Here is a 64,164-nt window from a genome sequence, read left to right on the forward strand (position 1 = left end):
AACATTTGATTTTAATACTTTGAATTCCATATTCATTCCCTTCCTCCCTTGTCACCCACCCTTACTGGGAAGATAATCAGTTCAGTCTAGGTTGTACAAGTGTGGCTAATGCAAAACAATAACATAGTAGATATGTTGTAAAAGACTAGCTGTATTTCCCTCTCTTCAATGCCGCGTCCCACTTATTCTATTCTCTACTTTTATCCCATCCCTTTTCAAAAGTGGGTTCTTCCAACTTCTCTCCCCCCAAGCCTGCCCTCCCTTCCATCATCCGCCCTGTCATCCCCTTCCCCCCTACATTCCTGTAGGGCGAGATACCCTATTTAGTGTGTATTTCATTCCCTCATCAAGCCAAATTCAATGGGAATAAGGTTGACCCATTCCCTTTTGCCTTCCTATTCTTCCCCTCCATTGTAACCATTTCCCCTTGCCTCTTCTATATGACATAGTTTACCCCATTCTGTCTCTCCCCATATCCTCTCATTATATTCCTCTCTCACCTCTTAATTTGACCTTTTAAGTATCATCCCTGCTTGTTAAATTGGTCTTGTGCCCTGTATCTATGTATACCTGTAAACATATATATATATATATATATACATATGTCTATATATATATATATCACATATATATTCATATGCCCATATACCCTCATATATAGACATACATAGTTCTATTCCTTTAAACTACTGAGAAAAATTTCATAAGCTACAATTATTGTTTTTCCATGTAGGAATGTTAATAGTTCAGCTTTGATAAGTTCCTTATAATTTCTTTTCCCTATTTATCTTCTCATGCTTCTCTTGCTTCTTGTATCTAAATGTCAAATTTTCTATTCAACTCTTGTTTGTTCATTAAGAATGCTTGAAAGTCCTCTATTCCACTGAATTACCATATTTTCCCCTGAAACATGGTACTTAGTTTTGCTGGGTAGGTGATTCTTGGTTTTAATCCCAGCTCCTTTGACCTCCAGAATATCATATTCCAAGCCCTTCGATCCCTCAGTGTAGAAGATACCAGATCCTGGGTTATCCTGATTGTGTTTCCACAATATTCAAATTGTTTCTTCCTGGCTGCTTGTAATATTCTGTCCTTGATGTGGGAATTCCTGGACCTGGCTATAATATTCCTAGGAGTTTTCTTTTTGGGACCTTCTTCAGGAGGTGATCGGTGGCTTCTTTCAACCTCTATTTTTTACCTTGGGTTCTAAAACATCAGTGCAGTTTTCTTTGAGCATTTCCTGGAGAATGATTTCTAGGTTCTTACTTTGATCATGGCTTTCAGGTAGTCCAATAACTTTTAAATTATTTCTCCTGGGAAATTTGTACACAATTACAGACACAACGTATGTGTGATGGCCAACTTTGATAGACTGGACTCCTCTCAGCAATGCAGTGATATAAGTCAATCCCAAGATTCATGATGGAGAGAAACATGTGCATCCAGAGAAAGAATTAGAAAGAACTTCCAGGTGGAAGCAAAATACCTGATCTTTTTCCTTCTCTTATTCGGTTTTATGTCCTCTTTACCATTTTTCATTCCAGCTGATACAATCCGTCTTTATAATCTGACTAATGTATAATGCGGAAGTATTTACAGACCCTATACTTGACTATATGCTGCCATGGCGGGGGGGAGGGGAGGGAGGGGAACAAAATGTGAAACTCAAGGAATTGTGGAATTGAATCATGTAAACTAAAAGGAAACAAACAAATTAATTAAAAAATAAAAATTAAAAAAAAAGAAAAAAATTATCTTTCCTGGATCTATTTTCCATGTCAGTGGTTTTTCCTATGAGATATTTCACATTGCTTTCTATTCTTTCATTTGTTTGGATCTGTTTAACAGCATCTTGATTTCTCATAAAGTCATTAGCTTCCCTTTGCTCCAATCTCATTCTGAAAGAATGATTCTCCTCAGTGAGCTTTTGAGATTCTTTTTCCATCTGACAAATTCATCTTTTGAATGCATTCTTCTCCTCATTGCCTTTTTGACCCTCTTTTGTCATTTGAGTTAGTTTATTTTTTAACATGTATTTTCCTCAGTCAGGCTGTTGATTCTCATTTTGCAATTTTCTTGCATCATTCTCATTTCTCTTCCCAATTTTTCCTCCTCTCCTCTTATCTGCTTCTTAAGGTCCTCTTTGGCGTGTAACCAGCTTGTATTTTGGTGCAGGAGTTCTGACTTCACTGTCTTCCTCCTGTTCCATGCTTTGCTCCTTTTTGTCCCCAAAATAGGAGTCTAATGTTGGAATCTTCTGTCTGATTTGTTTCCTTTGCCTGGTCATGTCACCCCTCATTCACTTTACCCCTGGGCTTTTTGGCACAGTAGGACTCTGCCACCAGACAGTGGAGCTTCTGTCCCAAACACTGGGGTTTTCTCAGCTGCCAGAGGTATTAGATGGGTGCCCTCTCTGAGGCTTCCACAGGCTCTGGCAAGCTGGTCATGAACCCCAGGACCTCCACCCTAGACTGCAATCCACATCCAAGAAGGTTAAAGCAAGAACGATTACCCCTCAGTCTGGTGCTTGGGCCCCTACACTCTGCAGGCCAGGAGCTGAAGCTGCCACGTGGTGCTGGCTGTCCTTGCTGGTGTCTCAGGGGCTTCTCATTCCATGCAAAAGCCATGCACTCCCACTTACTGGGTCCCAAAGTCCAGACTGCACTGACCTCTCACTTTGTCCTTCACATCTATGTGTTGGTAATTCTGGAAATGGCCACAGCTGCTGCTGATCTGGAGTCCCTCTGACTGGTGGCTGGTCAGGCCCACCCTGGGGCTAAAGCCTCAGTGTGGGGCTGCCTCTGCAACCAGATCACTGCGTTGGACGATTCCTGCCCGTTTGGCGGGCTGTCCTTAGCAGGAGGTTAGCTTCTCTGTTTCATTTTGTGGGTTCTGCCCTTTCACGTATTCTTGTTGAAAAAACCAGAGTTGAATAGAAAATTTGACATTCAGATACAAGAAGCAAGAGAAGCATGAGAAGGTAAACAGGGAAAAGAAATCATAAGGGACTTATCAAAGCTGAACTATTAACATTCCTACATGAAAAAAACAATAATTGTAACTGATAAAACTTTTCTCAGTGTGAAAATAATTGAAGGGAATAGAAATATATATTTATGTCTATATCAGAGGTTATACAGGCGTATGAATACATTTACGAATGTGTGTATGTATGTTTACAGGTATACATAGATAGAGGGCACAGGACCAATTTAATAGGAAGGGATGATACTTAAAAGGTGAAATCAAGATATGAGAGAGGAATATAATGAGAGGAGATGGGGAGAGACAGAATGGGGTAAACTTTCTCATATAGAAGAGGCAAGGGAATTGGTTAAAATGGAGGGGAAGAATAGGAAGCCAAAAGGAAATAGGTCAACCTTATTCCCATTGAATTTGGCTTGAGGAGGGAATGAAATACACACTAAATAGAGTATCTCACCCTACAGGAGAGTAGGGGGGAAGGGGATGAGAGGGGGTATGATGGAAAGGAGGGCAGGTGGGGGGATGGAAGTGGGAACCACCCACTTTTGAAAAGGGATGGGATCAAAGTAGAGAATAGAACAAGTGGGAGGTTGGATAGGAGAGAGGTAGATATAGTCAGTCTTTTACAATATATCTACTATGTTATTGTTTTGCATTAGCCACACATGTACAACCTATACTGAACTGCTTATCTTCCCAGTAAGGGTGGGTGACAAGGGAGGAAGGGAATGCATCTGGAATTCAAAGTTTTAAAATCGAATACTCAAATATGTATATATATATATATGTGTGTGTGTGTGTATACTTTTATTAATATTATTTTACATGTAATTGGTAAATAAGATATACAAGTACTGGGGCATAGAGATCCACCTGCCGTACTGGAAAAGTCGAAGGGGATATGGGAGAAGTTATGGGAGAAAATAGATTGGAGGAAAGGATATTCTTTGGGGCTGCTATTCTGGGGTGGTGGGCAGGGGAAATACGTTGAGAAAATCTGTAACTCAAAATCTGGTGGAAATGAATGATGTAAATCAGAAGTTAATAAAGCATTTGAAAAATTAAAAAAAAGATGTTGGGGTAGAAGACAAATATGGCAGAGAGATAGGAAGGAGAGAAATACATTAGATATGTACATATTCACACTGACTGTTAATCAGTGCTCTATCAGTGGCCTTTCTCTTCTTCCATGTGAGATATAGGAGAATATTTTCTAAAGCATGTTCAGATGCATAATTTTTGTTCTTTGGTAAAATTCGCCAAATACCTTAACGACCAGGGAACTAACCTTTCTCATGTAGCTTAGGGGAAAAATGTGTGGTTCTCTAATGACTCTCAGGGGGATTTGCTGTTCTGAATTTTAGTTCATTATTACATACAGGTTTTTCCTATAATTTTTCCCCCCTACCTGACAGTGTATATAAGACTCTCTTCCTAAAGTGAGAAGAATGTAACCAAGAGGATCAAAATCTCAAGGTGTTCATATGTCTTTGAGGTCTTTTTCTATAGCTGGTAGGTTGAATAACCAATGCTAATATACTGAGATTTCTGTGTAACAACCACCTAATATATATATATATATATATATATATATTGTCTAAATAGAAAAAAAAATGTACTTTCCATTGAAGGGGTGAATGACTTAACCTTTCCAGACCTATTTCCTCATCAGAATAACAAAAAGATGGCACTACTTCAACCATATGATTTTAAGAAGAATAAGTTATTCTTAGCCAGTACCTCAGTGACTATTTCCAGGTAAAATAAAATCAGGAGATCTAATGTGCTTATCATTCATTTTCCTCATCCAGTTACCAAATATCTGTTCAATTTTTCAAGTATTTATTAGCCTCATTCTATGTTCTTGACACAACCTTTGGCTCTAGGGGTACAAAAAAGGAAAATTATATAAACTGTGTCCTGAAAGACTTAACAATTTAATAGTGCAAGGCTACTGGATGCAATAATAATAAGAGTTGTTATTTATATTGTCTTTAGGTTTGGCGAGAGTTTTACATGCAATATTTTTTTGTTCTTTCCCATTATGAGTATCCCCATTTTTTTATGTAAAAATGGTAAAAAATTACATAAATTGATCATGGTCACTCAAATAGTAGAAGTATCCTTTCTACTCCAATATGCTGCCTCTTATGTGCACAAATATGGTACAAGTGAAAGTATTCGGCATGATAAAGAGAAAATATAGGAGAATAAGATGTAAAAAGAGAGAAATCAATGATCTGTATGGATAAAAACAAACTTTATGGAAGAAGTGGCATGGGAGTTGGTTTGAAAAGGCAGCAATGATGAATGAATATGATCAAGACATGGAAGATAGTCTATAAATACTCTAAGACAGAAGAGGGCAAAATTAGATCATTACAGAAATAACTGTCCCTTTTAGCTACACTATAGTATACATAAATGGCCTTTGATATCGAGCTTCAAAATTTGCAAAAATTCTACCTGTAATGTTAAGAAACTAGAGGATATTAGGGCATGAAATGACCTGCCCAGTCCTATAATTTATGAAGCTTATTTTAGTAAGTGTGTGAAGACAGGATTAGATATAGAAAAAAAAGGAGAATAAATATAGTACATGTCCACTTTAATTGTCCATATTTGTTTCTTTCAATTAAATTAATAAACATTTCACAAAGAGAAAGGTGATGAGGATCTGAATTCAGTTAAGAGCTAGGTAGAGAGGAGAGATTAATATTGGAATGATACTAGGAACATAGAAACACAACTAGAATTTCCAAATGATTGAACTGGAGTTGGGGGAAGGAGGAGAAGGATAATGAAGGAAATTAAGGATAAGTATAGAGTTTTTCATTCTGGGTAACTGAGGATATAACATGGGGAAAGGAAATGGAGTACTAATTATGTATATAACACTTGCTCTGTTCTAGGCACTTTAGAAATATGACCTTATTTAGTCCTCAAAACAACCCTGAAAGGTCAATAGTATTATTATCCCCATTGTATAGTTGAGAATCCTGAGGCAAACAGAGGTGAAATGACTAGAAAAATTGTGCACTCACCCAACTCTGTCAACCTTAACAAAGGTGGCACAGCAGGTAAGTGTCTGAGCCTGGATTTTAATGCAGGTCTTTTTAATTCCATGCCCAGCTCTCTATTCACTGTCCCATCTAGCTGCCTATTTATGAACAATAAAAGTAGGGAATTTTAGTGTAAGGTATATCAAACACTGAATATAGGATAAGTTAAAGTACAGAAACAAGCCATTCAGGAGGAGATTAGAGAATAGAGAATGATTCTTCTATGTGCTGTGGCCCTGTACCTTGGACTTTTCCTCTGCTCTAACATTCTAGACTTCTTACAGGAAAGGGCTTTGTTATTTTTCATCTTTGAAGCTGCACGATGTAATATAGCACATAGAGCATACTAGTTGCTTATGTTATGTATTTTTATTTGATCTGAAATTCATCACCTCAAACAAGAAGGCAAGTGATAAAATTTGATACCTGGCATATATTTGGACAATTTGAATTTCAAATACTTGGCTGATCACCAATTTTCAGATAAAAAACCATGGAATTGTAGTTCAGAACAGAGATAGTGTGTGGATATATTGATTTGGTATGTATCTGCATAGTGCTCATAATTGAGGCCATAGGAGAGAATGGAGCTAGCACTGTACATTGAAACATTTTATTTCCTTTGCAATAGGAAACTATTGGAGTGTATTTAGTTAGGGTGACTTGGTCACATTTCCTGTTACTTAGGAAGGATTTTTTTACCAGCTGTGAGAATAGATTGCAGATGGGAATGATTAATATCAATGATATAATTTAGAAGATTTTAAAATAATCCAATTCACTTCAACAAGTATTTATCAAGGTAAAACGTGATAAGGATTGTTAGGTAGTTCTGTGAGTGGAGAAGAGGAGAAAGATACAAGGGATATCATGGAATTAGGACCATCAGGAATTTGCAAGAGATTAGTTAGGGATAGAGGAAATCAATGTTTTCGGATAATACCCCTGACAAAAATATTTTGAAATATAAAGGAAAATCTTAAAGTTGAAGTGGGAATCCAAGAGAGTATTAGGTGTTCCTGATGAATACAGAAAATATAATTTTCTTTAGATTTATTGGATTTCACATGTCAAGTATGAACTCAAACTAATAAAAACATAGACATTTAATCAGGAAGAAAAGTACAAATGATTTGTAATTACTAATTAAGAAAGGATTTTTTCTTTTGTGTTTTTCCTACTGATAGTTTATTTCTGATAAGAAAGGGTTTATTGAATACTTAGTGAACTTTTTAGTAGCCTGATTCTTCATGTTCTCCAAACCACACTGGTCATTCCTGTTTGTGAGCTGTGGATTCTATTTGGTCAGTGTAAAATGTCTAATGCTTTTAAAAAAAATGTATCCTTTGTCATAGACACATATCCTCACATAGAACATATTTACAGTAGACCTCAAAACTTGCTATATACCTCTCACACTAACCTGTTATATTGATATGTTTGGTAAAATCTTGATACTTTCCTTAATCGATAAGTACTTTCATGACAACTCTCTGTGTTCTATCTATGATTACTGAGGATATATCTGAGGAAGCAGAGTCTGATAGAGATTTAATAACTTGCCCCAAAGTGTTTCAAACATGTTTCAGCAATCAATATCATGTTATTGATATGTGATCTTTTTTTCATTTTTCTATATACTCAAGAACAGTCACTTAAAATTGTGACTGCTTTCAGATTGTCTACCCTTTGGACAACTTCTGGATTCTCAAAAGATATCAAGTAGATGAAGATGAAGAATACTTCTATGATAAATGAATTCATTTTGTTAGGACTCACTGATTCTGGGGAGCTTGAAATTTTCTTTTTTGTGATCTTTCTCCTGGCCTATACATCAATCTTGACTGGAAACGGTCTCATTATACTTACAGTCACTCTTGACTGCCACCTGCACTCGACCCCCATGTACTTCCTCCTGGCCAACCTCTCATTTCTCGACATGACTCTTTCTACCGTTACTGTCCCCAAGATGATCATAGACTTCTTCAGGGAGAGAAAAACTATCTCTTTGTGGGGCTGCATGGCACAAATGTTTCTAGCTCACCTCTTGGGAGGTAGTGAGATGACTCTTCTTATAGTGATGGCTGTTGACAGATATGTTGCAATATGTAAGCCCCTCCACTATATGACTATCATGAACCATCGAATTCTGGTAGGAAGTGTGCTGCTCTCATGGTCAGTTGGCTTTGTGCACACTATGAGTCAAATGGCCTTTATGGTGAGTCTGCCCTTCTGTGGCCCTAATGTGATTGATGATGTTTTTTGTGATCTTCCACTGGTGTTGAAACTTGCCTGCACTGACACCTATGTCCTGGAGCTGCTTGTCGTTGCTGACAGTGGGCTTCTTGCCCTGATCTCCTTCATCCTTTTGCTCATCTCCTATACTGTAATATTAGTCACTGTCCGGCATCGCTCCTCTAGTGGACTATCTAAGGCTCTATCTACACTGACTGCTCATATCACAGTGGTAACTCTCTTCTTTGGACCAGTCATTTTAATCTATGCTTGGCCTGTTAGTAGCTATTCATTAGACAAATTTTTCTCAGTGTTTTACTCAGTTATCACTCCTCTCCTGAATCCAATTATCTATAGCTTGAGGAATCAGGAGATGAAAGCAGCCATGATTCGACTCAGAAGCAGACACATCAGCTCCAATCCAATCTTCTAAATGATGTTGTGATGATCAATTTTTTATTTTTCTCCAGAGGATAACTTTCAGAATGACCGATTATTATATTAATATATGGGCATAGACTTTACAAATAAAAATTTATCTTATTTTCAAAGCAGTGTTTAAATAATATGCCAGAAATATTTTTGTTCTTGTTTCTTCCTGCTTTTGTGAATCTAATGATTTTCCTTAATTTGGAGACCTCCATAAATGCAATTCAATCAAATCTCAAAATCATAAATTATAGAAGACTTCAGGAAAATCTGTCTAGAAAATTATACCTAGAGCTTATTGATTTCTATAATTTTTTTTCCACTTTCCATTTCTCCCATCTTTTGGTATCACCTGAAATGCAGCTTGGTTTTAGTTTACTAATCAGTTGGGAGAAAGGACTGAATAGTGGAATGATTTAGATAGTCCAGAAATGGAGATTACCAAATTCTCTATGAATGTAAAAAAAAAAAAAGATTTCAGGTACTAGCACCAATGGTGGCTTCATACCTTTATGAAGAGCAACTGGTTTATATTATTCAGTTTAAGGATGAGAGTTCACAGGGCAATTAAGCTTATTTTACATAAAGGGCATAGATAGACCCCTGTTAAAGTGGTGTTCAGATGGCATTATATCACATACAATTGCAAGCACTTATTGGTTCGAAACACACTCACCTATGCACATATTATTCTGAAAGAAGTAGAAATCCTAGGTAATAAAAGAAACAAAACAACCACTGGAGCAGCTTTCAGATCATCCTATTTCCACAGTGCATGATGTCATTATAGCCAACTGAAAAGGGGAAAACCATTTAAAATAATCATTGAGTATATATGAAAGCTAGATTTTAGCACTGTCAATGATTCTTTATATTTAGTTTTTATTCGTACATTTTGCTTTTAGCTTGCCTAGATTTTCTCCTGTATTCTTTCCTTATCCCTTCCCAGAGAGTCATCACTTAAAACAAGGAATAATTTGTAAAGGGAAGAAAAGGAAAAAAAAATCATCACATTAAAAAAACTTCTGATGTTATCTGTAATGTACAATAACTCTCCACCCCACAATAGTGTGGCAGGATATGTTTTCACATGTCACTTCTTTTGGACCAATCAATCAAAAAAAACTATTCACAATACCCAATTTCATTTGTTTGGTGGTCATTGTTGCTTCCCTTGACATGGTTATCATTATTTTCCTGGCTCTTGCATTTTTCACTTTGTATTCATTCCTAGAAATCTTACCATATTTTTGTTTAGTCATAAAGCTCATTGTTTCTTATGGTACATTAATATTTGATTATGTTTATGCATCATGATTTGTTTAGCCATTCACCTATCAATGGGCATATATTTTGTTTATGATTCTTTGCTACAACATCAAAAGAAATACTGCTATAAATATTTTGGTGTACACATATACGGAGTCTATTTTCAGTCAATGCTTCTCTGAGGGCATACACCTAGCAAAATAATCTCTAGATCAAAGGGCATAGACATTTTAGTCACTTTCTTTGAATAATTCCAAAATAGTTTACAAAATATTTGCAGCAATGCACATCTTCATGAACATCTCAAATCAATCCAACAAGCATTTATTAAGTATTGTACTTATTTAGTAGTATGTTATAAGGACTTTGCTACAAGCACTGGTGATACAGAGTATTTTTAAAACAGTCACTACTCTCAAGGAGATCACAAAAATGTGGAGACATTATATAAACAACTATGTATAAGCACAATGTATGAATTACATATTGGAGAGTATATAAGAGGTAAGGTAGTAACATTAAAGGAGCTCAGGAAAGGTTTTTCTGTGGAATGTGGAGTTTTAACTGAGACTTAAAGGAAACTAGAAGAGAGTTATGAAGAGGGAGAAAATTCTAAGAATCAGTGATAACCAATCAAAATTCATGTCTTGTTCATAGCACAATAAAGAGGTCAGGGTCATCAGAGTACACGGTAGGAAGGCAGTAGGGTCAGTTTATAGTCAATAAATATTAACATTACATGTTTGATACTGTGAAAAGCAGTAGGACTACAAAGAAAGGCAAAGTATAATCCCCATTTTTAAAGAGCTCTCTATCTAATGAGGAAGACAATATGCAAACAGCTATGTGCACCCACGCTATATACATTATATATTGTAATAATTGCTTCAGGAAAGGCACGAGAATTAAGGGGCATCCAAAAAGGCTTCTTCTATCTTGGAGATTACATGTATACATATAGTTAAATGAAAAATAGAATATACTGGAAGTGCTAATAGTCTTTTTTGGGGGGGAGGTACAGGAAAGGATTTAGGTAAAGGGTAGCACTTGAGCAAATTCTCCAGGAAATAAATTATTTTAAAGTTGAAAGTGAGTAAAGAATGTGTTTTAGGAGAGGGAGACAGTCAACATAAAGGCATAAGTTTGGGAGATAGCGTGTCTTATATGAATAATAGTAAGAAGGGCAGTCTGTACTGCAAAGTGTGGCAAAGGAATTATTTTACAAAAAAGATAAAAAGTTAGGTTGGGTTCAGGTGGAGAAGGGCTCAGAGAAGTCCATTCACAGATAGAGGGTGTGATATAGTTAATTAAAAAGCAAAGGAGACTTAGAAGGAGCAGTTAGGTTTAAAATCAATCATGACAAAGAGAGAGACAGAAAGAGGGAGAGACAGACAGAGAGAGAGAGACACAGAGAAAGACAGAGATAGAGAGAGGCAGAGAAACAGAGAGAGAGAGACAGAGATAGAGACAGAGACAGACACATGAGACAGAGACAGAAAGACAGAGACAGAGCAAGACAGAGAGACAAAGAGAGAGACACACACAGATGGAAATACAGAGAGAAAAAGAGACACACAGAGAGAGAGAGACACAGACAGAGACAGACAGATACAGAGAGAGACCCAAAGACACAGAGACACAGAGAGAGATAGAGAAAGAAAGACAGATAGACAGAGACAGGCCAAGAAATAGAGACAGAGAGACACAGGAGACAGAGAGAGCCAAAGAGACAGAGAAACAGAGACAGAAACAGAGAGAGAGAGACACACACACACACACACACACACAGAAAGAGAGAGAGAGAGAGAGAGAGAGAGAGAACTTCATGAAAACAAGAAAGGAGTTTCTAGAGATTGGTTAACAGTATTAAATGCTTCAGAAAGATTGAAAAGCTTGAGAACTGAAAAAAAGTTTCTCTAATTTGGTAATTAGGAGAAATCATTAACTTTGATGTGGTAAGAAGCCAGATTGCAAAGAGGAGATAAATAAATGAGAGGAAATGGAGGCAAAAAGTGTAAATAGTTTGTCCTAGGAGTTTGTATGTGAAATGTAGGAGACATATAGAATTATAATTTGAGGGCTTGATATTAAGTGCCTTTTTTTAGTTTTTATTTTTGGATGGTGTAAACCAAGACATTTCTTTACCAAAGAAATGACATAAGTGATGTTCATTCATTGTTCATTGTCAATAGTTATTGTTCAGTCATTTCAGTCATGTCTGACTCTTCATAACCCTGTTTGGAGTCCTCTTGGTAAAGATACTGGAGTGGTTTGCCATTTCCTTCTTCAGTTCATTTTACACATGAGGAATCAGAGGCAAACAGGGTTAAGTGATTTACCCAGAGTCACACAGCTAATAAGTGTCTTAGGCCAGGTTTAAACTCAGGAAACTGAGTCTCCCTGACTCCAGGCCCTGTACTTTATCTACTGTTGCACCTACCTGCCCTGTTGTCAACAGTACTATGGGACATTTTAGGTCAGAGTAGTATTGCCTTCTACGCTATGTACCTCTAAAAGTTAGGGAACATTCAAATTCCCCCAATCTAATATCAATAAATTTATCTATTCCCCCAAACATATTAGTATAGTCTGAACAAGTACCAACTCAAGGTAAAATGATTTATAAGTTTATTATCTTTTTTATAGTTTTATATTTTCCTTTAAGTTTTTTCAAGTTATATAGAATTTGGAGAAAAACATCCAAATGCACCCCATCTGTTGGACCTTTCTTAATTTTATAAACTTTGATCTTGTAACCCTCTTGTCTTTCCCATTAGCAGATAAAATCTTAATTATTCTTTGTCTCTCCACTTCCAGAAGGCTTTGCTACCCCCTTGATCATTTATTTTTTCATGTATAGATTTTTATCAGTTCATTTTCAAATAAACCATGTAAAGTACTTTTAAACCACAGAGTTCTCTATTTATGTCATCTCTTATTATATTTTTGCTGAAGTGCAGAGGTTAGAGCTGGGGTTACTTCAGTGACTGACATTACATGGGCTTCTGTAAGTAGAGAAAGTTGAACTGAGGGTTCCCACAGAAGTGGGAAAAACCAAGGGTGGCCACCCTCATACACCAGGATACAGGAGTCTCAGAATTACAGTAAAATTATAGTGGCAGAGGGAGAGTAGGTATAATAGTAAAGAGAGTTAAGAGGTGAAGAAGGAGGGCAAAAATACCAGGTCAAAAGGAAGGAAGTGGACAATGAGTCCTCTGGTCTAGTTTATCATTGAAATAGGCAGGCTTATTGCCATATTACCAATAATGCTACACTATAAAAACTGAAACTATATCAAACCTTCATATACTTTCCTTTATGAAATCCATTTATTTCCCTCAGTCTTAGTATTCTATAAAGCCTTTTAAACCAGAGAATGACACTACAGACTTGTGAATTTTACCTACAGTTTCACATAGTAAGTGGTATATTTGGAACCCAAACACAGGTTTTCTGACTCACACACAATATATGGAGAGTTTCAGGATGTATTCTAAACAGACATCTGAACTTAGACTAGCCCTGTTGCTATCTCAGCACCAGTATCCATGAGTACAAATTATTAATGTGTACATGAAAGAAAAAATGAGGGAATCAAGGTGGCAAAATATAGGTAGCAACTCAGCCGAACTCTCCTACCATCACCCTCCAAACAACTTTAAAATAATGCCTCAAATTGAAGTCTGGAGTGACAAAGAAAACAAAAGGTTGGGGTGAGACATTTTTCCAGTCCACGACAATTTAGGAAGTTGGAAGGAGAGGTCTGTGATACCGTGGTTGTGGTCAGCCTGAAGCATATCACAGGCTTGCAGCAAAACCAACAGGTCTTAGAGGCAGCTGCAACAGTGGCAGCAGCAGTTTTGGAAGCTCTGAGACTTAAGACGATAAGAGGGTTGGACAACTAGTTAGAAAGAGATTGCAGGGGACTCTTTATTAGCACTGGGTTCACAACCCTGTTGAAGTTAGCTATATATAATTATGAGTTGCAGTTATGGGATAAAGAGGAGCACTGGCATTTGCTGTGTAGAGGAACAGGGTCCCTGGATACAGTTCAAGGCAGAAAGGAGCACTAGGGCTTGGGGCCATAGGACAGCAAGGGACAAATTCACAATTCCACAGTCAAAAGGAGCAATAGTACTTGAAGCCTGGGACTCTGGTCTTAGTTCCAAGGCAGAGAGAAAGATTAGTGTTTGCAGCTGCAGCAGAGCAGGATCCTGGTCATAGTTCCAGGACATAGAGGAATGCTAACATTTTCAGTTGCAGGGGAACAATGGTTAAAGAACAGAGCATAGGCCAGAAGAGCAGTGACCACATCTCTTCTTGGGTCATATCACCTTAGAAGCACTGAAAACTTATCGACCCCAGAACTAGCTCTGAAAACAGCAGCACCAAAAATCTGAAGATTGGGACAGTGGCCCCTCCACCAAGTAGAAGAACCTAACTGAATGAACAAACAAAAACAAAGACCCTGGATATTAAAAGTTATTCTGGTGACAGGGAAGATCAAGACACAAACTCAAAATAAAACAATGTTTAAACAGCTACAAGCAAAGTCTCAAAAAAAAGTGAAGCCTAACAAGAGTCCTAGAAAAGCTAAAAAAATAATTTTCAAAATCATATAAAAGAGGTAAAGGAAAAATCGAGGGAGGGAGATGGAGCCAACATGGTGGCATAGAAGCAGGAAAACTCCTTGAGCTCCCCCCATAACCACTTCAAATACCTATAAAATATGACTCTAAACAAACTTTAGAGCTATAGAACCCACAAAGTGACAGAGAGAAACAAATCTCCCACTGAAGGCAGCCCAGCAGTCAGACAGAAAGAGTCCTTCACAGAACACTGGGAGCCAAGGCCAGCCCCAAGTGAGCCCACAGTTTTAGCCCCAGGGTGGCCCCAACCAGTGGCTACAGTGAATTTTGGGAGAGTGGATCACCAGAAGCTGGGGTGGTTTCCAGACTTCTGAACCCCCAAATGCCAAAGACAAATCAGAAGGTCAGTAGGAAGGTCTGTGGGACCTGGGTGAGAAAGGAGCATGGCCCAGCCACTGTCTCAGGGTGTCAGCAGAGGCAGTAGCATCTGCTTCTGGAGCTCTTGGTCCACAGACGATGAGGGGATCGAGTGGCTGATCAGGTGGGGATTGCAGGGATCTCTTTGCTGGCAATGAAGCAGGATTCTCTTGCTTTGCCCTTGCTTGGATCTGGGTCACAGTCCTGGGTGGCACTCCTGGGGCAAGGAGGAGTGCTGTCGTGGTAGAGCTTGTGGCAGTGGTGGAGAGGGAATCTTCCTCACAGTTACAAGGCAGAAAAGAGTCTTTATGGTCACTCACAGACAAGAGCATAAGTTAGGAGAGGAGTAAACACCTCTTCTTTGATCATACAACCCTGGAAGAACTGAAAATTTGCAGGTCCCTAGAAATATCTCTGAAAATAGCTGTGCAAAACTCCTGAAACACTCTCCACCCTGAGAGCAAAGTCCTACCTTAACTAAGAGCTAAAAAGTCAACTAATTGGCTGGGAAAATTAACAAATAGTGCAAAAAAATCAGATTTTATCTGACTTTGGTGACAAGGAGGATCAAAACATATAACCGGAAGAAGACAACAAAATCAAAGCTCCTACATGCGAAGTCTCCAAGAAAAATATGAATTTCTCTCAGGCCACGAAAGAATTAAAAAAAGAATTTAGAATATCAAGTAAGAGAAGTAGAGGAAAAAATTGGGAAGAGAAATGAATGATGCAAGAAAATAATGAAAAAAGAGTCAACAGACAGGCTTGCTGTAATTAGTGCAGAAGTGCAAGCCAAAAGTTAATTACTAGGGGAACCCAAGAGGAAGGCTGAAAGGAAGGAAGGGGCAGGAGAAGAGGTGCTCCTTGGAGACAGTAGAGCCACAGCTGCTGGAGGTGGACTGGCAGGCAAGCTGAGGCTGCGTGTTAGCACTCCTGCAAAGTTGGGCACGCGTGTGTGGGAACTCTGAGTGGTTGTAGAGGCAGTGGCGACCCCTGAGCGGGTCACACAGAGCCAGAACAGGGGCCCTAAGATGAAGATGAACGCACCCTGGACTCCCCTCTATTCCAACAGCTGCTGTCTGTGTTGCCATGTCCGCACCGGCATCATTCTGCTGGGCATCTGGTACTTGATCATGGTACTTCTAATCATGTTGATTACCATGGCAGACCCATATCAGTATCACTTATTCAGTTCTGAACTAGGGGGGGGGGTGATTTTGAATTCATGGATGATTCCAATATGTGCATCGCGACTGCAATCTCCTTTCTCATGATTTTGAGCAACCTATGGTGCATACAAGCAACATGCTGCCTGGATCATCTGGTTCTTCTGCTACCAGATTGATTATTTTTCTCTCAACTCTCTGGTGGTGATCCATGTACTTGTTTATTCAAATTCGATCCAGAGATATATCGGACAGCTGCCTCCTCATTTTCCATACAAGGAAGATATCATGTCAGTGAGTCCTACCTTTTTAGGTCTTATTATTCTTTTCTTTATCAGTATTGTCTTGGCTTTTAAGGGTTACCTGATTAGCCGTGTCTAGAACTGCTACCAATACATCAATGGCCCAGACTCCTCTGATATTCTGGTTTACATAACCACCAATGATACTACGTTGCTGTTACCACCCTATGATGACACCACTACAGCCTTCACAGCGACTGGTATGGGTGTAGAGGCAGGGGCAGGGGCAGATGTGGGTGCTGGTGCAAGTGGGGGTGTGGCTGCAAGTAAAGAGCCTCCCCCACCTTATGTATCTGCCTGAGCCAAAAAGTGACATGACCTTGGGGGCAACAACTTTTCTCAGACATGTGAGCAATAGTTCATTCTTTCTGAGATACTCCCTCTGAGATTGCCCAGCTGCCTGTCTGTTGTCGACCTCCTACAATTTTCAGACCCTGATATCATGTCAAAAATTTATTACCCATAATTTTAAAAATGTGTTTCAGTTACATCATCTACCTGATGAGCTGCAGGATTTTGGCATTTGTGCTAAGTCAACAGTAGCTTCATTTACAAGACTTTTACAATCAATATTTAGGAAACCAGGCCTTGAGTCTGGGAACATTTTCATCTGATACCCATGGAAGTCCCTAAATCAGGTAGAAGTGAGGAACTTCGTCTGTTTTTGTGCTCTGTAACTTTTGAAAATATGCAGAATAGGGGCGGCTAGGTGGCGCAGTGAGTAAAACTCCAGCCCCGGAGTCAGGAGGACCCAAGTTCGGTTCCGGTCTCAGACACTTAACATCCACACAAAAATAAACTAGCTGCAAGTTACTTAACCCCAATTGCCCTCGAAAAGGCAAAAAAAAAAAAAAAGAAAAAAGGAAATATGCAGAATAAAATCAGGTGCAGGCAAGAGTTTTCACCTCCCTTTCAATTCTGTTGTGCAGGATGAATTTGGTAGGGCTAATGCTTGCTAAAGTATCTCACTAATTTGGGAAATGGGATAGCCATTGGCTATCAACTATCATATTTACTGGACAATCCTTTGTATAACCTAGAAGTCAACAGCAGGTTTGAATCCATGCTTCAATTACATCTCCTGCCTCCTGGGCAACAGTCACTCTTGTCTTTTAAACTCATTTAATCTATAATTCCATAAGTAGAAATTCTCTGCAGAAAAATGCTTCCCAGAGCAATGAGATGCTATGGATCTCTTTGGCTCATGGCTCCTTGGCACACACTCAAAGGGGATTGGAGTTGACCAATCACCTGTCATTGGCCCATCAACATTCCAAGCCCTTGAAATATGTTTCCTCATTCATAGTTACCTTCTCAAATTAAACTTTCACAAAGATTACATATTTAAGATGCTAAATCAAGAGTGATACTTTTGCCTCATGTTTAGAATGCCAAGTCACCCTCCCAATTCTTGATCCTCTACCCCTCGAGAGATCCATGAGTGGGCCTAAAACATTTGGTTTTGCATTTAATGAGCTTGTAAATTTCTTACATTACCTAGGGAAGAAGGTAGAGAATCACTATAGTGTTCTCTGAGACTGTTTTCTTACATATAAAATGACAGAAAATGATGAACTACATGTCTGATATTGCTTTAGCTCTCAAATCTTTGTGATTCTGATTTTGCAGACCATAACAGCTACTGTTTCAGCTTTGAACACTGCTGTTTTCTGTCTTCCCTGTTACTAAGTCCCCCGCTCAAGTAGTAGGTTTCACTTGTCTTATTACTCTTAGACAGGCTTAGCAGAATGTATTCTGCTCCCTGCTCCCTCTGCCTCTTCCATCTCATTCCATGACCTCCTATAACATAGCCCTGAATTCTGTCCATTGATTTCATGGCTCTTTCCTCTTTTGGGGACATCTCCAAACAGTCTCATTCATTCTACCATTTCTGATTGGCACCCCCTCCTCTGTGGGCAGAAAAGTAGGAAACCCTTGGGTACAACTACAATGGGCCAGGTAGGCATGAAGGTAGGAAAGAATAGGACAAAGGGGACAATGACAGTACATACCTGTGTAGGTGGGGAGGGTGTGGGCAGGGTAAGAATCAATGCCATTTGAGTCCAGTACATTGCTATATACACAGGTCAGTGGTATATCTAGAACATGGGTGTATGACTTGTTTGAGCATTAACAAATTTGCTTGGAATGGTATATATAATCAAGTCCTATATTTTAGCAAAACCATTTACAAATGTTTTCTGGTGTTAAGGGGAGCTTGGTGGGGGAGAAGAACCATCATCTTATTCAAGAGCAACGCTCCTGGAAAAAAAGATTTCAGAAAGTCCTTAATGAAGGAAATATATTTAGTAAGCCTGATGGAGGAAAGGCTTTCTGGGCAGAGGAAGCATGTGAAGGTTAGAAGGTAAGAGGCCTGCCCAGCTTGGGGGAACAGGGGAACCAACAGTGAAAAATTTAGTATAGACAGATCAGAAATTTGATCAATTGAACTGAGTTAGCTGACAGGGTCAAAGAGGTAGCCATGGGAGGTTGAAGACAAAGGGAACTTTTTCCTGGAGTTAGGGAAGGAGGTAGAGGTGAGGAAGAGTATCCAGAGAGTAATATGAGGCAGACAGAGGAGCAAGTCACCCTGGAAATGTCCCTAGAAATTTCTGCCTTTTCCAGTCAAGGTTAAGTCCTGTTACTTGATCTCTCCCAAACTAGCCTAAACCCACTCAGGAAGGTTGTCTGGTCCAGTCTCTGAGGTACATAGATATTCACTTGTATACCTTTAAACTTACATGACAAGATTTTCTTTCATTAAGATTTTCTTACTTTTTGCTTTCTGGGATTCTTGGTGACCCTCTGAGATGTAAAGCAAATCCCAAATTCCTCTGAAGATGGATACACACTATTTTTCTTACTGGGTATTACCCTCTTAGATATCTGAAGAATTTTGGTGCATTCATTTCATTATTTGTTCATTGCTAAATATACTCTATGTGAAGGCTTCCTCATGCCTAAGAAAATAGACTTTGGAACCTCTGGGCACGTTGCCCCATGGACCACCCCCTCCCTGATGTTGTCATGAAAATGCCACACAATTTCCATGTGAATAGGAAATAAATGTCATGTTTGTTACAAAAAAGAAAAAGAGTTAATTACTAAACCCTGAACAGCTTGCAAAACCATGTCCCAACATCACTGGGGATATGAATCAGGCTTAAACAGGTAAGAATGCTGGCATAAAGCTTTTTCTATTGCCCATGGAAACTGACAGTCTCCTGGGGAAATTGAGTACTCTAAACAGCAGTATGACAGTGCTCTGAAACATGTGAAATTCTCCTATGATCCTTCTACTTCTAAGAGGATCTTTCAACAATGGGTTACTCAATATTGAATTTGATGAGTCCACTGATAGATCTGTGCTAAGTGGAAGAAACCAGATTAAGAACTATAGGTTGATTCAATTTCATATTCACCAGGGCTCTAAAGGGAGCCAAAGCTCTTGGTGTATTTGGATGGAAAGCTATATGTGACTGAATTTCACTTGGTTCATTAGAATGCAAAGTATAAGAGTTTCAAGGTTGCTATGACCAAGGATGATGGAATGGCTGTTGTTTTTAGAGATGGGAACTGCTAAATCAGGACATCAAAAAGTCATTGATCTTCTTAGAAAAATTCAAACAAATGGTGACGAGTCAGTCTTCACTGGCTTTGACCCAAGTTATATTCTTTCTAAGTTCCTGGAATTTAATAGTTATCAGGGTGCACTAATCACTCTTCCTCTCTTGGAATGTGTGACCTAGATTGTCTTATAAGAGTGCATCTGTGCGAGTCCTGAAGAGAGGGCAAAATTCTACAACCTTTACTTCACTTCTGCTGGTGTAAGTTCTTCAAAACACATGGTATGCAACTGGTGCCCTATTCAGCCCCTCTGTGGAAAGACAATTAGAAGATCTTGCAATTGTTGATGTATGAGGGAAATGACCCTCTAACTAAACACAAATCAGTCTGTACACTGGTGGCATGTTCACTAGTCTCAGTACTTTTATATCTGTACCTGATATTCTTTCTCATAAAATGTAAAAAGATTGTAGACCAACCAACTTAAAATGTTCTTAATGTGTGAAATCAATAACCTCTAAGCACAGACCCATGTGCAATGCTTGGCAAGGTGATGTTGACCTGGTACTTTGGTGACAGCAATGTGTTTTCTATTACAAGGAACCAGTGAATAGTAGAAGTGAAGAATAGTAAAATTTCTCCTTTCTTCCCATGTAAGAGGGCACATGAGTATCTAGAAGTAAACGCTAAAGCTGTTTTTAAAATACACCAAAGCAGAAAAATTGAAGACAAACCTCCAATAAAAGATCAAATTGCATCAGTATAAAGTGTAAGAAAACAGAATTAACAATAGTGATTTCAAGAGGTTACATTTAAAATGTTGAAATATAAATTTAAAAAATTCTTACATGTTTGTAGCTATGTAATCTTTAAAACAAGGATGATATTTTTGTGAATTTTGAATTATCTGTAAAAATATTTTAATTTTAGTTATAATATGAATTATATAGACATTCAGAGAACATATACCATAACAAAGAAAAAAATTCATCTTGTATTTTAGACATATGTAGTCTAATAAAATAGATAATTATATACCCCCCAAAACCTAGTAAATAGCTTGCTAAAGGAGACCCAAAAAAGTACTGAAGAAAATAATACCTTAAAATGGAAAAGGAAGTACAAGAGCTCATTGAGGAAAATAATTCCTTAAAAATTAGAAGGGAGAAAATGGAAGCTAATGGCTTTGTGAGAAATCAAGAAATTATAAAATAAAACGAAAAGAAAGAAAAAAAAAGTAGACAATGTGAAATATATCATTGGAAAACAACTGACCTGGAAAATAAATCCAGAAGAAATAATTTTAAAACTATTGGACTACTTGAAGGTTATATCAAAAAAAGAACTTAGACATCATCTTTCAAGAAGTCATTGTAGCAGCAAACACCCCAAGTGTCCCCAGGGTTTGCTGCCAACACAGGTTCTTAGATCTGCTTTGATAAAGGAAAGCAACTCAAAATGGGTTAACAAGCTTACTTTAATCAGTCAAATATGTATCATTTACCTAGTTCAGGGGAAAAAGGTCAGCACCCTGAACTTCAGAATACACAGACAGAATTATCAAGACAGAGAAACAGATCAAGTAGACAGTTTCCAAACTGTCCAACCATTACATCCATACCAAATCAACATCTGGGTTTCAACATCTGGGTTTTTCAAAGCCGGGGGACTCTCAACAGCAGCTTCCCAGTTTCATCTGATCAAATCACAGAACACTTCTCAAAGTGAGCCCCAAAACAAAGCTACACATTGTGATAGTAATGGAATATAAAGATTCCCCTGTATTGGCTTGGTTTTCAAATTGATTGTATTAAAACCCAGAGCTTGTTAATCCCACTTGTGGGATGGACTTGTTGATGTAAAAAGAGAGTCCTGAAATGGGAGGAGCTGGTGACGTAGATTTTGGAGAGACAAGAGAGAGGCAGAAGAACTTTTTGGAAGCAGCACCTCGTGGAGGCAGAGAGAGACTGAGAGAATTGCTGGGGGCCACTTTGAATTGCCCTGGACTTTTGAGACCTGTGCCCTGAGCTGCCAAGGACTGAGGAGACATGGATGTTTTGCTGGTACTTTGTCTGTCTGTTTTGATGTTGTTTTGCCAGATTTGTCCACTGGTGAAAGACAGTCCTTTTGTTGAAGAAGTCCTGGAACCTGGCTGTTGGCTAAGAGCTCCTGAGACTGTCCTGCAGACAGAGAGTGAATACTGTCCACTGGCAAAGGACAGTGCTGTTGTTGCAGGATCTGGGAACCTTTCTGTTGGTTCAGAGCTACTGAGACTGTCCTGCAGACAGAGAGTGAATACTGTCCACTGGTGAAGGACAGTGCTGTTGTTGCAGGGGTCTGGAGACTGTCCTGCAGACAGAGTGAATACTGTCCACTGGTGAAGGACAGTGCTGTTGTTGCAGAGGTCTGGGAACCTTTCTGTTGGTTCAGAAGCCCTGAAGAAGGATTTTCTTGTTGTATGTTTACAGAAATCCTGGGAGAGGGTTTTGCTAATGTTTTCAGGGGTTCTAGGACTGTTCTATAGACAGAGGATGAATTAGTGAAGGGACTAGCAATGTATCTTGTGGCCTTGCTATGCCTTGTCTCCCCAGGAACTAAGATTGCTGAGAACTTGCCTCCTGTCAAGATGAAGAAAAGACCTCCATTTGGGTATTAAGTGCTGTGCTTAAACTTGATGTAACTCTGGGGTAGATTCAATTGTGATCCAGGGGTGGGGAACTTTTGACCTTTTTGTGCTCTGTGATTGAACAAATGAAGGTACTTTATTTATGTTTGGAAACTAATCTCCATTGGAGAAGAGGAGCTTTGTGGTGGACTAAATGAAGGTACAGCCTAGGGGTGGAGTAGTATTTAGAACAGGGACTTTGTAATTGATTGAATGATTGGAAGGCCCTGGGGTGGGGTAGTACTTGGAGATTATTTAATCACACTTAGTAAGTGCTGTATTTTGAATGATGTCATGTTTTGACCTTCTCTGTTCTTGGTTTGTCACTGAATAAAATACCAGCACCTATGCTGGTATTTTGGACCTTGGGAAGTTGCCTTTCCTTGACATTACATTACACATATCAGGGTTTATATAGCCTTCTCCTGGCTCAGAGAATGTAACAACCTTATTGACTCACTGGCCAATCAAAAAGTATCTACTGAAAACCAAGCCTCCCACCCCAGGCTCCAGGTGCACTTTAGCCTAGGGGCAGGGAAGATCTTCAAAATTTACATTCCCATTACAGTCATCAAGGAAAATTGTTCTGATATTCTAGAACCAGAAGGTAAAATAGAAATTGAGAGGGCACAGGGTGAGTTGAAAATGAAGGGATAATATCCAAAAAAATAAAATTAAGGGGTGAGAGAGAGGAATGTACTGGGAGAAGTCAGAAAGGTAGAGGTAGAATGCAGTAAATTATCTCACATAAAAGAGGCAAGGAAAAGCTTTTACAATGGAGAGGAAGAGGAGGGAGGTAAGAGGGAATGAGTGAACCTTACACCCATCAGATTTGACTGAAGGCAAGAATAACATACACACTCACTTGGGTATGGAAATCTATTTTACCCCACAGAAAAATAGGGGGGAAGGAAAAACAGATGGGGAAATGATAGAAAACAGGATAAATAGGGGAGGGGTAATCAGAAGCAAACACTTTTGAGATGGGGCAGGGTCAAAGGAGAGAATAGAATAAATAGGGGACAGGATATAATGGAGGGAAATATAGTTAGTCTTTCACAGCATGACTATTATGGGAATGTTTTGCAAGACTACACATGTATAACTTACATTAAAATGCTTGCCTGCTCAATGAGGTGAGGGGGAAGGGAGGAAGAGAGAGTACGTGGAACTTAAAGTTTTAAAAACGAATGTTAAATATTGTTTTTCATGCAACTGGGAAATGAGATATACAGGCAATGATATATAGAAATCTATCTTGCACTAAAGAAAAATGGAAGAGAAGGGAATAAGAGAAGAGGAGGGATTGATAGAAGGGAGGGCAGATTGGAGGAAGGAGTAATCAGAATGCATGCTGTCTTGGGGTTGGGAGAGGAGAAGAGATGACGAAAAAAATTGGAACTCAAAATCTTGTGGAAATGAATATTAGAAACTAAAAATTAATTAATTAAATAAATTTAGAAAAAAGAAAAGAAAACTGGAGAAATAAAGATAGGCAATGAGAAAACAAAATTGTAATTTTTTGCAAAAGATATGATGGTGTACTTCTAGAATCCTAGAGAATCAGCTAAAAATAGTTGAGACAATGAAAAACTTCAGCAAAATTGCAGTTATAAAATAAATTAAGTTAAACCATCAGCATTTCTATATATTGTCAACAAAACCCAGCAGGAAGAGAAAGATAAATTCCATTTAAAACAGCTGTAGACAATATAAAATACTTAAAAGTCTCCCTACCAAGACAAATCCAGGAACTATATGAAAACAATTATAAAACACTTTTCACACAAATAAAGATAAGTCTAAATAATTGGAGAAACATTAATTTCTCATGGGTAGGTCTAACATATAATAAAATGACAATTCTACCCAAATTAATTTATTTATTCAATGTCATACCAATAAAACTATAAAAATTATTTTATGCAGCCAGAAAAAAGTAATTAAAAATTTTATCTGGAAGAACAAAAGCTCAACAACATTGATGAAATAAATGCCTAAAATGTGAGGGAAGGTGGTCTAGCCATACCAGAAGTCAAACTGTATTATAAAGTTTTAATCATCAAAACAATCTGGTACTGGCTAAGAAATAGAATGCTGGATGAGTGGAATAGATCAGGTATACAATATTTGGCAGTAAGTCATCATAGCAAGCTAGTGGTTGATAAACCAAAGATACAAGATTTTAGGACAAGAGTCCACTATTTGGAAAAAAAATTTCTGAGAGGACTAGAAAGCAGTCTGTCAGAAATTAGGTATAAACCAATATCTCACATGGTATAACAATATAAGATCAAAATGAATGTGATTTAGATATGCAGGCTTAAACCAGAAGGAAATTAGGGGAGCATGGAAAATTTTAATGTCAAATCTAGGGATAAGAGAAAAATTTATGACCAAACAAGAGATAGGGTAGATGAGGGAATATAAAATGGATAATTTTGATTACATTAAACTAAAAAAAAAACTTTTACACAAACAAAACTAAAGCAAACAAAATTAAAAGGAAAGCAAAAAGATGGGAAACAATCTTTACAGCAAGTGTCTCTGACAAAGCCTCATTCCTCAAATACATACAGAACTGAGATAAATCACTATTGATTAGAGAAATACAAATTAAAACATCTCTGAGAGATCACCTCACACATATCAGATTGGATAATATGACAGAAAAGGAAAACAAGTGTTGGAGGGGATGTGAGAAAACAGGGACCTTAGTGCAATGCTGGTGGAGTTATGAAGTGGCCCAACTATTCTTGAAAGCAATTTGGAGCTATGCCTAAAGGGCTGTAAAATCTGCATATCTTTTGATTCATCAATGCCATTCCTAGATCTGTATCCCAAGGAGATCATATTTTTAAGGGGGGAAGGGGAGGCAATATCTGAACAAAATATTAATAGTAACTTTTTGTGTGTGACATCAAAGAAATGGAAATTATGGGGATGCCCATCAATTGGGGAATGGTTGAGCAAGTTGTGATATATGGTTGTAATGAATACTAGTGTGCTATAAGAAATGAAGACCAGGATGATTTCAGAAAAACTCACACAACTTGATGCAAAGTGAAGTGAACAGAACCCAGAGAACATTACGCACATTTCATATGAATGACCTAGCTATTATTAGCAACAAAATTATTTAAGACAGTTCCAAAGGACTCACAGTGAAAAATGCTATCCACATCTAGAGAAAGAAGTGATGGAGTCTGAATGCAAATTGAAGCATATTATTTTTCACTTTCTTTATTTCTTTGTGCTTTTTATTTGGTTGGTGCCTGTTTTCACAAGGCAACGAATATGGAAATGTTTCTTGTGAATGCACATGTATAACCTATATCAAATTGCTTCTTGTCTTGGGGAGGCGTCACAGAGAGAACTTGGAACTCAAAGTTTTTTTTTTAATGAATGATAAAAATGTTTTTTTTTTACATGTAATTGGGAAGAATGAAAATTAAAAAAAGATATTACTTCATTGTTTATGATACCTTTAAGCTAAATATAGTTTCCCTGATTACCTCTTTTATTGGCTATATTTTTGTTTTTGCTCATCATAATTGTTACCTTTGCCTTTTTTTTAACTTCATTTGAAACATGACATTCTGCTCTCATCCTTTAACTGTGCATGTCTTTCTGTTTAAAGTGTGTCTCTTGTATACAATACCTTGTTGGATTCTTGTCCTACTCCATTCTGATATCCGCTTTCTTTATGAGTTAACTCATCTCGTTCACATTCACAGTTATGATTACTAACTGTGTATTTCCCTCAAACCTATTTTCTTCTCTTTGTCCTTCTCTGTTTTATTCTGTCTCTTTTCAAAACCCTATTTTACTTCTGATCATCCTTTTAACATTTTCCCATATATTTTATCCCTTTACTCTCTTTTTTTCATTATTGGGTAGGAGAGATTTCCATACCCAACTGTGTTTGTGTATTCTTCCTTATTTGCACTAATTCTGATAAGAGTAAAGTTCAACTTGCCCTACCTAATTTCCCTCTCCACTATAAAAAGATTATCCTTGCATGTCTCTTTTTTTGTGAGAAAAATTCTCCAGTCTGCTTCTCCCTTTTGCCTTTTCCCAGGACATCCTTCTTTCTCACCCCTACATTTTTTTAGATCATACCCATAATCAATTTATACCTGTATCCCCTGTCTAGGTAGACTCATTCTAACTGCCCTAGTAATGATTAAGTTCTTTGGAGTTACAAGTATCATCTTTACACACAGGGATGTAAACAGTTTAAACTTATCAAATCACATATGATTTCTTTCATGTTTACCTTTTAATGCATGAATCTTGTATTTGAAAATCATATTTTCTACTCAGCTCATCAGGAATTCTCGAAAGTCCTCTATTTCACTGAATATCCATTTTCCCTGAAGGGTTGTACTCAGTTTTGTTGGGTGTGTAATTCTTGATTGTAATCCTAGCTCCTTTTCATGCCAGAATATCTCATTCCAAAGTCTCTAGTCCTCTAATGTGGAAACTACCAAATCTTGTGTGATCCTGACTATGTCTCCATAATATTGAATTGTTTTCTTTTTGGCTGCTTGTAATATATTTTCCTTGCCCCAGGAGCTCTGAAATCTGCAAGTTTCTGGCAATTTTCATTTTGGGATATTTTTCAGTAGGTGATTAGTGGAGGCTTTAACTTTCTAGCTTACTCTCTGGTTCTAAGATATGAACAGTTTTCTTTGATAATTTCTTGAAAGATGATGGCTAGATGAGCAGGAATAATAGTAGTGCAACAATTCTCAAATTATCTAACCTCATTTTATTTTCCAGGTCAATTTAGCTTTTCTGTGATGCTATTTTCAGAACTACTTCTGTTGGTCTGCAAGTTTGTGGTGCTTTCAAGGTGGTGTTATCCTGGGAGAGGTGTGGTCACTGATCTCCTGGTCTGTACTCTGGTCTTTACTCAAGAAGGACCCTTGCTTCCCTTCAACCACAAGTACAAGTGCTCCCCTTGTCTTAGAATTATGACCAGAGTCCCTGCTTTCTTGTGACAAATCTCTGCCTTGACCTGTGACTCAGTGATTTGCTTATGGGCTATAGAGTTGTAATCAGCACCAGCTGTGCACAGGAGCAGAAAAGGGTCCCCTGTGATCTCTTTTTGACCAGTTGTCTGACCCCCTTACCATCTCTTAGATAGGAGTTTCTGGAGCAGATGCTTTAATTGTGACTACCTCTAAAGCCCACCATTCATGCTCCTGCTATACTCTAAGCCTTTGCTCACTCTTGCTTAAAAAAACATTTCCTAGGGGCAGCCAGGTAGCACAGTGAGTAAGAGCACTGGCTCCAGTGTCGGGATGATCTGGGGATCAAAACCGGGCTCAGATACTTAGCACCACACCCAGAAATAACTGGCCGTGTAACCTTAAGCAAGTTACTTACGCCCGATTGCTTAAAAAAAAAAAAATTCCTGCAGGCCCCTTAAGTTTTCCTAGGCTGGCTAAATGTTTCTCTCTGAACTTTTTTTTTTTTGACTCTGTTGCTCCAAAATATGACTTGAGGTGTTACTTTAACACTGTTTGGAGGGGAGTGTTGAGAGAGATCAGCTGGGTCCCAGTCTGTACTCTCAATTTTCTCAACTAATTTTGACATGAATATGAATTACTCAGAGAACAGTAATATTCAATTCTTCTACATATTTTTGAATATTAAAGGTTGTTATTGAAGATGAAAAAAGTGCTTACAACTCTCTGGCAGTCTATGTCATTTCAGTGTAAGTATCAAAGAAAAGATGCTCTACACCATTATTGGTTAGAGAAATGCAAAATAATAGTACTCTGAGATACTAACTCACACCTATTAGGTTGGCCAACATGAAAAAAAGGGAAAATGACAAATACTGGAGGGGATTTGGAAAAAGTGAGACAATAATGCATGTTTGGTGAAGTTTTGAACTGATCCAACCATCTGGAGAGCAATTTGTAACTATGCCAAAAGGCTATAAAACTATGTATACCCTCTGACAGAGACATTACTACTAGGTCTGTATCCCAAAGACATAAAAAAGGAAGAATTGAAAAGTAAGTGGATACCCATCAATTGGGGAAATAGATGAACAAATTGTTGTGTACAAGTTGTTGTGATGGGATGCTATTTTCTTATAACATATGACAAACAATGTAGCTTCAGAAAAACCTGGGATGATTCATATAACTTGATGCAAAATGAAGTGAGAAGAAACAAAAGAACATTGTACACAATAACGGTGATACTGTAATGATGATCAATTGTAAATGACTTCCTAGCTATTCTCAGCAATAAAATGATTCAAGAAAATTACAAAGAATTCATGGTGAAAAATATTATCCATCTTCTGAGAAAACTGATGAATTCTAAATGCAAATTGAAGTATGCTTTCTAAAAATATTATTTTTATTGTTTAGTGTGTGTTTTCTTTTTCAACATGTCTAATAAAGAAGTATGTTTTTATGACTTCCCACGTATAATAAATATCATATTACTTACCTTTTCAAGGAGAGTGGGAAAAGAGAGAGAGACAGAATTTGGAACTCAAAATTAAAAAAAAATAAACATTAAAACTTAAAAAAACAAGTTAAATGCCCTAGACAAGAACTAATTCCTTTTCTTTGGTCTTATTTTGCCTTTGACCTAGGTTAGACCAGAGTTTCCTTATCTGTAAAATGAAGTTTTTTTTTCACTAGATAGACTCTTGGGTCTTGAGTCCAGATGTACACCTAAGATCTTCTGATTCCCTTTTCAACTAATTGATCATGACTGAATGAATAATAAGCAACTGATACACCTGAGATGAATTCAGCCTTTAAAATGAGTTTGGGGGAGAAAATATGCCATGACTGACTCTAGGGAGAAGTTAGTTAATAACAAATGTGCTGACCTTTCAGAGAACTATGAGCACTAGGGAATCATCACAGGGCTCCAGTACTATTTGGAGACAGATGCGATGTTGGAATGCTGAAGACTTTCTGGTCCCAGCAGATGGGTTCCTGGATTGAGCCTTCCTGGAGTAAGTTCAAGATATGAGGAACAGAAAAAGTATTGAGTGAGAAGGTAGAAGAGCAAACAGAATATTCCCTTCACAGATGGTGTGACTTGGACCCTACAAGTTCAGGGAAAGTAGTTTAGAGGCTCTGTTGACCCTAAGTGCTTTTTCCTTTTAAGAGATACCCTTTCTACCCCTCATACACATGCATACATAAGTAATATTTGGAGTATCATACAGGTTCCTGGGAAGTAAAGAATATTGAGGAGTGTTTTGTTTGACTAATAACCTAAAGGTTTCTCCCTTTTGAGTGACCCCATCCAGAATAGTTCTTATAACTCTGGAAGATTGTGTAGATTCCTTGGAGAGATGAGGACTACTGATACACAATTACTTTGATTGTATATGGTCTCTGCTACAACTCCTTTGTATTTTATGTCAGGTTAAATAGAAACAGTCTTATATTCAGGGTGAAGAATTGGTGGCTTGCATAAGAAAGAATGATCCTTTCCCTTTTTGTTATACAAATGTAAGTATCAACCAAATTCTGACATTCTCTGAGAATGACTCAGGAGAGAGAAATGCTAACTGAAATCCCAATGTTCCTAGTGGAATCTTTGTGATGATATGAGCCAAAGAGAAGTTTTACATAAGAAGTGCTCATAATTGTAGCCTATACATTTATACACACACACACACACACACACACACACACACACACACACACACATATATTACTCACTGGTTACAATAATATAACTATGACAACTCTATGGATTATAAACTGAAAAGGGAAAAGACTTAAAGGCAAAATAAAAGTTAGAAAAATGGTATAATATTCTAGTCGATTAACTTCTGAATTAGGATGATAAGAATGTGACTAGAGAAAAGGGAAGAAGACAAGGATGTAGAGTCACCATAGAGTGTAAGAAAGAGTAAGGAATCAAAAATGACTTCAAGATTTGGATCCTAGGTGACAAGGAAGATGGTGATGCTATTGATAAAATGTGGGAGTGATGAAGAAGGGTTGAGTAGGGGTCTAAGTGCATATATTAGATGATATCCATTTCATAAGACATATAAATTTTTAAAAAATACTTGTCTCTTCTGTTATTGTCTTTTTCTAGATGTTCTTTCTCCTGACATATATTATATGGAAGAATAATTTTTCTAGAGTAATTGCAGGTGGGTAAAATTTCTGTTCCTTTGGTGAAATTTACCTGCTACTTTAATGACCAGATAATAATTATTTCCCTTTGAAGCCAAGGGAAAAATTAGCATTGTTCTTTAATGATTCTCCTGGGGATCTGCTCTTCTGCTTACTTGGTTTGTTATTATTTAAAATCATACTTCATCTTTTTTTTTCTTTCTTGAGGAAATTTAAAAAATATACATATACATATACATATAAATATATATAAATGCTCTCTTCTTGGGGCCACAGGAAAATATTCATTATGTTTGTGATCTTAACGTGTCTAAATGAAGAGAGTGCTCCTTGAGGTTTTAATCTAGAGCTGGTAGGTTGAATGGTCAATTTCAATATACTTGGTTTCCTCCGTTATTGACATCAAAAAGATTTCTATATAGATTTGTTAACTGATTAGAAAAGATTCTTCTAATTCTTGCCTGGAGATTATGAAGATAATTTCCTTCTCAAACAGTACTTGGATGACTATTACAAAACACTATAAGAACCATGACACCCAAAGTTTATTCCAACCCCATAATATTCAAAATTGTAAGTTTCAATTAAATTATACCTTTATTATGTGCTTATGATATTTTTGGCACTTTCCTTGGCGATGGGAATACAAAGACAAAAGTAATAGATTATTTCCCTAATGAGCCTATGGTTTGGTGGGACCATTGGCGTCACTATATAGATTAGGAATAAAGATAATGATTGACATTTATATTGAGATTTAAGGTTTAAAAGGAAACTTAGACACCACCCCATTTGATCTTCCCATCTTGTGAAAGAGATATTTTGCACCTATTGTTTTACAGATGACGGACCTGAGACCTAGAGATGTTATATTATTTGCCCATGATCACAAAACTATTAAGTTGCAGAAGCAGGATTTGGAACCAAGCCTCTCTGAACTCCAAGATTAACATTATAGAATGAAACTCTTCATGTACATAAATATAATCCATGTATGGAAAGTAAAATGGCATAAAGGACCAAGTAAGGACGGTAAAAAGGGAGTGAGGAGAAATTACTTTCATCTGTGTGTCTGAGGGAAGACTTTTGAGTGAAATAGCACCTGAGATTTTTAAATATGGGGGGGGAGGGGCTGAGAAAGATCTCAGCAGGCATTGACAAACAACAATTCTATTGCTGGCTTCTGGGATATCTGTGCAATTATGCAGAGGAGAGAAAGGTAAGAGTAAACAAGATCAGTAAAAAGATAGTTATTCTTTTTTAATGCAACATTAAGTGTGTAAAGAGCCTTCAATACCAAACTAAATCATTTTTTTTGCATTTTGGAGGGCAATTGTTGTTAAGTAACTTGCCCAAATTTACATGGCTAGTTTTTTTTTTTTTTGTGTTAAGTGTCTGAAGCCGGATGCCAACTCAGGTCCTCCTGCCTCCAGGGCCAGCGCCCACCTAGCTGCCCCCAAACTAAATTATTTTCATTTTTTCTATTCCAGTGGGAAGCAAATGAAGGGAATGAGCTGTAAAGATTTTTATAAGCAATGTGAAAAATATTTTCATAACTATGTCAAGTTTGGATGGGAGATAGGAGAGACTGGAAATAATGAAATCAATTAGGAAGTTATTTAAAAATATAAAATATTTCATTTGATTTCAGTTCCACTATAGAAATATAAATATCAACCAAATTATGACATCCTCTGAGAATGTGTCAGGAGAGAAAAATGCTAACTGAAATTCCAATGTTCCTAGTGGAACCTTTGTGAGGATATGAGCCAAATAGAAGTTTTACATAAGAAGTCCTCATAATTGGAGCCTACATACATACATATGTATGTGTGTGTGTATATATATATATGTATATATATATATATATATATATATGAGAGAGAGAGAGAGAGAGAGAGAGAGAGAGAGAGCTTTCATACTGCCTCACTGGTTACAATAATATAACTATGACAACTTTATGGATTATAAGCTGAAAAAGGAAAAGACTTAGAGGTGAAATAAAAGTTAAGAAAATGATATAATATTCTAGTTGATTAACTTCTGAATTAGGGTTATAAGAGTGTGACTAGAGAGAAGAGAATAAAGACAAGAGTTACTATAGATGAAGAGTCAAATTATCAAGGCAAAAAATGAATAGCAGCTGAAGATAGGAGGGAAACTGTATGACTAGTGAGGAGGGACCAATTCATAGGATGTTGTGGTATTAGAATCAAAATGATTTGGGAACTGATTTGATTTTGGGTGTGAAGGTAAGGTTGAGGGAGAGAAAGTTTTCCTTTCTGCATGATTGAGATGATGCCAGCAATAAAATATATGGAAGTTTAGAAGAGGCACAATTTTATTGGTAAAGTTTATAAGGAGGGTGTATATTTCAGTATAAGAGATGGTATGTGAAAATGTGCTGACATAAGAGAGTGCAGAGTGAGATTAGGAGAATAAAGTTTGAATCTGTTGTAATTCAACCTCCTCATTTCCTTCAACCTCATATTAGATTGTAGCCTCTCCAAAGTCAGTGTCTTTGTTGTCATTTTTATCTCTATAGCTTAAGCACCTATTACAGTGCCCAGAATATTGTTGTTGTTACCTAATAAATGTGGGTGGAATTGAGTATTCATCCTGATAAACAAGGAAAAAATGACTTAAACTGATCAATGAGCGTATTGTGTGTAGGTAGTGCTTCCAGATGGAAATGTTCAGAAAGCACTTAGAAATATGGAGTTCTGAGGACAGATGCAGGAATGGACATTTAAGATTAAGATTTATCTGCATAGTTATGATAATCAAGGATATGAGAGTGGATCATAACCAAGGGGACAAATGATAGAGATAATAGAAGACGAATGATAGAACTTTGGGGTCATTACTTCTTAAAGGGTAGACAGGTGGAGGATGTCAGGAAAGCAAACAGTATTTGTCTTACAGAACCCAGAAAGAAAAGTGTCATGGGATCTGTAAAAGTATCCAAATGAAGGGAAGCTACCATTAGTCATGAATACTACTGAAAAATCAAGAAAGTTAAAGATTTAGGAAAGGCATTTGATCTGGCGATTTAGAGGTAATTAGTGACATTGGGGGTAGTGGCTTTATTGGCCTGCTATGAATGGAAACTTGATTGCAAAGGACTGTTTGAGGTTTGAAAAAGTGGAGGAAGTAAAGATGGACTGCTATTTTTTTCTAGCATGTTAGTAGTGATGAGGAGGAGAATATAGGATAATAGCCTTATGGGGAAGGTTGTCTTTTTTTTTTTTTTGCATTAGAGAAGCATGAGCATGTTTGTAGGCAATTGATCAATCATCCAACATTTATTAAATATTTACTAGGAATGCTTCAAGACCCTCATGATGGAAAGAAAAAAAATGGAACTGTCCCTGGGCTCCGAGATCTTATGTTATATAAAACAAATAAATATGAAGTTAAATATGAGGTGTAATACTTAAAGCAAGGCACTAACAGCTGAGATTATCAAAGTGACTTCATGTGGAGGGTGGTATTTGAGATGAACTTTGAAGAAAACTCAGACTGAATAATGTGAGCATGAGATGGGAACACCTTTCAGACATGGAGAACAGCAAGAAAAAAGGCCCATAGATGGTAGAGTATAATATGTGAAGAACAAGAAGGACAAATTTGCTAGGCTGCAGAATAATTGCAAGGGAGTAATATATAACAGGGGTTGAAAAGCAGGTTGAAGCCACATTGTCAATGACTTTAAATTAAGGGAAAGGTTTATATTTGATTCCTGAAATAATAGGGAGCCACTGTATTTTGATAAAGATTGGAGTACTATGGTGCAGGCCTGTGGTAGGGAGAATGAATTAGAATGGGAAGAAGTTTGAGGCAGGGAGATCAATGAAGAAGTTGGTGCAACCATCCAGTTGACAGGTAATAAGGGTAGTAATTAAACAAAGGAAGAAAAGGAGAAGAGATGTGGAGTTAGAATTGGTAAGACTTTACAAGTGATAGAATATGTGAGGTGAGCTGAAGTAGGAATCTAGGATGAATCAACTGTGGAATGGAGAGAAAAATGGGAAATGCAGTGGAGAGAGAGATGAATACATATGGAACAACAGATGTTAGAATACATTTTTTTAATGTACACACAGTAGATTAGTTACTTCCTGTATTTTTTTTTTTCAGCAGCCCAGGCAGCTTTCAGGCCAGTGATCCTGGGTCAAAGATTAGGAAAGTAGAATCAGGAAGAGGATGAGCCAAGGGATTCAAGTGTAAAGACTAATACCTTCTAATTATGAAATCAAGCCTAACAAGTAAGAAAAGTAAAACCAGAAGAGAGAAGGTGGACTGGGACACTTGATAGGGATTAAGGTCCTTGGGATTTAGATAAAGTGGTAAAAAGGTGAAGAAAAAGTTCTGAAGTATGTCAGTAAATTAGGGGTGCAAGGGAAATAGAAAGTGATTAGAGAAGACAATGTAAGTGTTCAGGATTATGGGACTTGAGTAGTTTCAGATGATGGTGAGGTCTCTATCTAAAGTGTGGTCTCTAGAGTATGGATGGCTCAGGTGGAGTAGAGATCTTTAACTGGAGTTAAAGAAATGGCAAACTGGGAGGTTGAATTGTTGGAAGGGTCAATGATGTAGATACTAAAATGTCTAAGAGTGATAGCAGGAACATATACATATAGAGAATTCTTTTAGCCAGTTGCTGAAATCTTTGAGAAAGTTAGGAAAATGGCCTGATACATGCACATATGTATAAATACAGACATTATATATGTAAAATTATAAAATGAGTACCCATATATGTATGTATGTATATGCACACATAAAATACACACCTCCCCTCCCCCAGGTTTTGGAAATGGTGATATAGGTAGAGAGCATGAATCTGAATTTGAAAGTAAAGGAAGTCATTGAGTAATGATGGCAGAAGAATAGTCTGGAAGTCTCAGTGAGGACAAATGAATATGACAATTCATCTTTCTATGTAAGTTAGAGATCATGGAGCTCCTGAGGAGTTGGACAGCATAAGACAAAAGTAAAGAACATGTCCTAAATTAAATTATTAGAAGGAGTGGGACAACAGATTGTGGTTAGAGAAGGGGATTTCCCGGTTTAAGATTATGAAGTTAAAGTAGTCTCTGGATGCCACTGGAGTGGCTCAGGTAGAGTGGAGATCTTCATCTGTAGTTGAAGAGGTGAGAATCTAGAAGATTAAGGTGTTAGAAAGTTCATCACTATGTATACTAAAGTCACTAAGTACGAATAACAATTAGTAATGGAGAACATACTAGAATATAAAAGTGCTTTCAACTAACAGAAAGATCATGCAAAAAAAACTGTTTCTAAATATTATAAAGGAAAATGCCAATGAGGAAGATGAAGCATAGAAAATATTAAATATTTCTATGTAAAAGAAGTAAGTAATTCTGGGTAGTAACACTGAACTTCACAAGCAAATATTTGATTCAAACTAAGACAAATTGAGGTTAGTATTCAGGAAGATAAGTAGTGACCATTTGGATTATTTAATTATAACAGTCTTTATTTCCTTTTTGCTTTCTAACTTGGATCTTTCAATTGGATTTGGAAAGTATTGAGTCCTTAATAGGCTCTTTACTTCCCTTTTCATGTACTTCTGCCCACATTTATCACTCCTATCCCAGAAGTCATAGTTCCCTTCAACCAGTGAAACATGCTTCAGAAGCTATCTTTCTACTGGGTTAGTCTTACATCTCCTTCCATATAAAGCTGTCCTTGGATTCAAAGATTTTATTATTTACTTTTTTTTTACCCACAGCACTCAGTATAATGTACAATGAGGTACTTAGTATAGGGTACAATGAGATAATAAATGCTTAACTAATTACAAATACTTAGCAAATTGATTTATGTGCAAGGTGTCTCAGCATTCTTAAATAATTCTTCACGTTTGCAGATAGGGTTTAAGGCTCCGTACCTTTGACATGAAACAGAATGATCTTTTATTTAGGTTGGTGTTTGGGGGTGAGAAGAGAGTCAAACTGACAAGTTGTTTGAAATCTAAAGTGGAGAAAAGAGTTCATGATGACTAATTTTGTCATTTTTCAACTTTTTAGTTTAGCTTAGTTTAGTTTGTTTAGCACTCTGGTGCGTCAACCAGAAGTCATAACAAAGGTAATATCCACCATTTTTATAGTCAGTCATCATGTATTTATTAAATACTTACTTTTGTATAGGCTTTATTCTACAGACTCAAGAAATGAGAAAAGTCACAACAAATGTCCTTGCCCACAAGGAGCTTAGTTTAATGGTGGAGACAATATATAAATGACTATGTACCTCCAAAATATATATAGAATCCAGACCCTAAGTGATGACTAGATAAATGACTACAATATATCTCATTTATGAAGATTATTAATTTGATTCTGCAAGCACTTGAGTGCTTCCTGTGTTCTAGAAACTATGAGCATGCTATACATGCAAGACAAACCCAGGGATTATATGACCACAAGTAAAAAAATATTTTTCACCCAAACAAAGACATCCAAATAACTAAAAAATATTAATTGTTCATGGGTGGGTTATAACTAAGTTAATTTGCTTATTCAGTGCTATTCCAATCAAACTACCAAGATATTTTATAGAACTAGAAACAAATATCAAAATTCATCTGGATTAACAAGGTAAAAAATATAAAAGAAATCAGTGGGGGGGGAAACCCTTAAAAAGACAGACCTTCACTTTAGCACTATCGAATTCCAAACTCTACTACAAAGTAGTAATCATGAAAACAATTTGGTAATGCAAAGAAACAGAGTGGATTAGTAGAATAGATTAGGTACACAATACATAGCAGAAAATGACCATAGTAAGCTATTTGGCAAACTCAAATATCCAACCTTTTGACATAAGAACTCACCACTTGACTAAAATTGCTGGAAAGCAATTTGGAAAAACAACAACCAAAAACAAAAACTAGGCATTGACCAACATCTCATACCACATACCAAGATAAAGTTAAAATAGAAAAATGAGTTAGACATAAAAGGTGATATCATAAGTAAACTGAGTATAAATTTTTTTTTACCAGTTAGACTGATGGAAAATGAAATATTTTATTATTGAAAGAGAGAAAGAGAAGATTATGGGAAATAAAATAGATACTTTTGATTATATAAAATTTTAAAAGTTTTACATAAAAACATAAATACTCAGCAGTTAATGTCAGTTATCACTTATTTGACAATAAAACAATTAAATTAATAATAATTTCATTATTAAGCATAACAAATGTAGTAAAAATATTATTGGAATTTTCAAGTCTTTCATGTTGAAAACTTTTAGTAGATACATTAAAAAGTGATTTCCAAACTTTTTAAGTATGAAAACCCTTTTTCTTTATAAGAACATTGCTCAGACTCCATGTGTTAGAGTATAATAAATGTCAAGCTTATACTGTTTGGTGTACATATTTATTTGAGAATTCAGAGTAATGATGCTAAGCCTACCATGGGACCTGTGGAGAACATTGTAAATTATTGATTTAAAACATCTTCCTTTCTAGGTATACGAACAAATCTCATCATTTTGGTGGATGACAGCTCAGCTCAAATACTTTAATTGAAAAGGCAAATAGTAATTTTAGGTAATCATTAGGATGAGAAAATCATAACTCTAGAACTGGAAGTCATCTTAAATATATCCAGCTCAATGAGATTTTTATGGATAAGGAAAAGACTTGTGACTGGTAAGTTTAATCACAGTGGTTAAATAATATATTAAGACATAATTTGTTTCTAAATTAAAATTTATTTGTTATGTTTTTAGGCTACACTATGTTTAAAAACAGCACCTCAAGTATTTCTTGAATTAATTGTGATGTGAGATGTATTTCATAGAGTTTTCAGCCTTCAGTATTAGTCTTATGTTTTTAAGTCTTCATTCCATCATTATATTCTCAAGAATACACACCTGCAATTGGGACTCATTTCTAATTGCCTATCATTCAGAGACATTCTGGATGTGTAAAGTATGTGACTAGATGGAGATGAATAATCACTCTGTTGTATATGAGTTTATTTTATTAGGACTCACGAATTCTTGGGAACTTGAGATTTTCTTCTTTTGGATCTTCTTCTTGGCCTATGCATCAGTAATATCAGGAAACATTCTCATAATAGTCATGGTGATCTTTGACTCACACCTGCACTCCAGCCCCATGTATTTCCTCCTTGCCAACCTTTCCTGTATTGATATGACTATTTCCACTGTCACTGTCCCCAAGATGATCACAGACTTCTTCAGAGAGAAGAAAACTATCTCCTTTTGGGGTTGTATGGCACAGATGTTTCTACTTCACCTCTTAGGGGCCAGTGAAATGACTCTACTCATAGTTATGGCTGTTGATAGATACATTGCAATATGTAAACCTCTCCACTACACATCCATCATGAATCATCGGATGCTTGTAGGTTTTGTGTTGTTCTCTTGGGTGGTTGGTTTTGTCCATACCATCAGTCAGATGGTTTTTATTGTGAATTTACCCTTCTGTGGACCCAATGTGATTGATGATGTGTTTTGTGATACTCCCCTTGTGATCAAGCTTGCCTGCACTGACACCTATGTCACCAATCTATTGGTTGTTGCTTTCAGTGGGCTGCTCTCATTGATCTTCTTTATCCTCTTGCTTGTCTTTTATACTGTCATCTTGGTCACTGTCCTACATCATTCTTCTTGAGGGCTCTCCAAGGCTCTCTCTACATTGTCTGCTCATATCACAGTAGTTGTTCTCTTCTTTGGGCCTATTATCTTCATCTATGCTTGGCCATTCAGTAACTTTTCAGTGAACAAATTTCTTTCAGTTTTTTACTCTGTGATCACTCCCCTTCTAAATCCAATCATCTACACCTTAAGGAATAGAGAAATGAAAGAAGCTATGATTAGACTAAGGAGCAGACACATCAGCTCCAGGCAGACCTTCTAGACAAGACTTTAGATAAGACTTATAATATGAAACCTAAAAAAAAGATATCCCTAGAATGACTAGTTATTTTAGTCACTTTAAAAATATTTTATTTTTGTAAATAAAAATGTAGTTATAATACTATTCAACTTTTACAATGTGGAAAATATTTTGTGTGTATTTAAATAAAAACTGATTATTTTAATTACGTCAGTAAATAAAATTTTGTAGTTGCTAATTATTGCAAATTTCAGCCGCAATTTAAGTAGAAAACTGCCCACTTTGAGGTCTGTCCCAGGTTTTATGTATCACCCCTGGCAATCTTTGTCTTGCATTAAGTGACATGTATGGATAATGGGCAAGTCTAAGAATATTGATAAAGAAGCTTCTACAACTTTTATTGACTAAAGAATAAATAAGAAAACTCAGATTTGCAAAGCAATTTGAGAATTACACATTTGGCAGACATTTATTAGGTACCTATTTGTAGCAGCAAGCACCCTGGAGTCCCTAGGGTGGCTGCCCATACAGGTTCTTAGATCTGCTTTGATAAAGGAAAGCAACTCAAAATGGGTTAACAGGCTTACTTTAATCAGTCAGACATATATCGTTTACCTTGTTCAGGGGAAAAGGTCAGCACCCCGAACTTCAAAGTATACAGGCAGAATTATCAAGACAGAAACAGATCAAGTAGACAGATTTCCAAACTGTCCAACCATTACATCCATACCCAGTCAACACCTGGGTTTCCACATCTGGGTTTTTCAAAGCCGGGGGGGCCCTGGACAACAGCTTCCCAGAATACAGATCAAATCACAAAACACTTCTCAAACTAAGCCCCCAAAACAAAGCTACACATCAGGGCTTATATAGCCTTCTCCTGGCTCAGAGAATGTAACAACCTTATTGACTCACTGGCCAATCAAGAAGTATCTACTGAAAAACAAGCCTCCCACCCCAGGCTCCAGGTGCACTTTAGCCTAGGGGCAGGGAAGATCTTTAAAATTTACCTTTCCATTACATTCGGCCCCAAGATCTTTCATGCCCATAGCATAGACAATTTACTTTTAAATTAGCACTGAACATTTCTTAGGTCACATTTTCAAGATACAGAACTAAAGTTACCTAAGTGGCCACGGGCCCTTAAACAAACACAAAGTACATAGCATTATCACTTCAGTTCAAAACAAGAGTTCAAATAAAGTTGGGGGGCGGAGGGGTGTCCTTCCCCTCACACAGCTCCAGCCCCTGCTTCCAAGTACAGAGAGGGGGCTGGGCAACAAAACCAAAAAGGTGGGTTCCCTGGGGATCCAAGGCACTTCATCCCACCCACCATAGTCACAAATCCATCCTCCCCCTGGGTCCCAAACTGTGGGATGCAGCAAGGAAACACATTCAGTGCCCCTGCTTTGCTGCTCAGTTCTTATCTTTTCCTGTGGCTGAATTCCAAACTCCTGGGTTCCTTCTCCTCCCGCAGGCGGCAGCCACTCCTGGCTTCTGCCCAGGTCCTGATGCAGGCAGCTCACCATTCCTGCTCTCAGCTCAGCGAAGTCCACATGAAGGCCATTCTTCTCTCCTGCTCCATGGCTCCACAGAATCACAGCTACCACAACTGGGAAACAAACAATTATCCCAGTCCCCATACTTTCCTTTTACTCTGCAGATCCTGTTCGTGATGACATTTTGTAGCAGCAAGCACCCTGGAGTCCCTAGGGTGGCTGCCCATACAGGTTCTTAGATCTGCTTTGATAAAGGAAAGCAACTCAAAACGGGTTAACAAGCTTACTTTAATCAGTCAGACATATATCGTTTACCTTGTTCAGGGGAAAAGGTCAGCACCCTGAACTTCAAAGTATACATGCAGAATTATCAAGACAGAAACAGATCAAGTAGACAGATTTCCAAACTGTCCAACCATTACATCCATACCCAGTCAACATCTGGGTTTCCACATCTGGGTTTTTCAAAGCCGGGGGGGCCCTGGACAACGGCTTCCCAGAATACAAATCAAATCACAGAACACTTCTCAAAGTGAGCCCCCAAAAAACATCAGGGCTTATATAGCCTTCTCCTGGCTCAGAGAATGTAACAACCTTATTGAATCACTGGCCAATCAAGAAGTATCTACTGAAAAACAAGCCTCCCACCCCAGGCTCCAGGTGCACTTTAGCCTAGGGGCAGGGAAGATCTTTAAAATTTACCTTTCCATTACACTATTCTGTGCAATAATGCAAGGAGAAACAAAGGAAAAATATAGTCCCTACTTTCAGAGCTTATGTTTTACTGACACAAATGTTGTGTTTATAAAGTTCTTTTCTCACACACATTGGAGCACTTACCAAAGATAAAATGAGATGATATATTCAAAGTAATTTGTAAATTATGAATCACCATACAAAAATGATTTTATTATTGTTGTTAGTAGAGAAGGTGTAGCAGAGAAAAAGAGGAGAGGAAGTAAGGAATGAAGGAAAGAAGGAAGAATACTATTCCCAATCCTCCCTTTTAAAGTAGCAGAGCCCAAATAGATCTACTAGGTCATACGTCTAATAAAGTAACTGTATATGATTGAGAATTTACTTACATCTTTGCATCTAGAGGCTAATGAATAAAGGATTTTTGTTTCTCCCCTTTTAATTAAACTTTTGCCTATACCTCAGTGAACTAGCTTTACCCATAGCAACTTGGGGGATTGGGTGGAGAATACGATCCACACAATTTTCCAGGTTTCTTCCTAGGGGTAAAAAACCAAAAGAGTAAGAAAACAATCCCTTAAAATATACCTGTGTCTTTAGTGTCTTAAAAGTTTCTGACATAGGGTTGCCTAGCTAAGGATTTGCTTGGTTATCACAGTTAGAATGAAGCTTCACTAACCTCTGAGATCCATGAAGGGATAAAGTCAGATATATAAGGGAAGGGGTAGCATGTAGTTCAATAATTTATATGTTTTCCCATTTAAAGAATCAATTAATGGAGATTATGGAAAGGGGATGGATCCAGATTATCAATTTCAGTGCCTTGGAAAATGCTTTCCTAACTTATTAGGTCAACATAGTGGAAACAAGAAAACAGGGAGAAGGGAAATAGGGAGTTTCAGAGACTATTGCAAAAAGAGCTCTCTTAAAGGTCAGGGTAGAAGTATTTCAATAATGATAATAAAAATAAGAATAATAGTATAACAAAGAGAAGGCTGCAGGTGAATTTAAAAAAAGTGATTTTGGCATTCTGAAACTAATGACGAATTAGAAGAAAACATTTAAAGTAATTAAGACCAATCCAATACCAGACTTCACAGACATTATATGTATCTTAAAATATCTGGAAAATATTCTCACAAAAAAACAACAACAAAAAACAAACAAAAAAAAGCCCCACACAACCTTCCACCCCCAAATCAATATATAACATTAATGAAGTAAGGGACTGATCACCTGAAAGTAGCTATAGAAATTTTGCAAGATTGATAGGTATTCTTATGATGTGTTTATGCTCATACATATGTATGTATATTAGAAACCTCAAAAACATTTCTGGAAAGAACAGATACCATGCTACTCAGCAATAATCAGGTCTGATACACAGCATTTTTTTTTTTAAAAGTAACAGAGATTTATGACTTCAAAGATTTCATGAAATGGCTAAGATACAAGAATAGAATTTGAAAATCTTCAATAAGTAACATCCACATGAATTTAGTCAACAATAAGTCAAGGAAGAAGAATCAAGAAGATGTCTGAGTCATGTAGATTGAGGTCTTTTACCATTCTTTGTGTCCCCAGCACTCAGAACAGTGCCTGGCCCATAGAAGGTGCTTAATAAATATTTTTTGACTGACTGTGAGAAGAAAGGGAGTCATGATGTATGAAAATTCAGGAGTTGTCTATTACCATCAGAAATAACAGAATGACTATCTTTAAGAAGATCAGACTTACAGTGGTGTCAGTTGCATAAGGAAATGAGGTATGTGACACATCATTGCAATTTACAAACATTTAGCAAGTACCAAGTTCCACCAAGACATGACATGGTACATCAGAAGCTCAATACCTTTCACTGATTGACACACAACAAATTCCCACCCAAAATATATAGACCTCAAAATACATTGAGGGACTCAACCAAGACATTATGTTCGAAACACATCAGGTATCACTGACTAGACCAGACTGTTGCTCACAATCAAGCAATTTAACATAACATTTGTCATTAATACTTAAGAACAACACCTTAAGCAGATGATGTCATACCAAATATTTGTAATATCATAAATTATATGAAATAAAAAGCTTTCAAAATATACAGATTTAGGAATGGAGATTAAAATCATCTGGGAATAGGATAAAGTACATAACTCTAGTGATGTTTATTTTTAGTGTCATATCAAGATGTTTACAATGAGACTACAGATCATTTTATATGTATATATACATACATATAAAATCACCATATATATATATATATATATATATATATATATATACTAATACTTTTATTAAGCTCTAAAAGGCAAGATCTGTGATAGTCAATAGAACATTAAATATGAGATAGCCATAGCAAGACTAAAATTTGACACAGGATAATTTTTATCTGAACTTTATCCTAAAATATATGTGAGAAGAAAGAATCATTATAAGAATAATAATCAGTTGAATGCAAGAAACCTAAACTGAGTATAATGCTATTATATTTGCAAATTTCTTTGAATACATTATCTTAATTGGTAGTTAATACTGGTATTATTGGGGCAGCTAGGTGGTACAGTGGATAGAATGCTGAACCTGGAGTCAGAAAGATAAGTCTTCCTGAGTTAAAATCTAGCTTCAGAAACTTACTAGCTGTGTGACACTGGGCAATTCACTTAACTCTGTTTGCCTTAGTTTTTTCATCTGTTAAATGAGCTGGAGAAGGAAATGGGAAACCACTCCAGTATCTTTACACTCTGGCCCAGTGTTACCACCACTAGGTCTATATCCCAAAGTGATATGAAAAAGAAAAATAATTATTTGTACAAAACAATTTATAGAAGCTTCATATTGATGTCAATGAATTGAAAATTGAGTGGATGCTCATCTATTGAGGAAATGAATGAACAAGTTGTCATATATAATTATGCTGGAACACTTTTGTGTTATATGACAAGCAGAATGATTTCAAAAAACCTAGCATTACTTATATGAACTTGTGTAAAGTGAAGTAAGAATAACAAAGAGAACATTGTTCACAGTAACAGGGACACTGTAATGATAACCAAATGTCAATGATCCAGCTATTCTCAAAAATACAATGATCTAAGACAGTTTCAAAAGATCCATGATGAAAAATACTCTCCCTCCTGAGAGAGAACTGGTAAACTCTGAAGGCAAATTGAAGTACACTTTTTTAAGCTGTAGTTTTCTTTTTTTGTTGTTTTCTTTTGCAACATGGTTAATATGGAATTATGCTTTACATGATTTCACATGTAAAATCAATAACAATTGCTTAGCTTTTAAAGGGGTGTGTGAGGAGAGAAAGATAATTTGGAATTCAAAATTTTAAGAAATAAATGTTAGGAGGCCTGGATGACAACACAGAGGTGGTATGTGGCAAGGCTGGACAACACGCATGGAGGCCTGGATAAGGCCTGGTCAATGTGGGGTAAATTGATCCAATAACCCTAAGGACAATTCGCAGACCTATCACTGCAGGGCTGGGATCTGGCAGAACAGAGAAAGAGACAAATGTAGGGCCCATGGCAGTGGCAGCAGCTACTCCTGGGACTACCAACCTACAGCCTGGAAATTTAGAAAGCACCTATCTGACCTTCCAGGGACCAGGATGGCAGAGTGAACCCCAGCTGCTCCAATTCCCCCCCCCGGCACTCTGACCCTGACAATACAGTAATTATTGCCCCAGAGCAAAATTTTAACCAGTAAATGCTTGGTAACCCAAGAGATAGGCCATGGCTAAGGCCCTGCCTCAAAATGGTAAAAACAGATAGCAGAGACAAAGACTATAAAATCATATTATTGTAAGCAGGAGGAACCAAATTCAGAAGGAGACAATATTGACTCCATACCCACAGCTGAAGCCTCAAGAGGGAATGTGAACTGGTCTCAAGCACAGAAAGCATTCTTAGATGAGCTCAAAAAGTGCTTTGGAAACCAAATTAGAGAGGTAGAAGATAAAATGAATAATTCTTCTAAAATCAAAATTACAAAATTAGAAAAACATTACAATGAAGAAAACAGGTCCTTAAAAAGAAAAATGTGTGAACTAAACATGAAATCTCAACATAGGGAAAAGGAGCTTAAAACTAAATGAGGAGAGCAGAGTCAAGATGGCAGAGTAGAAACAGGACCTCCATGGGCTCTGGCTCTCACCACCTCTAAAAGGGGACTCTGAACAAACTTTGGAGCAACAGAACCCACAAAATGACACAGAAAAGGTAACTTCCTGCTGAGGATAGCCCAGCAGGCCGGCAGCAAGTGTCCAGTGCAGGGCTCTGGGAGCTGAGCCCAGCCCCATGCTGAGGTTTTAGGCCCAGTGAGGCCTTGACCAGCCGCTGGCTGAAGGGACTCCAGATCACCAGCAGCTGTGGCAGTTTCCAGAATTATCAACACATAGGTGCTAAGGACAAAGTGAGAGGCCAGTGCAGTATGGATTTTTGGACCCAGTAGTTGGGAGTGCCTCGGCTTTTACCCCCAGGGTGAGAAGGCACTGAGGAGCTGTGGCTGTGCAGCCGCCCAACATGGCAACTTCAGCTCCTGGCCTGCAGAGTGTAGGGGGACCAAGTGAACAGTCTGAGGGATAATTGCTCTTGCTTTAACCTGCTTGGATCTGGATTGCGGTCTAGGATGGAGGTCCTAGGGTATGCAACCAGCTTGCCAGAGTGTGTGGAGGCTTCAGAGAGGGCAACCAAATACCTCTGGCAGCTGAGAAAACCCCAGCATTTGGGATAGAAGCTCCCCTATCTAGGGGAGACCTACTGTGGCAAAAAGCCCAAAAGTCAGGTAATTAAGAGGTAACATGATCAGAAAAAGGAAACAAAGCAAAGAGAAGAATCCAACATTAGACTCCTATTTGGGGGACAAAAAGGAGCAAAGCATGGAATAGGAGGAAGACAGTGAAGTCAGAACTCCTGCACCAAAAGCTTCAAAGGAAAATACAAGCTGGTTACAGGCCATAGAGGACCATAAGAAGCAGATAACAGAAGTGGAGGAAAAACTGGGAAGAGAAATGAGAATAATGCAAGAAAATTATGAAATAAGAATAAACAGCCTGACTGAGGAAAATAACCCGTTAAAAAACAGACTAACTCAAATGGCAAAAGAAACACTGTCAGGATAACCCAGGCTCTGGCAGCTTCTACACTGAGGGATCTAAGGGCTTGAAATTCGATATAGAATAAGCCATCAATCAATAACAAGCATTTACTAAATACCTACATTGTGCCAGGTGCCTCAGATTAATACACTTAAGCAACAGTAGAAGTCTGGTGAGATTTTTTTTCATTTTTCAAATGCTTTATTAAATTCTGATTTGCATCATTCATTTCCACCAGATTTTGAGTTACACATTTTCTCCCAGGTTTTCCCCTACCCACCACCCCAAAATAGCAATCCCACAGTATATCCCCTCCTCCAGTCTTCTCTCTCCCATATCTTCAGTCATACCACCACTGACTTTTCCAGTAGGACATGGTGGATCTCTATGCCCCAGTGCTTGTACATCTGGTTTCCCAATTACATGTAAAATAGTATTATTAATAGTATATATATTTGAACATTTGATATTAAAACTTTGAATTCAAGATTCATTCCCTTCCTCCCTTGTTACCCATACTTACTGAAAAGATAAGCAGTTCAGTATAGGTTGTACATGTGTAGCTTATGCGAAACATTAACAGTTGATATATTGTAAAAGACAATTTTTCCTTCCCTCCTATCCCTCTCCCACTAGTTCTATTCTCTACTTTGATCCCGTCTCTTTTGAAAAGTGGGCACTTCCAACTTCCCTCTCCCCCCAGCCTACCCTCCATTCCATCATCCACCTTCTTTTTTCCCTTTCCATCCTACTATCCTGTAGGGTGAGATATCTTATTCAATGCATATTTCATTACCTACCTAAGCCAAATTCAATAAGAAAAAGTTTGACCCATTCCCTTTTGCCTTCCTATTCTTCCCCTCCATTGTAAACATTTTCCCTTGCCTTTTCTATATGAGATAGTTTACACCATTCTGTCTCTCCCCATCTCCTCTCATTATATTCCTCTCTCACTTCTTAACTTCACCTTTTAGGTAGCATCCCTTCCTATTAAATTGGTCCTGTGCCCTCTATCGATGTATACCTGTAAACATATATACACACATTCGCATATATATTCATATGTCTGTATACCCTCCAATATAGGCATATATAGATATAAACATATATATGTATATATATATATATATATATATATAAACACACACAGACACAGACACACAGACACAGACACACATGTTCCCTTCAACTATTTTCATACTGAGAAAAGTTTCATCAGTTACAATTATCGTTTTTCCATTTAGGAATGTTAATAGTTCAAATTTGATAAGTTCCTTATGGTTTCTTTTCCCTGTTTACCTTCTTGTGCTTCTCTTGCTTCTTGTATCTGAATGTCAAATTTTCTATTCAATTCTATTTTTTTTTCATCAAGAATGCTTGAAAGTCCTCTATTCCACTGAATGACCATATTTTCCCGGTAAACATGATGCTCAGTTTTGCTGGGTAGGTGACTCTTGGTTTTAATCCCAGCTCCTTTGACCTCCAGAATATCATATTCCAAGCCCTTCGATCCCTCAGTGTAGAAGCTGCCAGATCCTGTGTTATCCTGATTGTGTTTCCACAATATTCAAATTGTTTTTTTTTCCTGGATGCTTGTAATATTCTCTTCTTCATATGGGAATTTCAGAAACTGGCTGTAATATTCCTAGGAGTTTTCTTTTGGGGATCTTTTTTTTAGGGAATCAGTGCATTCTTTCAAGCTCTATTTTGCCCTCTGTTTCTAAAAAATCAGGGCAGTTTTCTTTGAGAATTTCTTGTAGGATGATTTCTAGGTTCTTTCTTTGATCATGGCTTTCAGGTAGTCCAATAATTTTTAAATTATGTCTCCTGGATCTATTTTCCAGGTCAGTGGTTTTTCCAATGAGATATGTCACATTGCCTTCTATTCTTTCATTTTTTTGGATCTGTTTAATAGCATCTTGATTTCTCATAAAGTCATTAGCTTCCATTTGCTCCAATCTAAATACGAAGTAATGATTCTCCTCATTGAGCTTTTGAGATTCTTTTTCCATCTGGCAAATTTGACTTTTTAAGACATTCTTCTCCTCATTGCCTTTTTGAGCCTCTTTTGCCATTTGATTTGGTCTGTTTTTTAAGGTGTTATTTTCCTCAGTCAGGCTGTTGACTCTCATTTCATAATTTTCTTGCATTGTTCTCATTTCTCTTCCCAATTTTTCCTCCACTTCTCTTATTTTCTTCTTAAGGTCTTCTATGGCCTGTAACCAGCTTGTATTTTCCTTTGATGTTTTTGGTGCAGTAGTTCTGACTTCACTGTCTTCCTCCTGTTCTATGCTTTGATCCTTTTTTGTCCCTAAAATAGGAGTCTAATGTTGGGTTCTTCTGTTTGCTTTGTTTCCTTTGCCTGAGCATATTGCCACTCAATTTCTTGACTTTTTTTTCCACAGTAGGACTCTGCTACCACACAGGGGAGGTTCCATCCCAAACACTGTGGTTTTCTCAGCCCCCAGAGGTATTAGTTGGGAATCCTTGTTGAAGCCTCCACAGGCTCTGGCAAGTTGGACACACACCCCAGGACCTCCAACCTTGACCGCAATCATCCAAGCAATTTAAAGCAGGAGCGATTACCCGTCAGCCTGGTCACTTGGTCCTCCTACACTCTGCAGGCCAGGAGCTGAAGCTGCCATGTGGCAGCCACAGCTGCACAGCAGCACTCAAAGGCTTCTTGCCCCAGGGCAAAAGCCAAGTCACTCCTAACTACCAGGTCCCAAAGTCAAGACTGCATTGATTTGTCACTTTGTCCTTTTCATCTATGTGTTGATAATCTGGAAATGACCACAGCTGCTGGTGATTTGGAGTCCCTCCAGCAGATGCCTGGTCAGTCCAGGCCTGGGGCTCTGGTGTGGGGCTGGGCTCGGATCCCAGAGCATTGAGCTGGATGCTTCCTGCTGGCCTGCCAGGCTGTCCACAGTGGGAGGTTACCTTCTCTGTGTCATTTTGTGGATTATGTAGCTCCAAAGTTTGTTTAGAGTCCCCTTTTACATGGATTGGGGAAGGTGAAAGCTGGGAGCCGAGGGGAGGACCTGCTTCTATTCTGCCATCTTGCCTCTGCCCCTCTGGTGAGATTTATGCCCTGCTAGATGAACATGTGCTCGGGGAAAACTTTAAGATGTAACAGTGACCCCAAAAGTTGATTATACAGTTCATACCATAGCTTGTGTCAAGGTTTGGTCCCCTATTGTATTACTGGAGCTGGTAGGTGGTACAGTAAATAGAACCTTGTGTCTGGAGTCAGAAGACTTGAATTTGAATCCTTCCTCAGGCATTTATTAGCTTCATGACCTTGGGAAAGTCACTTAAACTCTGTATGGCTCAGTTTCCTTTTGTAAACTGTGGATAATAGTAACACTTGACTCCCAAAGTTGTTATGAGGAAAAAGTGAAGTAATATTTGTAAAGTGCTTTGCAAAATTTAAAGTGCTATATAAATGTGAGTTGCTATTATTGCTGACCATAGGAATAGAATGAGGAGCTTTGTTTGGAGTCCTTTAAAAATCAAGATAAACAATATCTATAGAATCCCCAGTCTAATCAGTGTAATTTTACTGAAAGATACTATCTGCATCCAGAGTAAGAATTGATAAATAGAAGCATGTATAGAATAATTTTACATACACGCACATATATGTATATACACCAAGTCTTGAGTCTATTGATAGTCATATCTGGGGTGGGGGTGAGGGAAGAAAAAAAAGAAATTTATGTATTATTTTGTTTTATTTTTAAAAGGAATAGAAAGTTGTACATAGTAGATTTGAAATTTATGTTCAATAATCGTTTTTTGTTTTACTATGTTATGGAAATGCTTGTTTTATTCCATAAATTAAAAATAAAACAACTTTTAAAAAAATAAAGGAGTTTAGTCTGGTGTGATCTTTTCTGGATGAAGTCATTCTGACTCCTTATGATTATGGCTTCCTTTCCTAGATGTTTAATAATCATTCACTTGATATTGCATTCCAATGCTTTCCAGAATTTTATCAGGAATTCACTTACCCTAAATTCATCTCCTCATCTGTAAAATGGGAATAAATTCAATTAAGATTTTGAAGGGGGTTTGGAAATAGTCTTAGAAATAATAGTATTTGCATGGTCTCATATCATTGCTAAGGGGAAATATTTTGCAATCTTTGAAATCTTATATGATAGCAAGCTAGTATTTACTTATTGTCTCCCCATCTATTAAGAGCCTGGAGAGATGAATTTTTCTGCTCATCCTTACCTTACATTCCATAAATTTTTGAAATTTTCTCCAAAAACACACTTTGCATTCTCTCAAATAATGATTGACAATCCATTGCTAAGACAGTACACTTTTTATATGAGTCAATAGTAACATTTACTTGTCTCCTGAAATTGAAACATCATTGACTCTTGTGTAGAGATTCACTTTGCTACAGATGAACTAATATTTGAATAAATTTGTGCTAGGTTTGGGGGAGAATCTTATTTTAACCATTTCTTTACATTTTAGTCTGTAAGACATTGAGATATTAGACATTACACAAACTCCTGCTGTGAGTTATACTCCCAACATATTCCTCCTTGACAGGAGGAAGAACAGTAGATAAGGTCAGATGGAGACCAAGTTCTTCCCTGACATAGATAATGTCTTAAAACCTTCAACCAAAGAGTTTACTTTTTGGACCAAAGGATCAACTAAACTAGAAGGCTGTCCTATTAGAAATGTTACTGTTACTCTCAATGCATTATATATAAGAGGGTGAATTCTGAGGGTTGGTACTTTTTAGTCATTATCAGTTTATCTATGTTGTGTAGTGTGGTCAACAACATCTTTTGCATTAGTGTAAGACATTGTTAGATACCCTTTTAGAAGCATGGAAATTATTAGGTCCTGTTGAAATTGCTTGATAGCTTTTTGACCTCAGTCTTTATTTGAGGAAGATTTTGTTTTGATTTTTTTTTCAGACTCTGGGAGGAAATTCAGTTCTTTTATGTACAAAAAAGTAAATTGGATGCTTCCAGAATTTAAAAAAGTCTTTATTTTCTCCTTCCCACTGATACATACAAATTTTTGCTATTAAAATTTTATGTACCTTGTATTGTGATATTGCCTTTCTTGACTGTTTTTCCTTTAAATTTTTTTTTGTGTTTTCAATATTTTCTTGACTAAATAGCTATTTTGCTCCACCATTCTCTAGTCTTCCAAAAGCAGCTTTTAGTTGCATTTTGGATGCTGGTTTTCCCCAATCTTTATAGATTTTGGATCATGGTAGAGAGAAACTTCCTAAAATTTAACATCATCCAAAAAAAAGCAGTATAGCTTCTTAGGTATAAGCATGTATTTTCTTAGATAAACTAACTCAGACTTTTATAATATTTGCTAATTGGTATGAAATATACCAAACTTTTAAATTTTAATTTCTAAAATGTTTTTCAAACTAGACTTAATGACGGGTTCACAGTTCACAGTTTTATCATTATGTGGTTACTGATCTCAGGGGATGGAGGTTAGAAGGGGAAAAGAGCTTCCATTCCCCTCCACTGAGTGTTTTCAATTCAAGGCTGGATCATGACTTGTTAACGATAATGTAGTGGGCATTTCTTTTCTACTATGGTTTGAACTTAGAGGGTCTTTTTCCAGCTCTGAGATGTTTGTGATTCCAGGATATTGTGACTTGTATGGTCATTTTTACTTTCATCAGTCTATTCCATGAGCCCTTGATTTCTCTTTCTTTCTACAAGATTTTCTGTTCTCAGTTATCTCTTCTGTTCATCAAGAAGGATATCAGCTTTAAGAGCAAGTAAATCCTTTTGTATGGAAGTCTTGGTTCTAATATATTTGAGAGTGTTATAGAGTCTTTGATGTACTAATTACACACAACATTTGACAAACACAACATGTTTGAAAATAATTTCTATGACTTGGAACAAATAATTTCTATGACTTGGAACATACCAAGAATATAGGCAAGACTTCTCCTTGCCCCTTGCCTTTTCACCAGACACCACACACAAGTTGTTTTTCAATGCCTGTTGTTTAAAAAGACATCAAAGTAAGATTTTCAGAGTGGAAACTATTATGTCATTGTCCCATTAAGAATAATTACACTAAAGCTCAAATCTCTTAATTTTCATTCTTGTGATCCAAGGAGAGGCAGCATGGTATAGTAGATAAGTCACTGGACTTGGAGACAAGAAAACGTGGGATCAAATACTATCTTACCATCTATGTTACCCCAGAAAAATAACTTAGCCTCACTGTGTCTTGTTTTTCTCACTGAGAAATTGTAGATGTTGAACTTAATTTCTTTCTTTCTTTTTTCTGGTAAATAGTTTATTTTATTTTTTTCCCTCTCTTTTATACTTTTTAGTTTACATCATTCATTTTCACAATATTTTGAGTTACAAACTTTCTCCCCATTTTTCCCTTATACACCACCCCAAAATAGCAATCCCACTGAATATCCCCTCCCCAAATTTGCTCTCTCCCATATCTTCCCTCATCCCCCCTCTGACGTTCCAGTTGGGCACGGTGGATCTCTATGCCCCAGTGCCTGTATATCTTATTTCCCAGTTGCATGTAAAGTAATAGTAATAATAGTATATATGTACATTTGATTTTAAAACTTTAAATTCCAGATTCTTTCCCTTTCTCCATTGTCACCCACCCTTACTGGGAAAATAAACAATTCAATATGGGTTGTACAGGTATAGCTAAGGAAACATTTCCATAGTGGATATATTGTGAAAGACTGATTATATTTCCCTCCATCCTATTCCACCCCCCGACTTATTCTATTCTCTACTTTGATCATGTCCCTTTTCAAAAGTGGGTGCTTACAAATTCCCTCACCCCCAGACTGCCCTCCCTTCCATCATCCCCCCTCTCATCCCCCTACCCCATACTCTGATGTAGGGTGAGATACCCTATTTAGTGTGCATGTCATTCCCTCCCTAAGTGAAATTCAATGAGAAGGTTGACTCTCCCTTTTGCCTTCCTGTTCTTCCCCTCCATTTAACAGTTTTTCCTTGCTTCTTCTATATGACATAATTTACCCTATTCTGTCTCTCCCCATCTCCTCTCATTATATTCCTCTCTCAACTCTTAATTTCACTTTTTAAGTATCAACCTTTCCTATTCCATTGGTCCTGTGCCCTCTGTCTAAGTATACCTGTACACAAATATACACACACTTTCATATGTATTCATATACCTATATACCCTTTTACATAGACATATATATGTACGTATACAAATGTATATAGACATATATACATACATATACAAATATATGTAAATAAAGTTATTTCATAAGCTACAATTATCATTTTTTCCATGTAGGAATATGAATAGTTTAACTTTGATAAGTTCATTATGATTTAGTTTCCCTTTTCATGCTTAACTTGCTTCTTGTATCCGAATGTCAAATTTTGTATTCAACTCTGTTTTTTTTTTCCATCAAGAATGCTTGAAAGTCTTCTATTCCACAGAATGACCATATTTTCCCTTGAAACATGATACTCAGTATTGCAGGGTAGGCAATTCTTGGTTTTAATCCCTAGTCATTTATACTCCAGAATATTATATTTCAAGCCCTCATTGTAGAAGCTGCCAGATCCTGCATTATCCTGATTGTGTTCCCACAATATTCAAATTGTTTTTTCCTGGCTACTTGTAACATTTTATCCTTGATCTGGGAATTCTGGAACCTGGCTATAATATTTCATGGAGTTTTCTTTTGGAGATGTTTTTCAGGAGGTGATTGGTGGATTCTTTCAACCTCTATTTCCCCTCTGGTTCTAAACGATCAGGGCAATTGTCCTTGAGAATTTCTTGAAGGTCAGTGTTTTTTCCAGTGAGATATTTCACATTGCCTTCTATTTTCTATTTGTTTGGATCTGTTTAATAATATATTGATTTATCATAAAGTCACTAGATTCTATTTACTCCAATCTAATTTTCTGAAGGAATGATTCTCTTCAGTGAGCTTTTAGGATTCTTTTTTCTTCTGGCAAATTCGGCTTTTTAAGGAATTCTTCTCCTCATTGCCTTTTTGAGCCTCTTTTGCCATCTGAGTTAGTCTATTTTTTAAGGTGTTATTTTTTTCAGTCAGGTTGTTGACTGTCATTTCATAATTTTCTTGCATCATTGTCATTTCTCTTCCCAATTTTTCCTCCGCTTCTCTTATTTCATTTTCAAAATCCTATCTAAGTTTCTCTATTGCCTGTAACCATATCATATTTTTCTTGCAAGCTTTTGGTGCACGAGTTCTGACTTTGCTGTCTTCCTCCTGTTCCATGCTTTGATCCTTTTTGTACCCCAAATAGGAGTCTAAAGTGGGGTTGCTCTGCTTCCTTTGCTTGTTCATGTTGTCACTCAATAACTTGACTTTTGAGCCTTTTGTTACAGTAGTATTCTGCTACCAGAAAGGGGAGCTTTATCCCAATCACTGCGGTTTTCACAGCTCTCTGAAGCCTCCAGACACTCTCAGGCAAACTGTTTATACACCCCAGAACCTTTACCCCAGACAGTGATGCAGATCCAAGCAGGTTAGAGAAAGAGCAATTATCCCTCAGACTGGTCACTCGGTCCCCCTACAATCTGCAGGCCAGGATCTCTGAAGCAGCATGGCCGCTGAGCCTCAGCTGCTCCTTACCCCAGGGGAAAAGACTGGATTGTGCTCCCAAACTCCCTGTTCCTGCAAAGTCTACACTGACTCTTACTTTTTCTTTGGCTTCTTTGGGTTGATAATTCTGGAAACTACCACAGCTGCTGGTGATCTGAAGTCCCTCCAACCATGTCTAGTCTGGGCCACCCTGAGGCTAAAACTTCTGGCTCATGTGGGGCTGGGCTTGGTTCCCGGAATGCTATGTTGCCCCTTCCTGCAGGCCTGCTGGGCTGTCTACAGTTGGAGGTTACCTTCTCTCTGTCATTTTGGGGTTCTTTAGCTCAAAAACTTGTCTAGAGTCATTTTTTACATGAATTGGAGAAGATAGAAGCCAGAGCCATGCGGAAGTCCTGTTTTTACTCTGCCATATTTACTCTGACCTCCTGAACTTAATTTCTAAGATCCCTTCTATCCCTAAATCTAAGGCTTTATAATCTTTATCCTTTAACATTGGCTATCATGGTATGCCTTCCATTGAAGTTCTAGTTTGATGGAGGTCAGTGGAGGATGGTACACTTGTTTCCATGTCATGAGGTTCCTCTGACAGTCCTAAAGAAATAGATTCCTGGCCATTCACATTCCTTCTATCAAAATTAGTTAATACCTCTTTTATCAGGCACATCAAAAGAGTCAATGGATTTTATACAGTTTGCTGTCAGTCAAAAGCCTTTCTGAAATTTTTACTATGTAGCAAGCACTTTGCTAAGTGTTTTTTCCAAGGAAGGTCTTCAAACACCACCAAAACAAAACTCTTGCAACAGTCTCTGCTCTCAAAGAAAATGAATGTTGGTGAGAAAGACAACTTTTTGAGTAGGCACAGCATATGTACAAAACACATGAAGGTGATCTGAAAAGGGAAGGAATACATCTAGGGAGATTAGAGTCTGTCTTTTACAGAAATTGAGACTTAAGTTGATTCTTGTAGTCAGGAAAACTGCTAGATGGAGGAGGTGGAGCAGAACATTGCAGGAAAGGGGGAACATCCAGTGTAAAGGGAGAGAGAGAGGGGATGGAATATGGAATGGAGGAAGTTCAAGGTCTTTAAAGCAAATGCTAGAATTTGTGGAGGAGAGTAAGATATAACAAGACCAGAAAGGTAAGAAGGTGTAATGTTGCAAAGAGTTTTCAGTGACAAACAACAGAGTTTGTATTTGATCCATCAGGTGATAGGGAGACTCGGGAACTCATAGAATAAGAATCTGACCTTTGATTTAGGGAGAAAAGTCACCTTGGAAGCTGAGTGGTACCAAGTATGATATGGTGTAGAGAAAGACTTGAGCAAAAAAGATTAGAAGACTATTGTAGTAGTCTAGGTGAGAAGTAATTAGGGTCTGAACTAGGATTGTGTCTGTATGAATGGAGAGAAAAGCATGCATTTCAGAGATGTGAAATTGGAAATGACAAAATTTGTCAATGGGTGGAATATATGAGGCTAGTGAGAGTGAGGAGTTGACTCCAAGGTTGAAGACCTCTCTGGTACCTGGGAGTTTGATAATGCAATCATAGGGAAATTTGGAAGGAGTGAGAGAGTTTCATGGTGGAGAGTAAAATAATAATGACTTTTATTTTGGAGTTTTGGACATGTTGATTTTAAGCTATCTTTGAGACATATAGTTTTAATACGTCCACAAAACAATTATGGTTCTGTAAATACTCTAGGGACAGATAAAAAATGTAGGAATCATTGGCATATAGATGATAATTGAACCGATGGGAGCTGATGGGATCATAGAGTGGGATAGTATATAGTGAAAAGAGAAGAGGCCCAAGAACAGAACTTCAATTAATTATTTTATTAGGGAGTTCAAACCTGTTAATTTTAACAGTGTATTATAAGTAGTAAAGAGAAGAGTAGGTACCTTTATTACTGGATCCCCTGACACCTTTCTCCTAACTCCTAACTGATGGTAGAAACTGTCCGCAGTATCTCACAATGTTTTTTTAAATTTCTTTAAAGAGGTTATAGTGGATATTCTTTAGAAGAAGAAGAGAAGTGGATATTCTTATAGAAAGATATATTCTTATAGTGGATATTCTTTAGAAGAGAAGGCTCTGGGGGCGGCCAGGTAGCACAGCAAGTAAGAGCACCGGCTTCAGTGTTGAGAAGACCTGGAGATCGAATCCCGGGCTCAGACACTTAGCATCCACCCAGAAACACCTGCCGTGTAACCTTGAGCAAGTTACTTAACCCCAATTGCTTAGGGGTGGCCAGGTGGCTCAGCGAGTAAGAGCACTGGCTCCAGTGTTGGGACGACCTGGAGATCGAATCCCGGGCTCAGACACTCAGCACCACACCCAGAAATAACTGGCCTTGTAACCTTGAGCAAGTTACTTAACCCCGATTGCTTAAAAAAAAAAAGAAGAAGAGAAGGCTCTGCTTCCTAAGAATCACTCAAATCTGATAATCACTGACCAATGTTAAAGTAATATTTTGATGTTAATGGTTATTCTAATCTAGAAATAGCCCAGGGACCTGTTAACTATCATGTACAATTTTAGCCATTAGATTATTCCTAGTAGTTGTACCAGTAGGGATGGTGTCCATCAGGCCATAAGCCATAGCTTCTTCCCCCCATACCTCCACCCTATCCCCCAAACACACATTTCTGTTAAATGAAATTAGCAAACACTGATTATATGGCATCTTGAGTCAAAAGCTACAGCAATTTCTATTTTCTACTAAATTCTACCTTACGACCAGGGATATAGGAATGTGTACAGATTTAGTCCTTATGCAGAATTGTATATGTTTAATGATTTCTCCTTTGTTGAATTGTGTTCTCTCATTCATTGTCATAGTTAAGCACAAGAAAAGGAGCCCAAACAAATCATTACTTACTTCTTGCTCTTTAATTCTTTAAAAAAACAAAAAACAAAAACAACAACCATTTTCTGTCTGGGGTATAATTTCTTCTTTTTTCTTCAGACTGTTAGAAGATTTTCTTTGAATATAAAAATTTTGACACAGTAATCTAAGACATACTAAGTCAATTTTTCTTAGTTTATTTTTATTAGAAATAAAACAAAGAGTGAATCTTCTCAATCAATTTATCAATAAGAAATAAAATAAATTGGCCAAGTGTTTTGCATTCAAAGACAAAAGGACTTATTACCAGGTTGGCAATAAGGAGATGAATTTTTTATCTATAGGAAATCATAAACACCACAGATAGTTTGTGATCTCTATCAATTGCCCAAATAAATGAAAGCTGGGTGAACTGAAATGTTGACTTTTTAAATAACATCTGGTCTATTTTATAGAATGTTTGTTAGTGACATTCTTAATGTAAAAAAAAATACTTTCTTTAAGATTTTCAAAATACTTTAAAAGTATTATCTCATTTTATTCTCACAACAACCCTGGTGGGGGGAGGTATTGTTATTTTCTCCATTGTACAGATGAAAAAAATTGAGGCAGACAAAGGATAAGTGATTTGCCTAGAGTCCCACAGTTAATAAGTGTCTAAGGCCAGAGGTGAGTTCTGATCATTCAGCCACTCTGTCGGCTACTCCATCTACCTTCATATTAAGTCTCATATAAAAGGTTTACCTGAAGCTAACATGCTGGGTCCTCAGTTTCCTCATTGCCACCTTCATTTCCTGATTCCTCAGAGTATAAATAATGGGATTCATCAAAGGAGTGATAACAGTATAAAATACAGAGAGAATTTTAGTCCCTGAAAAGTTGCTAAATGGCCAAGCATAAATGAAGATACATGGGCCAAAGAAAAGAGTCACTACGGTGATATGAGCAGACAGTGTAGACAGAGCTTTGGAGAGCCCACCAGAGGAACGATTATGGACAGTGACCAGAATGACAGTGTAAGACACAAGCAAAAGAATGAAGCAAATCAATGAGAGTAGCCCACTGTCAGCAATGACAAAGAGTTCCAGGATATAGGTGTCCTTACAGGCAAGTTTGATCACCAGTGGAAGGTCACAGAAAAGATTGTCTATAACATTGGGTCCACAAAAAGGCAAGTTTACAGTTAAAACCATTTGACTCATACTGTGTATGAAACCAATTGTCCATGAAAATAGCACAAACCCATGGAGCAGGCGACGGCTCATGATGGATGTGTAATGAAGAGGTTTGCAAATAGCTACATATCTGTCAAAGGCCATGGCAATGAGGAGAGTCATCTCACTGCCCCCAAATAAATGCATGAAGAACATCTGTGTCATACATCCCCGAAGGGATATGGTTCTATGTTCCCTGAGCAAGTCTGTAAACATCTTGGGTGTAGTGACAGTGGAGAGGCACATGTCGAAAAAAGAGAGGTTGCCAAGGAGGAAGTACATTGGAGAATTCAGATGGGAACTACATGTCACTGTGACCACAATGAGGAGATTTCCTACCACAGTGGCACCATAGAGCATGAAAAATAAAAGAAAATAGAAAATCTGAAATTCCCATGATCCAGAGAGACCTAGTAAAACAAATTCAGAAATTGTGGATTTATTCATGAGCTCCATCAGTTCAGCTATTAGGTGTTCCAGGTGTCCTTTAAAGGAAAAGGAATAAAAAAAATAGTTAATTCTGTTTACAATTATTACTATTTACTTTTATAATAGCATACGACTATTTTTTAGAATAATATATCATTAAAATACCATGGAGCTTGAACTGTCTTGGGAGTCCCTGAAATGGTATTATCTTGTAGCTCAAGCTGCCTTACAAGGACAATTTGGTACATTTGTAATTAAATAACCATTTAAGAGGTGTAACACAGACTCTCTACTAAATTCCTCTCAGTGGTCAATAGCGTTGTTTTGCTTATCAGACTTGTTATTTTATTGGTTCTGAAATTCTTCTGATGTGAAACACTCTAATAATGCAGATCCACTTTAATTGAAACAGCTTAGTCTTAGAAAGTTAGCTGAGGACACTGAGGCATTAAATGATTTAAGATCATATAGCCAGAAGTTGTCAGAGGCAGAACTTAAACCCAGGCCTCTTGACTCTGAGACCAGCTCTCTATTCACTACTCTACATACCTCTCACAATGTTAGAGATTAAAAGGTATTACTTTTACCATTGACTTTGACTCCAATTTTCTTCTTATTCTAAAAAATTAGAAAACAACCAAATTACCTGATGATTTTTATTTTCAGGATAGTGTACCAGATTTTCAAAATGCTATGATTCTGTTGTTTGATCATATTTTCAAATAACACTAAGTGATTCTATTCCCATTTCTTACATATCTATAGTATTTCCCTAATGTTCCTCTAGTAATCTGACATAATTTATTTCTAACAATTAATCTATACATGGAAAATTTATTCTCATTTTATTTCCTTATAAATGTTCAAGTACAATATAAAGCTTAGTCCATAGATCACAAAATCTGAGAGGGAAATAACAATATAAAGGTTAGTCCATAGATCACAAAATCTGAGAGGGATATGGTCCTTTGGGATCATCTAATCCAAACTATTCCTGAATAAGAATGCTCTTTATAGCATATATGACCAACCAGCAACTTTTCTTTCCCTGATGGCCTCTACTAAGGGATAACTCATGCCACTCTTGAAAAACACTACTTATTTGGGCATTTTAAAAATATCAAATCCAAAATCTGATTTCTAAAAAAAATTCCTCTTACTGACCCTAGTTCTGAACATCTGGAGGTTTGCAGAGCACGTCTATTTTCTCACAGTGCTCTATGTACTCAAAAATGTCAGTCATAACTCCTCCCCTCTCAAGTCTTCTCTATTCCATGCTAAGCATTAATAGTTCCTACAATTTATGTTCAATAAAGCATGCTCTTGAGTTCTTTCATAAATCTAGTTACTCTCCTATAAATGTTCTCCAGTATGTAAATGTTATCCCTAAAAATTATCATCCAGGATGGAACTCAGTATTTCAGATGTGGTTTGATCAAGGCAAAGCACAGAACTATCACCTTATTTCTGAACACTGTGTCTCTCAGTGCAGCCTAAAATGAAAATTCTTCTTCTGTAATATCACAGTTGAATAATTTTTATGCTTGTTGTCCATCAAAACCTTCAGATGTATTTCAGATTAACTGTTATCTGATGACATATACCCTATCTTACATTTTCAATGTTGATTTTTTTGTTTTTGAATGCAGAAATCATATTGGTTTCTTCCCTTTATTTTTCCTTTTCCCTAACTCCCAACAAACTTGGAGTTAGTTTTGTTTCCTCTCTTTCCCTTATTCACCATATCTGCTTAGTCACAATTTACTACAGCTTATTTGGCTGTTATTCCTATTAAATTTCATCATGTAACATCCAGTTAAATGTTCAAACCTACCAATATATTTTTGATCCATTCTTTATTGTCTCCCCCATCTTATCTGAAGACATTAAATGAAATACACCAAAAAGATGGTCAGCAAGTGGACTTGCACTAATATCTCCATGTTATGACTATCATAATTTGAACCCAAGACTATCTCTTCACTGGTGATTTTAAAGCCCAAGACCTTATTTTTCTAGACCAATAATGATATGATTCTATGTCACAGAATTCCTACACTAGGTCCCCTAGTCAAACCTGAACCTGTTTAGAAATCCTTTCTACAATATTCCCAAGATGTTGTCACCCAGCCTCTTCATTGGAAGACCTCTAATGACTGGAAATGCATTAGATACCTTATGATCCATTTAGAGAGCTCTAAGTGTTACAAAGGATCTGTCCTCTTTACTCTTTTATCGATCCCATATCTGCCTTTTTGCTTTGAATTTAGAACTAGGTGACAGGGATTCAAATTCAAATTCATTAAAATTCCAAAACTTATATAAATTAAGTTCTTAGTCTCACATTATAGGAAAGACAGTGAAGAGCAGGAACATTAGCAAAATCTGGAGGGATTTGTTATCTGGGATGGGATAAAGATTTGAAACTATACCAGTCTACAATTGGTTAAAGGAACTGGACATATTTGGAATGAAGTTGCAAATATTAAAAGGAAATATGAATTTTGGAGAATGGGAATAGTCCTTGAATAAGTGATGAGTGGGAACTGTAGTTTTACAGGAAAAGAGACTTACAAAGAGATCATTTGAGATAACATGTAAAAATGCTTTGTAAACAAAATATGCATACATACAAAAATACATGTTAGCTATTTTCATTAGTGGCAAAGGGAAATTATAGCTTTATGCAAGTATTTAAGGGATTTGGAGTTTCTCTGCTTGGTCCCATAGGGCAGAAATATTTCCAATAGATATAAAATGATTTGGTGTTAATGCAGAGAAAACCTCCCTAATTGCTAGCATCCAAAAATGGGATGATGTGCATAGGTGTAACCACAGGCATTTACTTATTTAGGAAAACATATCATAAAACCCTCAGTTTAAGTCTCCTTTCCTGATATCTCCACTGGTGCTAAAGACAAGACAATTCATCAGTTTCTTCCCTTTTTCACTCTTCTCCCCCTCACTTCCATAAACTTGGAGTTAGCTTCATTTTCTTTCTTTCTTTTTTTGCTCCCAATAACCACATATGTTCATCTTTCAACTGTTACTGCTTCCACCTTTCATTCCCTCAGTTACCTCTGTACAACAGAATTAGTGCAACTGCCTGCCAGGAAGTTTCTATCTGTAGTCCCTAGATGTTTTTTCCATTGTTTTATACACAACTATTGGAGTTGTCTTTCTCAGACACCAAAATGTGAATTTCATTCACAACTTACAGAATTTTCTATGGTTCTCCATTGACTTTTGCATCAGTTCTACCTGTCCTGTCCACTTCCAAAGTGATGGTTTTTTTTCTCCCCAAACATTCACTGTGCATCTAGACTTATATTGCTTTTTAACTATTTTTTCTATATTGTTTGCATATTTTGCCTTAGGGACTTTGCTCAGGTAATTTCCTCTGCTGTTCTGACCTTAGAAATCTCTGCTAATTGACAATATTGTTCTTGACAATAGTCAATAGGTTAGAAACTGAAAAAAAAATCAAACAAAATAGTTACTTGGCATGAAGTAATTTAAAAGTATAATTCACTGAATTCAACAGGATTTTACAAATATTTATACACTGCCTAGTCAAAATGGTTTTGTATGTAGAAACAATATAATAAGCAACTTTCTTATTCAAATTCTTTATAATATATAGAAAAGTACAATGAAATATCATCTTTTAGCTATGCTAACAAGCAAGAGTATGTGCCCAAGCACTCTTACTAACACTTGGTATTACATCTTCTTTGTGGGAATTTTGGCCCTCATTTAAATCCTGACACATGGGCATGTCATTCTGAATTCATTAGAATACAGCTCTCCATACAATTTTCTCAATAAACTTATTTGAATATAATTTTGCCTACCTACCTATTCTAAAGGCATACCCAGAGATGCAGCAGCATGTTGAACTTGAGGATCTTTGCTTCTCAATCATTATTATTCTCCATCACTGTGTTGGTATCTATCTATCTATGTATCTATTATCTATCTATCATCTATCTATCTATCTATCTATCTATCTATCTATCTATCTATCTATC

The 64,164-nt window shown here is 37.1% G+C and overlaps 2 protein-coding genes and 3 pseudogenes across 2 annotated transcripts; 4 read left to right on the top strand and 1 right to left on the bottom strand.

Annotated features, from left to right (window-relative positions):
• The first annotated feature begins 7,773 nt into the window (after positions 1–7,773).
• Positions 7,774–8,715, top strand: LOC138168416 (olfactory receptor 4K13-like). The gene has a single exon (XM_069097444.1). The coding sequence runs from the start codon at positions 7,774–7,776 to the stop codon at positions 8,713–8,715; it is 942 nt and encodes a 313-aa protein (XP_068953545.1).
• A 7,302-nt stretch (positions 8,716–16,017) lies between these two features.
• LOC138168417 (lysosomal-associated transmembrane protein 4B-like) lies at positions 16,018–16,755 on the top strand (annotated as a pseudogene).
• A 2,829-nt stretch (positions 16,756–19,584) lies between these two features.
• LOC138168737 (carbonic anhydrase 2 pseudogene) lies at positions 19,585–20,368 on the top strand (annotated as a pseudogene).
• Positions 20,369–38,811: 18,443 nt separating this feature from the next.
• On the top strand, positions 38,812–39,753 carry LOC138168418 (olfactory receptor 4K13-like; annotated as a pseudogene).
• Positions 39,754–59,230: 19,477 nt separating this feature from the next.
• On the bottom strand, positions 59,231–60,160 carry LOC138168419 (olfactory receptor 4L1-like). Its single transcript, XM_069097445.1, has one exon. It carries the CDS (start codon positions 60,158–60,160, stop codon positions 59,231–59,233), a length of 930 nt encoding a protein of 309 aa, XP_068953546.1.
• Between the last annotated feature and the right edge of the window lie 4,004 nt (positions 60,161–64,164).

The sequence above is a fragment of the Petaurus breviceps genome, unplaced genomic scaffold (assembly GCF_028583685.1).
Source record: "Petaurus breviceps papuanus isolate PSGF00001 unplaced genomic scaffold, PetGlider_PUasm1.0 37, whole genome shotgun sequence".
Taxonomy (NCBI): domain Eukaryota; kingdom Metazoa; phylum Chordata; class Mammalia; order Diprotodontia; family Petauridae; genus Petaurus; species Petaurus breviceps.

Bases quoted from the DNA above. Each gene is read 5' to 3' on its own strand.
- LOC138168416 (XM_069097444.1), top strand. From the start codon at position 7,774: ATGAAGATGAAGAATACTTCTATGATAAATGAATTCATTTTGTTAGGA.
- LOC138168419 (XM_069097445.1), bottom strand. From the start codon at position 60,160: ATGGAGCTCATGAATAAATCCACAATTTCTGAATTTGTTTTACTAGGT.